The 72,089-nt window shown below is 38.3% G+C and overlaps 2 protein-coding genes across 3 annotated transcripts; one reads left to right on the top strand and one right to left on the bottom strand.

Annotated features, from left to right (window-relative positions):
- Positions 1–29,644: 29,644 nt before the first annotated feature.
- On the top strand, positions 29,645–55,020 carry LOC105051439 (probable E3 ubiquitin-protein ligase ARI7). Of its 2 annotated transcripts, XM_010931892.4 has the most exons (15): positions 29,645–30,009; positions 32,743–32,867; positions 37,117–37,219; positions 37,373–37,463; positions 39,182–39,354; positions 43,228–43,332; positions 43,435–43,523; positions 45,789–45,896; positions 45,985–46,075; positions 46,182–46,271; positions 50,147–50,194; positions 50,507–50,578; positions 50,672–50,771; positions 50,858–50,984; positions 54,429–55,020. In XM_010931892.4, exons 1-15 carry the CDS (start codon positions 29,845–29,847, stop codon positions 54,706–54,708), a joined length of 1,767 nt encoding a protein of 588 aa, XP_010930194.1. In that variant the 5' UTR covers positions 29,645–29,844; the 3' UTR covers positions 54,709–55,020. The 2 variants fall into 2 exon arrangements, with proteins under 2 accessions (XP_010930194.1, XP_019708489.1); XM_019852930.3 differs by lacking the exon at positions 54,429–55,020 and having other exon boundaries at positions 50,672–50,748; positions 50,858–50,990.
- Positions 55,021–58,278: 3,258 nt separating this feature from the next.
- On the bottom strand, positions 58,279–62,299 carry LOC105051440 (nicotinamidase 1). The gene is made up of 5 exons (XM_010931893.4): positions 62,008–62,299; positions 61,098–61,281; positions 60,778–60,911; positions 60,413–60,598; positions 58,279–58,783 (listed from the first exon to the last, which is right to left on the bottom strand). Exons 1-5 carry the CDS (start codon positions 62,167–62,169, stop codon positions 58,706–58,708), a joined length of 744 nt encoding a protein of 247 aa, XP_010930195.1. The 5' UTR covers positions 62,170–62,299; the 3' UTR covers positions 58,279–58,705.
- Positions 62,300–72,089: the final 9,790 nt, after the last annotated feature.

The following is a 72,089-nucleotide window of genomic DNA, read 5'->3' as shown; positions in this document are numbered from 1 at the left end:
TTATGATTTATCATCGATCTAACCTAGCCCACTCGAGCTGCATTGCTAGAATCTATACAACTTAACCCACATATATAGCTCTCAATATGGGTTATGAGAACTCCAAAGATTATCATATAAACTAACATATCCTTTAAAAGACTCCACTGAAAAATGAGCGAGAAAGGGAGCGAAAGAGAAAAGGCCCCTGCTAGGGTTTTCATCAGAATCCCACAAGGGAGGGAATGTGATGTTGATTGGGGTCAAAATAGGCCTTGATCAGCCAGGATCACATGGTGATGGAGCTATTGACATTGGAAAGGACAACAATCGACACCAGAAAGGCAAGCATCCTTCATTTTCGAGGGCTTCTTTAGAGAGGAACAACATAAAAGGTATAGACTCGACCTGCCCTTAGGCGTAGGTGGTGCAAGGAGCTTGGAGTTTTCAGTGAAAAACTTCTAGAGCTATGTAGAGGAACGATTCTCTCAAGTGGTGGTCTTTGAGGATAAAGAAATAGATTGTGTGACCCAAAAATGGAAGGCGGCCATAGTTGGCAAGTTTCTGGGAAGGGTATTTCTAGTCGACTTTGTCCAAAGAGAGATAAGGAATCCATGGAATGTAGAAGGTGATTTTCAGATCCTTTAGCTCTCTGAAGGGCCACTACTGTTTACTCTCATATCCAAAGAGGTCAAGCAAAAAATTCTAGCTAAGAGACCTTGGTCTCTAGCTAGGCAACTTCCTCATGATGGAAGGTTGGAAGCCAAGATTTCGCTTGGGCAAAGATTAGATTCGACACATATCCATATGGCTCAAGCTTTCAGATCTACACTAGAGGTGTGGGATGAAGCACTGATAATGAAGAAAACTACGGTAGCAGGGAAGCCACTCTTTCTTGATGACTGGATAGCGTCAAATTCTTGGATGGGGTTTGCATGACTTTGTGTGCAAATAGATTTAGCAAAGAGCATATGCCCAGGAACAAAGGTGTAACTGAAAGGTAAGACTTTATGGAAAGAATTTATATATGAAGATCTATCAAAAATCTACTACAATTGTGAGAAATTAGTTCTGCGAGTAGTGGATTGTGGCTGTGATGGAGAAGCTCGAGTGTAGGTTGATGAGAAGTTGTATAGACCATGGATTAAGGCAATCAGAGTGCCTTTCCCAACTGAAGCAACTTCTAAACGATCACCCACTCTACCACCATCAACAAGTCAAGAATAAGTGGCTTGAACTCATACCAGGAAGCAATTTAAAAAACCCTAATCAAAGGATACCATACAACTAGATCAGCAACATCCAATTGTGGAGTCTTTCAAATTCGATCCCTTAAGGGATGACCACAACTTGGAGCCTGAACCCCAACCAATGGAGATGATTCTGACATCAAGTGAAAAATGGCACTCTCAATCCTTCTTGGTGTGGAAAGAAAAGCACAAAAGATCACTCACCAAATCTGGTTCCAATACCTCGTCAAGCTCTGAATCCCCAAAGTAAACTAAAGTTATTATTATAATAAAGAAAGGTAAAGAGACAAGCCAACAATCGAAAACTCCAAAGGCTATTAGCACTCTTGACATTGCTGAGGGCAAAAAAACTAGAAAGGCTATGATGATCAATCCTAACTCTCAACTAGCGAGTTAGTTGGATGGATCATCTGCGGTGGAGGTTAATGGGCAAAATCTGAAGGTGAAACAGTCAGGTGACAAAGGTAAAACTACCGATGCTTACTCTCAGTATGTTTTGGATTTCATGATATTTTAGCACATGTGCAAGGTGATATACCAAGTAGTAGTCCTCAGGTGAATCCATCTCATAATAATATCAGCATATCTCTTTTGGAGGGGGATTCATTTGATGACACAGACTATAAAAGAAAAAGAATAATCATTTAGGAACCATATAGGGATCAACGAGCATAATAGTCTGGAATTGTAGATAAGGATGGCAATGGATAGGGTTTGGATCGGGTATTGTACTATCCATCTTCAAATTCGAACTTAATATCCTATATCCAAATCCTACCCGATACCCGATCAGATAAGAAAAGATGTACCCATCCCCATATCCAACGGGTTCAGAGATACCCACAGGTAACTCATTTTCCCATACCCAACCCAAATCCGCTCCATGCCTATCCCATATCCAAAAAAAATAAATAACTAAAATAATTTTATGCATATTATCAATCAAAATAAAATTATCAATTCAATATAGAACATAATTTATAAGTCCAGATTTATAGAAATCAAATATAGAAATAGAATTACAATTCAATGTAGAATATATAAATAATCAAAATAATTTTATACATATTATCAACCAAAATAGAATTATCAAAATAAAATTATAAACATATATATTTGGATATGGGTTCGGATTCAGGTTCGGGTAGAAAACAGCACTACCCATATCCTACCCATATCCGTGCTACAGTTTTTGGATTTTATCCAAATCCGAACCCAAACCCGATCAAATCCTATTTTTCAGGTTTGATCAGATTTGGATAGGGTGCATACCCATCGGGTTGGATTGATTTTGCCATCTTGAATTGTAAAGAGCATTAGAGCCTTCCTTTATGATATATGTTCGTAACCTACTGCATTAATGCAATCCAGACATATAGTATTTTCTTGAGACTAGACTCTCCCTTAAGTACAAAGCTAATTCCCAGAGAGCCATGGGGGTAGCTTGGAACATCTATATGGTCCCGACTATAAGGTTATCTAGAGGAATCATAATATCATGGAGAAAAGGGCTAGGGGATATTATTTTTTTGCACAGATTAGATAGGCAAATTGTTTATGGTATCATCTCAATAGGTGTGGGGGAGTCTTGAATTTTAGCATTATTTATGCTAGCACCAGGAGAATTGGAAGAAGAAGAATTTGGGCCTCGATCAGGCATGTTCTATAGCTACAATTGCCAAAGATGTTAGTGGGAGATTTTAACTGCATCCTTAGGTCCGATGAAAAGAAAGAGAAAAAATCTTTTAATCAAATTAGGGATGTAAGAGAGTTTAAAATTTTTATTTGAATAACCGACATCATCGACTTGGGGTTCAAAGGCCTAAAATATAGTTGGTGTAACACTAAGTTGAGATGTGATGGGGTATGGGAATGCTTTGATTGTGCTTTTGCCACATAAGATTGGATTGATTCATACCCTAAAACTAAGGTAAGATATTTGGCTAGATATGCATCAGACCACTGTCCAATCCTCATCTCTTTATCCAATAGAAGCCAGAGAGGTGGGTGTTGGGAATAGTATCCCAAAGCCAATCGTCAGCCTGTTGACGGTTGTGCTCCTTTTATATTAGTACATGAATTATAAATAAATAAAAATTATTTTAATATTTTTTCATCACAAATGTTTCATCTTCTAATGAACTCCTGTGTTGTGGTGAAGTCCTTAGGACTATTTAGACTCGATAAAGGAGGATTTGTCACTTAGTCCTTAAACCTGTTCGCGACCAAATGATATGTTGTTACCAAGGATGACAACGTTTATCGAGCATAGGTCGTTGTGTGCCATATAGGTTGGTTGTCCTCATAACCAAGGAGTGTGGAGACACTGGTATGGCATACAGGTGAGATGTAATGGTACATCTGCACTGAACGTGACCGACTCCGGAGCTATTTTTGCTGTCAAGATTTGCTTCGATGGGATATGGATATAAATATCCCTCTGACCTGAGACCGCTACGGTGACTTGCAAGCAACTCACTGTACTTAGGCACTAGAACTACCTGAATTTTTAATTCAGTGACGGAAGGCTGCTGGGTGTAGTCAAGTACTTGACTTATCGGTGCGTGTGTCAAGATGGGATTGACCACTCCAGTTTAGGAGCTGTGTACAGTCGTGTTTCAATTTAGCAAAATCTTTGCCAGGATAGTTTTAGTGAGGAGTCACAAGACTAATTGAGTTGAGCACGATTCGGATGATCTCATCAGGGTTGACAGTTTAACCCTAAGTCGTCCTAAACACAGGGGTCAAAAGGGATGAATTATACGGTAACCATATTCACGTAGGTTCTGAATGTTGCGATTGCGACTATTCGACCTATCCGGTCGTCGGGTACCATTGCTAGATGGTCACTTCGATTAATACAGGAATTGGTTCCTGTGCTACCGGCTTAGGTTCGAACCTGCGGGGTCACACACATTAGAGGTTCCTTTCTGATCTGATGGCTGATTATGAGTCTTATGTGTCTGGAACTCTATGATTGAGAATTAGGATTCTCTGATCATGAGTTCTACATATTTTGGGTACCGGGGTCAAAATTTTGAATTTCAAATTTTGAATTTGAAATTTGAACTCTTTGATCAGGATTTCATATCGATGGTCTCTGATGCCTAATTGCCCATCGAATTTGGACTCAATATTTATGAGAGATTTAATTAGTTATTTGATCACTAATTAACTCAATTTGATTGAGTAATTATTTTTAGATCAAGTCCAATTGAATTGGATTCAGTTTGGATCGATCCGATTAGGTTAAGTGTTGATCTAATCGCTAAGATGGCTTAGTCCCTGATTTGATCAGGGGTTAGGTTTACTTAATTTCTGATTTGATTAGAATTTTATTGAGCCTAATTAAGCCTAATTGTATTGGATTTAATCTGATCTAATTGTGCTTAACCTATTTTAATTAGGTTGGCTCAATTTGAATCAAACCACCTTGTTTTAAATTCCCTGCGCCACCCAACTTCCTTGCGCCCATTTGAATTCATGAGAAAAAATTTTCGCATGAATTTTCTCTCACGCAAAGCTCTCTCACGCCCATGTTTCTATTTACCAATTATTTGGATTAACTTGGTTTGTTACCCATCCAAATTCAAAAGAGTTTTGAATTTGAATGGATAACCAAATAACCATGCGCCAGCTTATCCTCTTTTGTGTGCCCCATATTCCACACGAGAAATGGTTTCTCGTGAAAGTCTCCACGCACAAAAAAAAGAAGAAGCCACGTCATCTCTTCTTTCTTGCATAAATGGATGAGTATAAGATTGGTTGGCACTTGAATTCAAATTTGATTTGAATTTAAGTGAGCAACCACCTCTTCTTATCCACTCACACGCTTTCAACATCTCTTGCGATGTTTTATAAAATGAGAAAGGGAGGGGGCATGGGCATAAAAAAGAAAGAAGAGATAAGGGGCGTGGGGAGGTTCTGAAAAAATTTTGAAGTGTTCAAAATTTATCGAGAGGAGAGAAAAAGGAGAGAGAAGTGGGCGCTGGGTTTTTGGTGTGTACCTTAGAGTTTCTACCTAGGGTTCGGAAAGTGAGATTGGTGTGCCACAAGTGTCGTGAGTCCATCAAATTTTAGGAAGAGATCCATCAGCCTCTCAACTAATCGTGCAGATGATCTGGAGCGTTCGAAGAGTCGGCACACATCGATCGAAGGAGTTCGATCAATATCAGCCACCAAAAGGGTGAAATCACGAACTAGCATTCGTGAGGAGCCGATCAGATGGGAGCTTCGTGTAGATGATCCGCAGAGGTCAGACACTAGTGTGGCTGTGACGTGACGATCAGAACCCCCCAACGGTGATCAGATTATGATGATCGACTACCCGCAAAAGGTGATGTGTTCTGAACATAGTACAGTAAAAAGTTTACTGTTTCAAATTTGAATTTCAAATTTAAATGCATGCTGTTGTATCATATTTAGATCCTAGTGTAGGATTAATTAGTGTTAATTAATGAGATTAATTAATAATTCCACTGTAAAATAGTAATTTTAAAAAAGTTTTAAAATTACCATTTTACCCCTGCACTGAATTTTCGCTTCAAATGGTATCAGAGCAAGGTTCTAGAATATGATATACATATGCATGCGTAGATTAAGGTGTATTCTATAAGTTTAAATTTGAAATTCAAAATTTTAAATTTGAAATTCAAAATTTAAAATTTAAAATTCAAAGATTGAAAATTCGAAATTTGTTTGAAATCTCAAATTTGAAATTTAAAATTTAAATTTAAAATTTAAAATTTAAATTTTAAAATTGGTATATTTAGATATACTTGATCTAAGTAGCAAGTAATCTAATTGGGTTGGTTGCCATGGCCATCCGGTCATAGGAGAAAAGTAGGGTTTAAAGGCCCTCTCTTTCCATTCAATGGGGTCTCCTATAGTAGTAGGGGTGGCGATGCAATTATATCCCATGTTGATGAAGCAGCAAAAGGACTTAATTATAAAATTTATCATGAATGTGTTAGATTAGATCTAAAAGAAAATTCATGATTTATTTTGAGTTATTTTCTGTTATGAAATGAGCAATAAGATTGCTGTTTATGAAATGTGCTGATCCGTTTGTGAAATGAGTCAACACATTTGGTGAACAGAAAATAAAATCTTTCAAAATTTGAAAATTATTTTCGAAATGTCAAACCCTGATCCATCAGTCCAAGTACTTAATTAAAAGAATTAAGTATTGTCTAGTAGGTCTAGAATTGTGAATTAAGATCTAAGACAATTGCATAAATTTGTGGGTCAATGGATTAGATAAATTAGGTCCATAATTGGGTTAGACCTAAGGTTAGCTTAAAAAATGGACTAAATAGAGTAATTGGTCAAATCTAATCAAAAGTTGAATTAGATTAGGTCAAGGATACTCTAGACTCAACTTCAATAGTTGTAGTTGAATGGGTCCATGTCTTTAACTAGACCAAGATGGACTTAATTCATGGCTACGCAGTGGAGCCCTATTTACTAAGTTGATCAAAATTAAAACTAATGAACCGGTTGGTATCTAAGGTAAGTTCGACAGTTTTGATCAGTGGTTCTTAAGCGAAAGCTACTCGCATTGATTCGATCATTGATGAGTTAATGATAAATCCCCACCACTGATCTCACTTACCTGGCCAATCTGGGTAAGTTAGATTTTGATTAGATCACTTGGTGATTAGAGCTCATCCATGTCATTAGGTAAATCAGTGTGACTGATTTAGGTGCTCCTAATGCCAGCTTTAATTAAATCCTTTTTAATCTGACTTGGTGAAGTCAGTGGGAGGATTGAAATTGACTGGATGATTTCTTCTTTACTATCCTTTAATAAAATTCTCAAAAATTATTAGGTCCCTAAAATGATTAAGTTATAATGATAACTAAGTCAATGCCTCCCATTAAGTGAGTGATAATGAGTCCATTAGTTCAATGATCATTGGAGGCCCAAAGGCCTGGTGCTCATTGGCTAATGGAATTATCATTTATAATATGATAATTTGGTTGAGTCTTTCTGATAGTGGTTAGGTTGGCCGGCCAAAGTCGGGCCTGATCATTTATTGGTCTGATTCACCAAATTAAGTCATGTTAATGGTTGGACCTAACCAGATTTTTTAGTGGAGGCCAAAGCCTACTGATTAGGTTCTGGGGCAAAAATCAATTACTAAAAGTTGTTTAGAAAAATAACTGGTTAAGAACCTACCCATAGATGCACATGGGTTGACCAACCAAAGTTGGCTCGTGTGTAGTCTGTGTGGATTCTAGTACCTATTAAGGAATTAAAGTAATTCCTCGAATTGAAGGTTGAGGCTACCAGTTCGTAAAAATATTGGAAAAAATTTTAGACTAAAGTCCAAATCTTTAGTATTAATTTATGTACTAATAGAGGTCTGATTTTTTTTTATACAGCTATGGCCACTATCCTGTCGCTCCGGTCATTATTAGATAATGACAAGCTCATGGGACCTAATTTCGATAGCTGGTATCAAAAATTGAAAATCGTCCTTGAGCATGAGCGGATCCTTTATGTAGTAACGGATCCAGCACCTGAGGAGCCAGCTCCGAACGCTAGTAAGACGATCCGAGATACTTACCAGAAGTGGCTTAATGACCGCACCACCGTCCGATGTATTATGCTGGCAGCAATGAATGATGAGTTCAGCCACAGGTTTGAGAATGCCCAGCCACAAGAGATGCTTCAAATGTTGAACGACTCCTTTGGCACGCCTGACGATGTTGAAAGGCACAAAATTAGTTATGCCATTTTCAATGCTCGGATGAGGGATGGGGCCTCTGTCACTGATCATGTACTGTACATGATCGAGATGATTGAGCGCCTAAGCAAATTGGATTTTCCTCTGCACGAGCAGCTCGGTAAGGATGCGATCCTTAATTCCTTGTCCAAGTCTTTCCTCCCATTCCTTACTCATTTTCGAATGACAAAGCCTGCAGTAAACTACCACGGGTTGTTGGGGTTGCTGCAAAACTTTGAGAAGGATCACCAGCTCCATAAGGAGTCGGTGAATATAGTGGGAGGGTCTTCTTCTCATCGTTGACCCTTTGGGAAGGGAAAGAAGAACAACAAGAAGAAGAACAAGAAGGTGCAGCCTCATGCTGGGACGGTTGCACAGGGTCAGACCAAGAAGCGCAAGCCCGATCAGAGCCAGGCAGAGTGCTTCTTTTGCAAGAAGCAGGGGCATTGGAAGAGGAACTGTCCTCAATACATTGCCTCCCTGGACCCGAACAGGCCGAAGAAGAAGTAAAGTAATTATATGATAACTCCTTGCAACTTTTCCATTTGTGATACTACTGCTTGGGTATTGGATACCGGAAGCCCTTATCATATTTGTAATTCGATGCAGGGTCTGCAGGATAGTAGGAGATTTGATGAAGGTGAGAGGTTCCTGAACATTGGAGATGGATGCAAAGTTTTAGTTCTAGCTTTAGAAATCATGAGTCTTGTAATCAATTCTCGTAATGTAATTCTGAGTGAATATCACTATTGTCCAAGCTTTTTATTAAATATTATTTCTGTAGGCCTTTTGGCCATGTACGGTTATGATTTTTTAATAAAAAAAATATTTATAATATCATTTTGAATGGTGTTACAATGTTTGTTGGACAATTAAATAATAAAATTTACTTACTATCACAGCCTGTTAATGTGGTTCAAAACTTCGATAAACGCTTTAGAATAGATAATGTGTCAGAAGTCTACCTTTGGCACTGTAGGCTAGGTCATATCAATAAGAACAGGATAAACAGGTTGGCTCAAGAAGGAATTCTTGAACTTGATGATTGTGAATCACTTCTAACCTGTGAGTCTTGTCTTCTTGGAAAGATGACCAAGTCACCTTTTACTAGAAAAGGTGAGCGAGCCAGTGAACTCTTGGGTCTGGTACATTCTAATGTATGTGGACCTATGAGCTCAAGTGCAAGAGGTGAATATTTCTACTTCATAACCTTCACAAACGACCTATCGAGGTATGGGTATGTCTACTTAATGAAGCATAAGTCAGAGTCGTTTGAAATATTCAAACTATTCTGAAATGAGGTAGAAAAATAAACTGAAAAATATATTAAAATTCTTCGATCTGATCGAGGAGGTGAATACCTTTCTAATGAGTTTCTGACATATCTAGGGGAGAATGAGATTCTCTCTCAGTGGACTCCTCCTTGAACACCACAGCATAATGGTGTGTCTGAAAGGAGGAATCGGATCTTATTAGACATGATTCGATCTATGATGGGGTTTGCTGGTCTGCCGATCTTCCTCTGGGGATATGCGCTCGAATCGGCTTATTACCTTCTAAATAGAGTTTCGAGTAAGTCTGTAGCCAAAACGCCATATGAGATATGGATAGGACGTAAGCTAGTACTCTCACACCTTAGGGTTTGGGGGTGTTCGGCTTATGTTAAATGTTTAATTACAAACAAGCTTGGACCTAGGTCTGACAAGTGTAATTTTATAGGGTACCCAAAAGAGACCAAAGGATATTATTTCTATCTTGCTGATGAGTAAAAGGTGTTTGTCAGCCTTAAGGCAATCTTTTTAGAAAAGAAGTTCCTTAGTGAAGGAACTATTGCCTCTAAGGTCGAACTTGACGAAGTTCGACAGGTAAAAAATTCGACACATGTTACTGAACCTGAACCAGATTTGATTAGATCAGATCTGGAGCCCATTGATTATGCACCCTTAAGGCGGTCTGGTAGAGTACCACATCAACCGGACAGATACTATGGTTTCTTGGTCCGGGATGGCGATCCTGTCGAACTTGATGAAAATGATGAGGATCTGATCACCTACATGGATGCAATGCAGAGACCTGACTCTGAGAAATGGCTAGAGGCCATGAAATCCGAAATGGAGTCCATGAAGGTCAACGATGTGTGGACATTGGTTGACTCACCCGAAGGAGTAAAACTCATAGGGTGTAAGTGGGTCTTTAAGAGGAAGAGGGGCGCAGACGGAAAGGTGGAGACCTATAAAGCCCGTCTGGTTGCCAAGGGATATTATCAACGTTATGGTATAGACTATGACGAGACGTTTTCTCCTGTGGCAATGCTCAAATTCATTTGGATTATGCTTGCGATAGCTACCCATCTAGACTATGAAATCTGGCAGATGGATGTGAAGACAGCTTTCCTAAACGGAGAGCTGGACGAAGAGGTGTATATGATACAACCTGAAGGGTTCACATCCACAGATGAGTCTAAGGTATGCAAGCTACAAAGGTCCATTTATGGACTTAAGCAGGCATCTCGGAGTTGGAACATACGTTTTGATAGGACAATCAAAACGTATGGCTTCGTTAAGAACGGAGAAGAACCCTGCATTTATAAGTGGGCTAATGGTCCAGTAGTAGTATTTCTTGTATTGTATGTGGATGACATTCTCTTAATCGGGAATGATGTCCCTGCATTACAGGGAATAAAGATTTGGCTATCGTCACAGTTCTCCATGAAGGATCTGGGAGAAGCTTCCTACATCCTAGGGATGAGGATCTATAGGAATAGATCCAAAAGGTTGCTTGGCTTATCCCAGTCCACGTACATTGATACTATGCTGAAAAAGTTCAGCATAGAGAATTTCAAGAAAGGCTATCTACCGATAGGCCATGAAATTTCTCTCTCAAAAAGGGATTGTCCGACAACACCTCAAGAGAGAGAGCGTATGGGTAGCATTTCATATGCTTCGACAGTGAGATCTATCATGTACGCCATGACATGTACACGATCAGATGTGGCATACTCACTAGGGGTAGTGAGTAGATACCAATCATATCCAGAGAAGAATCACTGGAAGGTTGTTAAAACCATCCTGAAGTATTTAAGAAATACTAAGGACCAGTGGCTTGTATATGGTGAATCGGATTTGAGACTTATAGGGTTTACAGACTCTAGTTTCCAGTCTGATCGCGATGACAGCAAGAGTGTGTCAGGATTTATTTTTACCCTTAATGGTGGGGCTGTCTGCTGGAAGAGTTCCAAGTAGCACACTGTGGCTGATTCTGTATGTGAGGCAGAGTATATTGCTGCATCAGATGCTGTCAAAGAAGTGGTGTGGCTGAGAAAATTCATCACCGAGCTCGGAGTAGCACCCTCCCTTGTTGGTCCAGTTTTTCTCTACTGTGACAGCTCTGGAGCCATTGCTCAGGCGAAGGAACCGAAGGCACACCAGTGGACGAAGCATATTCTGCACCGCTACCATCTCATCCGGGAGATTGTGGATCGAGGTGACATCGACCTTCAGAAGATCGACAGGAAGGAGAACCTAGCCGACCCATTCACTAAAGCCATTGTGGTGAAGGAGTTCAACGACTACAAGTCGAAGATGGGTATTAGATACTGCACCGATTGGCTTTAGGCCAAGTGGGAGATTGTTGGGAATAGTATCCCAAAGCCAATCGTCAGTCTGTTGACGGTTGTGCTCCTTTTGTATTAGTACATGAATTATAAATAAATAAAAATTATTTTGATATTTTTTCATCACAAATGTTTCATCTTCTAATGAACTCCTGTGTTGTGGTGAAGTCCTTAGGACTATTTAGACTCGACAAAGGAGGATTTATCGCTTAGTCCTTAAACCTGTTCGTGACCAAATGATACGTTGTTACCAAGGATGATAAAGTTTATCGAGCATAGGTCGTGGTGTGCCATATGGGTTGGTTGTCCTCATAACCAAGGAGTGTGGAGACACTGATATGGCATACAGATGAGATGTAATGGTACATCTGTACTGAACGTGACCGACTCCGGAGCTATTTCTGCTGTCAAGATTTGCTCCGATAGGATATGGGTATAAATGTCCCTCCGATCTGAGACCATCACGGTGACTTGCAAGCAACTCACTGCACTTAGGCACTAGACTACCTGAATTTCTAATTCAGTGACGGAAGGCTGCTGGGTGTAGTCAAGTACTTGACTTATCGGTGCGTGTGTCAAGATGGGATTGACCACTCCAGTTTAGGAGCTGTGTACAGTCGTGTTTCAATTTAGCAAAATCTTTGCCAGGATAGTCCTAGTGAGGAGTCACAAGACTAATTGAGTTGAGCACGATTCGGATGATCTCATCAGGGTTGACAGTTTAATCCTAAGTCGTCCTAAACACAGGGATCAAAAGGGATGAATTATACGGTAACCATATTCACGTAGGTTCTGAATGTTGCGATTGCGACTATTCGACCTATCCGATCGTCGGGTACCATTGCTAGATGGTCACTTCGATTAATACAGGAATTGGTTCCTGTGCTATCGGCTTAGGTTCGAACCTGCGGGGTCATACACATTAGAGATTCCTTTCTGATCTGATGACTGATTATGAGTCTTATATGTCTGAGACTCTATAATTGAGAATTAGAATTTTCTGATCATGAGTTCCACACATTTTGGGTACCGGAGTCAAAATTTTGAATTTCAAATTTTGAATTTGAAATTTGAACTCTTTGATCAGGGTTTCATATCGATGGTCTCTGATGCCTAATTGTCCATCGGATTTAGACTCAATATTTATGAGAGGTTTAATTAGTGGTTTGATCGCTAATTAACGCAATTTGATTGAGTAATTATTTTTAGATCAAGTCCAATTGAATTGGATTCAGTTTGGATTGACCCGATTAGGTTAAGTGTTGATCTAATCGCTAAGGTGGCTTAGTCCCTGATTTGATCAGGGATTATGTTTAGTTAATTTCTGATTTGATTAGGATTTTATTGAGCCTAATTAAGCCTAATTGTGTTAGATTTAATCTGATCTAATTGTGCTTAACCTATTTTAATTAGGTTGGCTCAATTTGAATCAAACCACCTTGTTTTAAATTTTCTGCGCCACCCAACTTTCTTGCGTCCATTTGAATTCACGAGAAAAAATTTTCTCATAAATTTTCTCCCACGCCCATGTTTCTGTGCACCAATTATTTGGATTAACTTGGTTTGTTACCCATCCAAATTCAAAGGGGTTTTGAATTTGAATGGATAACCAAATAACCATGCGCCAGCTTATCCTCTTTTGTGCGTCCCATATTCCACACGAGAAATAGTTTCTCATGAAAGTCTCCACGCACAAAAAAAAAAGGCCACGCCATCTCTTCTTTCTCGCACAAATGGATGAGGATAAGATTAGTTGGCACTTGAATTCAAATTTGATTTGAATTCAAGTGAGCAACCACCTCTTCTTATCCACTTACACGCTTTCAACATCTCTTACGATATTTTATAAAATGAGAAAGGGAGGGGGCATGGGTATAAAAAAGAAAGAAGAGATAAGGGGCGTGGGGAGGTTCTGAAAAAATTTTGAAGTGTTCAAAATTTATCGAGAGGAGAGAAAAAGGAGAGAGAAGTGGGCGCAGGATTTTTGGTGTGTACCCTAAGGTTTCTACCTAGGATTCAAGAAGTGAGATTGGTGTGCCACGTGTGTCGTGAGTCCACCAAATTTTAAGAAAAGATCCATCAGCCTCTCAACTAATCGTGCAGACGATCCAGAGCATCCGAGGAGTCGGCACACATCGATCGAAGAAGTTTGATCAACATCAGCCACCAAAAGGGTGAATCACGAACTAGCATTCGTGAGGAGCCGATCAGATGGGAGCTTCGTGTGGACGATCCACAGAGGCCAGACACTAGTGTGACTGCACCGTGACGATCAGAGCCCCCCGATGGTGATTAGATTGCGGTGATCGACTACCCACAAAAGGTGATGTGTTCTGAACACAGTACAGTAAAAAATTTACTATTTCAAATTTGAATTTCAAATTTAAATGCATACTGTTGTATCATATTTAGATCCTAGTGTAGGGTTAATTAGTGTTAATTAATGAGATTAATTAATAATTTCACTGTAAAATATTAATTTTGAAAAAGTTTTAAAATTATCATTTTGCCCCTGCACTGAATTTTTGCTTCAGTGGGACCCCTATTAGATTTGAAAAATTTTGGTTGCGTTGCCCGAGGACTCAAGAGACAAGCTTGGAAGACTGAAGGGCATCATTCTCTTGGGTTTAAGTTGACTATTATGTTAACAAAATCCAAGTTTGCTATTAAAAATTGGGTAAGAAGAAGGGTGGAGAATTTATTCAAAAGGGGTGAAACCTTCAAGGAGAAATTTTGCAATTATAAGTAAAAGAAACTTGGATTGGAGGTTTAAGTGTCGAGGAACATCAACATCTCCTATACTTGCTTCAAGATTACCATAGGAATCTTCACATGTAGAAAACTTTATGACGACAAAAATCTAGAGTACTATGGCTGAAAGAAGGTGATTGCAATACTAAATTCTATCATAGATCAACCATCTTAAGGAGAAGAAGGAACATAATAAATGTATTATATGCTAAAGATGGTAGTAGAGTAGATCAAGCTGAGGTGATTAATTCTTCGCTTGTTGAACACTTCAAGGCAAAGGTGGAGCATGCAGCTGCAATTAAGAGATATCTGAGACCCTTTGGACCTTCCTAAAGTGACCAATGCTTAAAATGAAGAATTAGTTCGAGGGGTCATTGAAGATGAATTAAAATCACCGTTATAAGTTTGAATCTGGAGAAGGCCCTAGGACCTAATGGATATCAAGCTCTCTTCTTTAGGAAATTCTGGAAATGAAGTCATCATGGCCATAAAATATTTCTTTTCCTCCTCCTCAATGCCTCATAGTTGGAATCAAACTTACATCACCCTTATACCAAAAGTTTCAAATCTTGCTAGGCCAAGTGATTTTCGTCCCACAAGCTTGTATAATACTATCAATAAAATAATTATAAAAATTCTAGCCAATAGATTGAAACCACTCCTTCCTATTTTGATCTTCCCGATTTAAGGAGCCTTTATCCAAAACATGGCATTGCACACAATAATCTTCTGGCTTAAGAGCTCATGCATTCCCTTCAGCTTGCTCCTACAACTAAGAGCCTAACGCTTATTAAATTAGACATAGAAAAAGCCTTTGACAAAATCCAATGGCACTTTTTGTTTCAAGTAATCTAGCTTTTTGGATTAAGTGATATCTCCATTTAGTGGATCAAAACTTGTGTTGTCAACCCTCAACTAGTCTTGATTATAAATGGGTTGCGATCTAATTGGTTTTCTATAAAATGTGGGTTGCAATAGGGCTGCCCTCTTTCTCGAAATCTCTTTATATTACTCAAATTCTATCCAAATTTTTTCAAGATGCTACTGCTAGCCGTCTGCTAAAGGCCTATCAACCTAGTTCAATTGGATCCATATTATCTCATATTTTTTTCACAGATGACTTTCTCCTTATGGTGAGATAAACTACAATGAAGAATCCTACTTTTCTCAAGTTGCTTATTGAAACACATTGTACTATATCTGAGTAGGTGGCTAATGTAAAAAAATCTCATCTCATGTTCAACCCATCTACGAGATCGATAGTTAAAGCTCAGATCAAATCAATTTTTTAGATGCCAATCAAAAGAGGGGTGTGGAAGTATCTTGGTGTGCCAATTTCAAGTACAACTCTCAAAAATTCAAATTTTAATTACATAATAGAGAAGATGGGAAGTAAACATGCTAGCTAGAAGTGGAGGGTTTTGTCTCAAGCGGATTAAGCAATCCTTCTAACTAAGGTTCTCTCTTCAATCCCTATTTGCACCATGTCTATTGTGGCTATTCCTATCTCCTTAATCAATCTTATTGAAAAAGATTTTAGAGCCTTTTTGTGGGGTCACTAAGAAGATCATAGAGGTTTTCACCTATTGTCTTGGGAGGCTATTTGTAAGTCTAAGGTGAATGGAGGGGTTTGCATTCCCTTAGAACTAAGCAGTAAGCAATGCTTTGCAAACATGCTACTCAGGTGGTTTTAAAGCTACATTTGCTATGGTCCCAAGTTGTGCAAGCTAAGTACAAGTTTCATGGGCAATGGATTGCCCATAGAAAATCTAGGAAAGCTTCTAAAATTTGGGGCAAAATCTTAGTATGGAATGAAGGTTTAGTGTCATTGTTAGATATATACCCTAGAAGCCAATTAGGTCTATACATATAATTTTTCTAAGGACATAATTTGTAATCTTGACTTATTAATAAAATAAAATTTAGATTATTTATCCATTCATATTATGTAATATGTCTATGAATCATTCAATGAATTAACAAGATAATGACACATATTCTCAAGAGTTAAAAATTTGAGGTACATGTCATTGGTGATTAATTCATAAACTACTTCCGACCGTAGGATCATCATGGAGATAATAATCGATCCAGATAGGTTGGTGCATGGATTGATTCTTTATGGATAGATGAGTCTCAAATTTATAGTATAGAGACACTGAGAGAGAGTATAGGTGCTTGTTAGAAAATAAAGATATTGAGCGCGATCAATACGAGTAGTCACTTGGATATCTACTTTCACATTATGATATACTCAATGCTGTAGTAGTATAAACAGTTCTTCGACCTGTGGTGCCTCGGCTATTCACAATGAGGTTGCTGTAATGTGACTACACCATAACTCGATCTCCTAGTCATACGAAGTTTTGAGGTATATTTGACTACAGTAGATTCATTGTAGGAATAGGGTGTGCACATATATGAGATCTATCGATCCTAGTAATTAAGAAAAAGTCCTATGAGGATCATGAAACTAAGTGTGAAAGTCCATGACTATGGTAAGTGTGAATGATGGAAAGGAGTTTTCATGAAGATTCACTAAGAACTCAAATTGATTGAATCTTACATATGACAAGATCAGATTGATGAGTTATCTATAATCTTAATCTTGTCGAAAATGATAGAAGAATCGGACCACACGATAACTGCATCTAGAAGTTCATCTATTCAGTTCTATTGGATTACCACTACATACTGTTAGGTGTCATGGTGGATCGTAGGACCAATTGAGAATTATTCTGATGACTAATAATTCTCAAATTAACTGAATTGGAAAGGGTTTCAATTCATTGAAAGAAGTTTCAATGATATTGTTGATGGAGATCATAAAAATATATCCTACTACTAGACAGAATTGAACTTATGAGGTCCCACAATAAGGGATTTGATTTAGGAATCATCAATTGGCCTCGTATGGTCCAATTGGGTTCAGAGTTTAAGAAATCCTATTGGGTTGAAGAATACTATGCTAGCACATGGTTAAATCCAAATTCTTTTTAGACTTGAATTCCTATGAGATGGAGATTGGACTAAGTCAATTGTAAGTATTATGGACAGTCAAGAGTTGGTTTTGTCTCATAAATAAAGTTGGAAGAAATTGGACTTGAGCCCAAATGGATTGGATCCATGGGTTGGCGTCCCCTTGACCTACTGTGATAAGGAATTAGAAACTAGGATGTGGCGCACACTCCATCAAGATTTGGCACCAATTATGACAGCTAGGAGGTGCCCAAGGGTTCTAATAAGAGTTGATTTTGGGTTCTTTATGAGATAAAGATCTGATTTGATCAAATTTCTAAACCAAATAGGACTTCTTTTAGCCTATAAAACGGGCTTGAGATGTGATCTCTAAAGATATAAGAAAGCAACCAAAAATCTAGCCTCCCTAGCTCTCCACGCCCCACTCTCCCTCTCTTCCTCATGCCCATGCCCAAAGGGTTGGGCATCTTTGGTTTCCACGCCCAAAGGTTGGGCATCTTCTTCTTTCTACACACCAATATTCGAGATGCTGATTTGAGAGTTCTTTCATCTTCTTCCATCTTTCTTCATCTTACTTGCTGGTTTCTTGATAAAAAAATAAAGAGGTGTCTTTCTAAATCTATCTTCGTAGTAGAGATCGGACGCTTGTATGGCTCAAAAAGAAATCGAAGAGATATCCACAATCATCAATTATGGTGAATAACTACCCGCACAAAGGTGAAGATGAGATCTTCATATTTTTGTTTTAATAAAATTTTATTTGCTGCATATAGGTCTTAAGAATATGATAGGGATGATCTCATTAGATGAGATCTAGAAGATGCATGCTAGATAAATATACTTCCGCACTGCTTGTCTGAAAATTTTTATTATTCTAGCATGCGTGCTGCCCTAATTTTTTCTTCAATTTTTAGTGATCCATTGGGACCAAAACTAGTGTCAATAGTTACTCTGACCCTTGGATCTCTTCGAGCCCCTTAAACATGTAGCCTACTTATCTTGATATAAAAGTTAATATAAAGAATGTGAAAGTGGTAGACCTCATAACCTCTAACAGGATATACATGAGATTTGCATACTCAACTCTGTTTAATGCTGAAATGATGACTCATGTATTCCAAATTCCTATACCAAAAGAATGCTGGTCTGATTAATTATGCTGGGAAGCTGCCAAGAGTTCAGAACCTTCTATTAAAGATTTGTACAACTTGATTGATCACTATTACTCAACCCCGATTGGTGCTCAATTTCACTGGATTTGGAAGTTGCAGCTACCTCTTTGGATCTATTTTTTCTGGTTGAAGCTAGCTTGGTTAAGATTGCCATGCAAATCCCTGCTTCTTGAAAGAGGTATCTTATTTGCCCAGCTTTCATATTGTGATTTGTGTCCTCACACACTGGAAGATGCACAGCATGTAGTCATTTGTTGTCCATCTGCACTTGATTGTTGGCTCATGTTAAGCGGATGGATTTCTATTGATTTTATTCCTTCCTCCCTGTTGGCTTTGGTTTCTTTCTTGGTAAAAGCTGAAATTCAGCAAGGCATCAAAACTGTTTATGTTTATATGGCTTGGCTGATATAGTATGCTAGAAACCAAAGGGTCTTTCTTTTTCATTTTTTTAGGTAAGGCGGTTCATTCAAACAAATTTTGTGTGAAAACAACCAAAAGCATCAGAAAATAAAATATCTTGAAGTTGTACATGGGCGACCTCCAGCCCGATCTTAAGGACTTATCTAGAATACTCAGCTACAAATACTGCCATCCAATCTTCTATAGTGTTCACCTCTCGAAAGACATATCTAATTTTCAGCATAGTATAGTTTTTCAATAAAATCGAGACGTCATGCAGAAAGGTGTGAGTGGCACCACCGTGGATACAGCTCTGAAGTCAGAATATCATCGTGGCAGAATCTCCCTCCACCCAAAGGGTCTTTCTTCAGCAACCATTGCGTCCTATCGATATATTCCAAACGTTACACACATGTTACGTAGATTGGCTCTCTATACAAAAAAAATTCCCCTAGTTCTCAGTCAAGGGACTAGGCTTGTCTTGTTTTACATCTCAATGGGGGGAGTTCTCTTGAAGTTCAGTAGACAGCCCCTCCCCTTGGGGTGCTAAAGGTTAATTTTGATGGAGCTAAGAGGATGGAAGGAACTTTAGTAGCTTGCATCGTCAGGGATAATGGAGGCAATATGCATCTAGCTAAAGGAAAGAAATTGCCCCATTCTTACTCTATTCTTGTGGCTGAGCTATATCCAGCTTGGTTGGGAATGTTTCATGCTGTCAAAATCTGTCGTGCCACCCAATTATGGCTGGAAGGAGACTCTAGCTCTATCATCTCATGGCTAAATCATTCAGGCACCTCCAGCACTATTGAGGACCCTTAGAGAGCTAATTGCTTGGATAAGCATTGTTTAGATTATCAAAATAACTCATATCAAATGCAAAGGGAACAAGATGGCAGATTGGCTCACGGGTAGAGCTATTACTGGCGACTTCACTCTTTTCAGGAGATAAGACGGTGGATTTTGATCTCCAAATGCTTCTTAGGATGGATGCATTGGTATTCTCTGACAAGTATCTTTTTTTTTTAATCATATTCTTATTATGTTGAAGCTTGTTTGATCCTTTTCTTCTACAACCTTTGAACCCTATAAAGCACCGCCCCCCCTCCCAAAAAAAAAAGAAAACTCCACTTGCACCAAAATATTCATTTAATAGATTTTTTACAAAATCATCTTCTAGAAGTCAACCTAAAATGGAAAAAATCTCTCAAGCTTTCCTTTAATCACGGCGAGGCCACCGACAACTTGTTGCTCCAATGATGATGAGTCCACCACACTTACAATGCCTCCATTTAATTCCTCATTCCCAGTTCACTCCCAACAGTAGATCCAAGTTTACATGCGAGGAAAATTAATTAACCAATAAAAGAAAAGATCTCTGCCAAAAAAAACAAAAATTCAATAAAAGAAAATATAGATGGTGCAAGTAGATAGAAGTACTCTAATGAAGGAAAAGATGAAAATATGATTCAACTGTCACTAAAATGTACAAATCCATACTTAATCTTGTTTGGATTGTGTAATGATAAATTGGGTATTTGGATCCAAAAAAAAAAAAACTTTTCACTTTGAGATTTAAATAATTAGAAGTTTAATCCAATCTGACCCACACTAAGTAGGGATTTTATCTTTGCATGCCCAACTTCATTGGAAACAGAACCTAATAGTTTATCTAGTATATAGGATAGTATACAGTATAGTTCTTACGTATTTGATATTTTTTAATTACATTCAGTTCCTTTTTCTTTTGGTGAATGGTTACAAAGGAATAAGTGGAAATTGAGGATTTCAAACAATGGCATTGGCTTCGAAATTAAACCCTAGTCTTGACTTGTGCTTGATTTAACCTATAATTGAGCCACATTTATTTATGATCTAGTTTACAATTGTCACCCTCTTGACCAGAGATTGCGAGCTGGGAGTCGTGGCAACCGCCGCACACTCATAAAGAACTTTCTCCACAAGCAAACAACATATCTTATCATGCTATCGTGAAGAAACAATGGAATAAAATTTTAATAATTAATATTTAATTTTAATTCAAATAATTAAATCAAATATCTTATAAAATATATTTCATAGTCTTGCATTAAATTTCAATCAATCCTAATCAACATCTACCTATAGTTCTCTCTCTCTCATAAGAATCTCCGAGTCAAGCTAATCCTCTAAATTTGTAAAAATAATAAAATATAAAGTAATGAGCTAAACATCCTAATAAGTAATGTACCCTTTCGCTAAACAAATCGAACAATAATAATATATTGAAAAATAAACATGTAAGGTGTATCAATTCAAAATAGACAATATCAATCAAATAAAATCTATGTAAATTTATTTTTTATTCATAAATTAATTTTTTTCAAAATATCACACTAATCTTGATAGCCATAAACTAAATCAAAGTACCATCGTACAATCTTAATTGACAGGATATAAAATTACCAGCACATAATCTCTACTATCAGAGTATCAAATACCAGTATTTAACCATCTATTGGTAGGGTATTGAAGTACTAGCATACAACTTTCACTAGTAAGATATCAAAGTACCAGCATTTAACCGTCCCACCAGTAGGATATTAAAATACCAGCATGTAACTATTTTACTAATAGGATATCAAAGTACCAACATACAACCCCCATCGGTAGAGTATCAAAGTACCAACATTTAACCATCCTACTAGCAGGTTATCAAAGTACTAGTATTTAACCGTCTCACTGGTAGAATATCAAAGTATCAGTATTTAACCATCCTACTGATAAGATACCAAAATATCAGTATTTAACCGTCCCACTGGTGGAGTATCAAAGTACCAGCATTTAACTCTCACTGATGGGATTCAATAAATAGTCAGACTGCGAGTCAAAATTTATCTCAAATCAATACACTTTCATCAAAAACATATTTCATTTTTCAAATTGACTAATTCATAAAGCCATGCAACGTCAAAATCAATCATTATGATTTGTATCAATTTTAATGATTCGATCATAAATTATTTAATATTTAAAAAAAAAGAATATATTTGGTAATTCAAAATACATCACCAAATTCATAAATTATGAATAATCTAAAATAAAAAATATTTTTTTAATTTATCGATAAATCTAAAAAAATCACATTACTTATCCACACGTACTCCAATAAATCCACATAATTTAATAAATTTCTTTTCAAACTCTTCATTTCATAGATCATATCATAATATGCCACTGTTGGATATCTTTTTATCAAGACAACCATATCCCTTGGGCTCCGATAAGCTCTCCACCTTTAATTTTCTAACAGACACGTTGAAAGGACATGATGGTCTCGGAAGAAAAGATAACTTCTCTAGCAAGGATTCGACAGTCGATGGTGGGGGATAGAGGTAGAGTGGGGAGGAGTTGGACTCCTTTCTAGAGTCATTCTTCGACTCTAATCAGAAGTCTAACAGGAGAGAGTCCAAGGGAAGAGAAGACTCCTAATGGGGGGGTCTTCTCTATTTTTCTTATTTTTGTTTTCCCATACTTTAAGATTCATGCAAGATTTTTTTATCCTTGCTTCAAGATTTGTGTGGTTGATTGAGGATATCATATTCCCTCCTAAAAAAAAAATTCATTCTCAAAATTTTTTTTGCTCAAATTTTTAAAAATTCAGGATCATCCTTTAATTTCAAAATCAAATTTTTTATCATAATATCTTCCAAACTAAATTTTTATTTTGATTAGCTTAAAAATAACTCAGACCACTATACTTTTGTTGTATACTCTGATTCAAATTCATCAATGTACTCATATCAAATCTAAGTTTTTAAGTTATATCACAATTAATATAAGTTATCATCCTAATGTCCCTAATATCTATCCACCTGCACTCATGTCTGATTTTGTGTCATAATTTGTTCACTTATATTCTAATACCATATTATGCCCTCGACCTAAGATTACGAGCCAAGGGTCATGATAACCATCATACATTCATAGAAAACTCTACCCACAAGCATGTAAGATATTTATCATACTATCATAAAGAAATAATAGAATAATTTAATATTCGACTTTAATCAAATAGCTAAATCAAATGTTTTATAAAATAATACTTCATAGTCTTGCATTAAATTTTAATGGATCCTAATCTAAAATAAAAATATCAAAGTCTGCCTTTAATTCTCTCTCCCATAATAAATTTTTGAGTTAAAATAAACATGCAAAATACATCAATTCAAAATAGGCAATACTAATCAAATAAGATAATGCAAATTCATTTTTTGTTCATAAATCAATTTCTTTTAAAATATCACACTAATCTCAACAGCCATGAACTAAATCAAAGTATTAGTGTATAATCTCCATTGATAGGGTATTAAATTACTAGCGCATAACCTCCACTGGCGAGATATCAAAAAATCAGTGCATAACTTTCAATTGCAGGATATCATATACCAGCATTTAACCACCCCACTAATAAGATATCAAAGTGCCAGTGTATAATCTCCACTAGTAGGATATCAAAATACTAGCTTTTAACCGTTCCACTGTTCGAATATCAAAATACCAACATTTAACCACTCCACTGGCAAGATGTCAAAGTATCAATATTTAATAATCTCACTAGTAAGGTATTAAAGTACCAGCATTTAATCATCCTACTAGTAGGATATCAAAGTATCAACATTTAAGCATCTCATTAGTGGGGTATCAAAGTACTAACATTTAACTCCTACTGACGAAATTCGGTACATAGTCAAGTTATGAGTCAAAATTTATCTCTAATCAATACACTTTTCTCAAAATATATTTTATATTTCAAATCAATAATTCATAAAGCCATGCGACATTGAAATCAATCGATATGGTTCATATCAATTAAATACTTTCGATCATAAATCACTTAATATTTTAGAAAAAATATATTTGGTAATTCAAAATATATCATCAAATTCATAAATCATGAATAATCTAATATATAAAATATTTTATAATTTATCTATAAATCTAGAAAAAGAGTCGCATTACTTATCTCACACATATTCTAATAAATCCATACAATTCAATAAATTTCTTTTCAAAATTTTCAATTCATAGATCATGTTGTAATCTCCTATTGTGGACATCTTTTTGTTGAGACGACTATATCCCTTGGGCTCCAGCCAGCCCTCCACCATTGATTTTTCGATGTGCATGATGAAAGTTCACATCAGATTTGGAAGAAAAGAGGGCTTCTCCGATGAGGATTTGATAGTCGACAGTAGAGATTTCATAAAAGACTTTATCTCTTTAAATAGAGATGGAGAGGGGAGGAGTCCGGGAAGAGTTGGACTCCTCCCCAAAGTCATTCTTCAACTATGATTGGGGATGAATCCAATAGAAAAGAAGACTCCCGATGGGGGGGGGAGTCTTCTTTGTTTTTCTCTTTTTTTCTTTATTTTTTTGTGCTTTAAGATTTGTGTAAGATTTTTTTTAAAAAAATTGCTTTAAGATTTGTGTGGTTGATTGGGGGTGTGATGAGGCCCCTGTCCCACGAGTGGAATATTCGATGCATGGTGAATACGTCACCACCCGTGCCACCGCAGTTACCAGTATAACAGGAAACGATTCCCAGCCTTCCCTGTGCCACAGCTGCCAATAGTGATCACCACAGCTGCCAATGCCACAGCTATTGCCATTGGGTTGCCACTACGGTGGCTATAAGAACTAATATTTGTCGGACTTCTAGCTCATGCAATTTTACACTTAAGATGTTAAGGTTAAAACTTAAAACATATATACCAGCATAAGCCTAACTAATGTAATAGTATCACCAATAAACTTCTTGCGGAAGGTATACTCTTTGGTACACAAAAATATAGGTTTTTTTATCAAAATAAAGTTTATTCTAAAAGTAATTACCAAAATAATGCTTTTCTCAAAATATTTATGAAAATACTACTCCACACAAAGTCGCCCTATCATAGGATGATTTTGTGTGCTGACTCATCACCTCGCCCTCCACATGGAGCATGGAGTCAGTAGCAAGAGATCCGCCTTATAGTAGGATGACTCATAGAGTCGCCCTACCATAAGGCAACTTAGTTGGGCCTAAACACTGATCCACACCCCTCCCTCCCCTCTCTCCATCAATTAGGAAAAAATCCTCCTCTCTCCCTGAACTGCTCCCCGTGTGCCTTCCCAACTACCCTCTCGGTCCCCGATGAGAGAACCCCCCTCTCTCTCCCTCTTGATCCCTGACAACCCTCCCTCCTCCTCTCGGCCCGCCCTCCCTCCTCCTCTCGACGCATCCCCACTCTCTCCCCGATGTACCGCTGCTCTTGGCTCCTCCTCTCGGCCCACTCCCACTCCCTCCCGGCATACCGCCGCTCCATGCTCCTCTCGGCCCGCCCCCACTCTCTCTCCAGCATACCACCGCTCCTCGCTCCTCCTCTCAGCCCACCTCCTTCTTCTCCGACGTACCGCTACCCCTCTCTCATCCTCTCGATGGTCCCCAACACCCCTCCCCGCCCTTTGTCCTGCCTCCCTCCCGACGGTCCCCGGTGCCCCTCCCAATAGTCCCCGGCACCCCTGCCCTCTCGATGGTCCTGTTGCACCGCCCCACCCCCCCATCAGGTATATTTCTTTATTTTAATTTTTTATATAAATTAAAAATTTATTTCTTCATATGGTCAGTTTAGAACAAAGATAAATTTAATTTATAAATAATATTAATTTTATCTAAGTAATATTAATTTATAAATAAATTATCAAAATAATTTTCTACTCAATCGTTTGTTGTTAAAAATTTTACATTACATAGAATCATAGACCTATCTTTTGATTAATGTATATATTCTAAAGCATCTATATAGTTATATTTTTTTGTACAGATGGGAGAATTATGTATATTGATCAATTAATTGTCCAGTTTGGATAATTTGAGAATTACAATTAATTTTATAGATAATTATGATAATTAAACGATGCGTAATAAGAGCTGAAAAAAATTTTGAACAGTATTTTTCTTTGATTCTCCTTATATATTTTCAACCATGTGGGGAGAACTAACGAAAAATATTGCCGAAATTTTTTTTGGCCCCTATTGTGCATCGTTTGATTACTGTAATTATCTATAGAATTAATGCAATTTTTGAATGGGATAGGACCTAACTTTAACTATTAGATGGCGATAAGATGCATTTATTATGTAAGTCATTTTAAATATTAAGTACTTCCTCCTAATGAGTATTTATTATGTAAATCATTAAATATTAAGTACTTCTTTCTAATAAACATCTGTTTATATATTCATACAGTTACTTCTCACAATAATTTTCAACAAAATGGATCCAAGTCTTATCACTGTTATCTTCCATTGGGATCAGAGGATCAGTCATGATGCTAATGGTATATATTATGATGGTGAAAGGATTCGGATGACCCTGATGGATCGTAACGCAACATATCAAAAATTTGTGTGAGTCTGCTATGCTGTCATCGGATGAAACCCCAATCACTGTGGAGTTTTTCTACTATGTAGATTTCTAATCACACTGTTGGATAGTATTTGGCTGTACCTATTGAAGATAATCAGAATACGAACACCGTCTTGGGCATCCCATCAGAGGAAACTTTTCGTGTGGTTGAAATTTTTATTGAGCCTGTAATGGTAGGAGTTTCGGATAGTGGTGAACGGCATGTGAGTGTGTTTCAGACTGTATCTGCCCCACTTGTACAATCGGAGATGGGGGGATCTCTACCTAATGCAGCTCCAATGGTTGATGAAGCTGGGTATGAGTATAGAGGTACTCCTGTATATATCGTTGGTGGACCAGTAGCATCCGTAACTGATAGTCCTCAGTATATGGTAGGTGTAAAGTCTGCATATCAAATCCATATAACACCACATTTGATGATATGAGGGCTGATCTTAGTTATGTGGCAGCTATCGTGGAGTATGTGAAGCATAAATCTTATGATCTTGTACCACTTAATCAGCTACATGCAACACATGCCGGACTTGGAGGATTGAGAACTGCAATAGTCGATACAATTTTATTTGAAAATGAAGTCGCTGTTAGTTATGATCCTAATCCTGGTGATGATAAAGATAAGGATGATGATGCAGAGTCTGATGATAGTGATAGTGGAGAATCTAGTGCAGAAAAGGATGTCCCACTATATGAGGCACCTCTTGTTTCTGAATTCGGACTAGTTGATGCATATGATGATGATGAGGCTGCATCTCATGGAGCATTGCCAGAACATCTATTCTTTGATGGGAATGAAGAGTTAAGAAAGAGAATGGTATTTGGATCGAAAGAATAAGTCCAATGTGCCGTGAAACAATATGCCATTCATGCCTTCCATCCTTTCAAAGTCATCGAGTCACATAGGGTTAAATGGAGCGTTGTGTGTAAATAGTTTGATATTTGCAGTTGGCATTTCAGTGCATTCCTTCAGACCAAGACGCATCGATGAGAGATTATGGTATATAAAGAGCCACATATATGGTTAAATACAGTTGTGATGCGAGATCATCTACAGCTTGATGCACGCATGATTGTCGATATCATTAGAAGATCAATTAGAGCAGAGATATCTATATCCATATCAGCCTGCTAGGCTTACGATGTGATACATGATAGTACGAGGCATCTTACAAGAAGATGTGGATAGCTAAATAACTTATTATGGACGAGTTGTTTAGAAATTGGACAGGGTCTGATAACACATTAAGTCCTTGGCTAGCTTCAGTTTGTCATACCAAAATATTATACGGAGTGAATTGTGCAAGGAGATAGGACACAACCAGCACAGATACCCCCAATGATACTGATTTATTATTTTTTTAATATGATATGTGGACTATCTTTATGTATCATTTATATTTTTTTAAACTATTTTGGTTATGTAATCATCAAGTATTGGGTTACATTATTTTGAAATTAATATTACAATTTTTTTAATCTGAAAGCGCATGTTACATTTTTTGTTAGTTGCATAAAAAATTAATTATTGATCTTGATACAGATTATATGGTTGAAGTTTGGGATTATCCATTATTTATAAGATATTCTGCCATGTTAATTATAAATAAGGATGAAAAAATTTAAATTTATATCTTAAAAAAATATATTTAATATAATAATACAATATGATACTATATAATAATATCTATTTATATAATATAATATAGTATAATATAATATAATATACTATAATATATTATAATAATATAATAAGGTATAATAATATAATATCATATATTATATCTTGATATTTATAATATTTTACACTATATTATGATATATAATACTATTATATAATATATAATAATGTTATATGATATATAATACATAATATATATAATATAATAATGTATAATAATATAATATATAATATATTGATATTTATAATATATATAATATATCTAATATTTTACACTATATTATATTATATAATATATAATAATATCATATGATATATATTATATATAATATAATAATGTTATATTATATATATAATATAATATTATATAATAGGATAATGTATAATAATATAATATCATATATTATATATTGATATTTATAATATTTTACACTATATTATTATATATAATAATATTACATAATATATATTATATTATATTAAATAAAATATTAATATAATATACTATCCTAATATATTATATTACATTATAATAATATACAATGACAAAATAATATAATTATATATTAATATAATATATTATAATAATATATAATAATATAATATAATATATTATACATTGATATTTATAATATATATAATATATCTAATATTTTACACTATATTATATTATATAATAATATTATATAATATATAATAATGTCATATGATATATATTATATATAATATAATAATGTTATATTATATATATAATATAATATTATATAATACGATAATGTATAATAATATAATATCATATATTATATATTGATATTTATAATATTTTACACTATATTATTATATATAATAATATTACATAATATATATTATATTATATTAAAATAAAATATTAATATAATATACTATCCTAATATATTATATTACATTATAATAATATACAACAACAAAATAATATAATTACATATTAATATAATATATTACTATATAATTTATAAAAATAATATAATATAATATATATTATATTATATTAATATAAAATATTAATATAATATAATATTATAATATAATATTATAATATATAATATATATAATTTGCTTATAGAGTTGTCCTATATTAGGGGGACTTGTCTTATGATAGGGTGACTCATATTGTCCGATCTGTCCCTCAAGTTAGCACAAAAGATGGTGAGTCAGTATACAAAATCGTCCTACCATAAGATGATTTTGATTCGGATAGTATTTTGATAAATATTTTTAAATAAATATTATTTATATAATTATTTTTTAATTAAATATTAAATCGATAAAAAATCTCAAAAACATACTTGCAAATGTCCTCCGCTTTTCCGGCCCGTCCCGTTTACGTATGTATAAAATATTACATACGAAAACGGTTAAGAATTATCTATACGATGATCCGTGTATACTTTACGCTGGAGAGAACTTGGAAGACCAGAGACGGTAACAGCGCACTTGTCAGAAAGGGTCGAGTGAGTGTATCGGTCTCTTCGCCTTTCTCCATCGCATAAAATAACTGGTTACCATTTACCCCCCATTTCCCCTGCTTCTGCTCCCTTCTATTTTTTATGCAAAAAGCCCACAAGATTCCTCCCTTCCAGTAAAAATCCAAGACCCAAACCCCAGCTCCCATTCCGCCCCCACCCGCCCCCCCCCTCCAATCTTCCACCATTCTCTTCCTCAAATCCGATCTCCTCGCTCTCTCCATCGATCGGATCCTCCCTATTCCGGCCCCGATCCTCCCGATTCGAGCCCTAATCGCCCGTTCCGGCGGAATTCTAGGGTTTCTGGGGCGCCTGGGGCGGGGGATCGGGGGCCGGTGGGGAGAGATGGACTCTGAGGACGACATGCATGATGCGAATGATTTGGAGTCCCTGGACGACGACTTCTACAGCGGGGAGACTGCGATGGGCAGCGACGATGGCGATGGCGACTACGATTTTGTCGATAACGAGTCGGACGGCTCCGAGGACATCACCTCCCATCGCCAGCAGGTGAAGGGATAGGAAACAGTCGGCTTTTTCTTCTGATCGCGCGTGCTTGCTTGCTTCGCTTCAATGTCGTTTAGGTTTGGTGGTATTGATGTTAGAGCTGGATTTGAGATAATTATTGATGGATGAGCTAGCAGTAGGTGATATCTTGAATCAAATGGAAGATTGTGCTAATTTGTGTTGGAATTACGGTGTGATTGTTTCTGTCTCAATGACTTGATTCGTGAATTGGCTTAGAATGATAAATTTAAGATTTTGATCGTTTGGCACAGAGCATTGCATTGTTGTGTGAATAAAAGCAGGCAATACTTTTTCCACATATTTCTTTTTCATCAATAACTTGGTTAGTTACCCCTCCCCATGGGTAATGTTTTCATGTAGTGGACCAGCTGGATATAATTTACATTCAGGGTATGTCCTCCAAGCCTTTTGAACGGTATCCTGCTTTTCAAAATTGCATTTGCTTTCATATTTGCTTGTTTCTGAGTGCTAGCTGCTAATGTTCTGATATGGAAGATGAGCATGATAAATATCACATGGATTTTGTTTCCTTCCCGTTATATTTCTAGCTTATTTATATTGATTGTATCCTTTATCTCACCTTGCTAATGCCATGCATAGTACGTTGAAAGTGAATGGGATTTCAGTCACCCTAGCAGCTTTAAATATTTGCTCCAGATTTGTGCATAGGATTTCACAAATTGTTGCTTAGCATCTCACTTTGCAAGTGTATTGATTGATGACCTTTGGTTTGTTTGAAGAAGGATTTGAGCATGTCGGCAAGGTACATGTTTTGGTTCAATGGCTCTAGCATTTGACCCTATCTAGCCTTGCTATGTTACACTGGACTTTCTTAATATCTTATCATAGTTATATCAGTAGCAGATGTTACATATGTGGTATAACAACACAAAGTTAGAGTGGTTACAGTGATATGAATAAAGAAGGGTTAGTTCTAGAGGATGATAGGAATAGAAGTTTTTTATTAGCTTTTAAGGTAAAATATCACAATGCGTTATAGTTGCTGCTGGCATGTAATTTGATTATCGTCTTTGAAAATAATTTGATTCAGACATTCAGCGTGCAAAAGTTAATGAAGTGTTGAATGGCTAGGCCAAAAGCTAGGTAGAGAAGGCCAAGATGGCCCTGAATAGGAATCTTGGCAAGCAGTCTGGTCCTTTTTTTAAGCATATCTAGAGCGAGAAATCCTTTTTTCTTTTCTTTTTCCTTGTTCTTTTATTCAAGTTATTAATTCATTGCTCCAGTTGTTTTTTTTTGTTCATTGGTATAAACCCAAAAAATATACGATTCTCTATGGGATAATTTTTTTATCATGTTCCAAGACATTTTGTTCTACACCAATTGTATTCTTGTAAGATGATGCATGCTGGCTAAAAAGCTGCCTACACCATAGGCACACGTGGAACATAAACAGTTGTAACCATATACATATGAAATGACAGCAATGGAGTATCCATCGTTGGTTTTGATTTGTAAAGACTCAATTCCTTGGTAATCAAAGCCCAAAGATCTATGAACTAGCTTATGCTTGACTAACCGATCAGATAAATGATCTTGCTGCATCTTCTTGATCTCTCTACCATTTTTATGAGTATTTCACTTTCACTACATTTACAATGAAATTTTCAAAGATTAAATCTGTTGTTTCTTATTTTGCACAAACGAAGCTGCTTGATGCCCTAATTTGTGAGAAGTTATTGAAATTTCGAATTTGAAAAATGTCTCGAGAGGCATAATTTCTTAGGGTTGTTGAGTGCCATAGTTACACATTGATTAATAAAAGGGGTGTCACATAGGTTTATTTGCCCGGGTCAGTCTTCCTCCTAACAACTTAAGCTTTTGGGTTATGAGCCCATGACGAGTGGTATCAGAGCTAGGTCTATTGTGCATCACAACCTTTATTAGTCATGTGGGTCCCTCATCGGGAGATACTAGAGTCAAGGAGGATCCAATAGTGCCGAGTAGGACCCGGGCCATGGGTGGGTACCCCCTTTCTCGAGTAGGAGCCAACCACGATGAGGGCGTCATGAGGTTGAGTGAGGGATATTGTCATAATCCCACATTGGCTAATAAATGTTACGCCATATGGGTTTATTAGCCAGGGCCGATCCTCATCCTAATAGCTTAAGCTTTTGGGTTGTGAGTTTGTGACAGGAGGCTGTGAAGAAAGAACTTAGCAATAAAGATTTGTTATGTTTGCATTTGGTTACTAATTGCTCATTCAAAATCATATCTATTGATATTTATATGGATCCATAAATTTGATTCCAAATACTTTGGACAAGGGTGGATGGTTATGGTTATGATACAGGCCCTTGGAAATAGTAATTATGGCATGGGCCTAAGGAAGTCTTGAAGCATCTATGAGTAGGAGATAGACCTGGAATGATTTCTCAGGGCTGCTGAGGCAGTGAAGATAGAACTAGGCGACAAAGATTTGTTATGCTTGCATTTGGTTACCTATTACTTATTCAAAATCATATCTAATCATATTTATTTGAGTGTATTTCTTCATTTTGCATATGTACAAATTAAAATATGTAAGTAATTGTAACTTCTCTTGAAAGGTGTTTACGTAATCAAATAAAAGTTTTTTGAGCGTGAGAAATTTACTGAGAATATGCTGTCATTTATGCTATTGTTCCATTTATGGTTCTTTTACACATGCTATCATTATCTAGTTTCATTAAGCATCTTGCTGATTTATAATTTCAGCAAAATTATGCTGTTTTGAGCGAAGCTGATATACGGCTGCATCAAGACGAAGACATAAACAGGGTGTCTACAGTACTTTCAATATCAAGATCTGCAGCATTCATCCTTTTGCGCTATTTTAACTGGTAAGAGAGTTCAGTTCATAGAAGTGGAATATCACTTTGTATATTTTTATTGAGGTTTCTGATAGAAGTACTTTCAGTCATGCAAGATTCCTTTAGGTGCTTGTGGTGGACACTTTCTTTGTATGCTCATATAGGACAGCAATAAAGCATGGTTAATAATGTGAAAATATTCATTTTCTTTGTTTGGATGTCCAACTTTTAAGGGGGGACATTTCAGTCTAAATTTGGATTCAAGTAGACTATTTTTAGGTTGAAGCACTTTCGCATCTTGCCAAATGTGCGAAAAGAGGAAAATTGTAAAATTGCTGAAAAATAAGAATATATAAGAATCAAGTTGAAAAAAAAAGGAAAAACTGTAGTTGACCTCAGTTTACTTTTATCTCTTTAAATTTATAATGTATTTTTATTAAAAATCTATGGAGTTGTAATTGAGCCAATGCATTATATTCACCTCTTTAAATCTAATTAGTTACATTTTTTTAAGGAAAAAGGAAATAAAAGAGTGCTAATATTGTCTTTTTATGCTGCCTAACTTGACCTAAATGATTTGAGCCTTCGATACGAATGTAGCCTTTTAAATGCAGCACAATAGTGTGTCTTATCATCAATTTCAATGACGATCAAGAGAGCAGGAGAACTCTGAGTTTAAGACCTAATTTCACTGTGAGACTACACATAACTGTCTTCTTTTATCTAGTAAATATGTAAAATAAATTGTGCTTAATGCTGGCACTCACCTTTGGATCTTGCAGGTCTATAGTCTACCTGATGTCTGGTTGTGGTATGTAGGATTTCGGAATGTGGCTTGGAGGCACAATTTCTTCCTCTTGAATAGTTAATTTGCCATGAGCGGTCACGGTCTCTTACACTATTGGGCAGCTCTCTGTTCTCCCTTCTCCCTTCACCCTTCACCCTTTCCTTTTGGTCAAAGATCCAGACTATCTATTTTTTTCTCTCAAAGTATCAGACTAGAGTAACATTAGTATCATCTCCTACTCGGTACTGTGGAGCTTAATTGAGAAGGACTTTTGAACTTGGGGAGTGACAAGTTGAGCTCCAGGATGGGATTCTTGGTTGGGAGGGTGATCGCATACCATAATTGCATCATGGTCGTGGAACTGAACTGGCACATTGGTGGGGGCAAATATGGACATACGATCCTCATGGGACCCAAGACTTACACTATAGTTCACCCAGTGGGAACACATGTTAGCAACACTTGCCAATGCTGAATTTACCCGACACTGAACCCAAAATTCTAAGTGTTCATTAAGAATAGCTTTTTTCTCTTTTCCCTTTTCCTTTCTGAGTTTCTGCCTTATATTCCCCTTAAAACTCATCAACTACCTTTCTGTGGTGCTCACCACTGCCACCCTTCTCCTTACCAGCTTTTCAAGATTTCCCTCCTCATCCTCACTTCCACCTCTTCTGCTGCCTTCTCTGACCTTCTCACTGTCTCCACCACTGATCCCCTTGTCTTCCACCCCAAAGACCATTTCACCAATCTTGCTGTTGCCTTCATTCGGTGGAACTCTAAGATGAGGTGTATGCGATTCAAGGAATGGCATGAAGAAGATTACCGCTGCCTCATTATACAGGAAGTCAGTTGTGGGGATTGTATTTTATTGAGGATGGATCATGCCAACATCTTGGTGGAGTGGATTTGGATTGTGGATAACATATATAATCTCTATTGGTGTTGATGCAGAATGACTTGTCTATGGACCAAGTCCCTTAAAAATATTATGATCTGGTGGTCGTATAATTGACTCGAGGGTGATATTTGTTTGACTTGTTTCTCAGCTAACCAGGTGATGTGGGTTTTGTTCCCTCGGTGAAGAGCACTTCACAGTTTCTAGCAAAAGTATAGTGGTCATTAGGGAATAAAAGGATAGAAAGCTAATAAGCCCAAGTGGAAGTGCAGTACGAATTGGTACACCCTCGTACTGGACCATATTGGGCCCCAATCAATATGGAAACGGGGGAGGAAAAGAGAGAGAAAGAGAGAGGAGGGGGAGAGAGGGAAGGAACGGGAGGCTAGTAGATATGCCTGCGGTGGCCATTAGAGGGCTGCTGAGACCTTCCGGGCTTCATGGTTCTCCACGGGAGAAACTGAGAAGAGAGAGAGATAGAGAGTGGCGGAAGAGAGGGAGAGGAGGGAGGGGAAGGCGGCAGGGAGGCCGTCGGAGGGTCATCAGATGGCTGCCATGGCTGTTGAGTGGCCCAAAACCCCTCTACGGCCATCGTGGGTTCAAAATAGGGGCTTTGCCCCCGTTTTGTCGGATTTTATTAGATTGCCGGCTTCACTGTGTGTTAACATGGGCGAAGCTTTTGTTTCAAACCTGCAGCGGTTGTGAGGGGTTTTGGATAGCCCGACGGCCACGCGACTGCCCTTCAGCGGCTTCCCCTCGCCTTCTCCTCCCTCCTCTCTCCTCCTTTCCCCCCTCTCTCTTCTCAGTTTCTCTTGCGGAGGACCGCGAGATTTGGAATCTTGGCGGCCCTCCGGCAACCTCGATGGGCTATTGCTGGGCTTCCTCTCTCCTTCCTTTCCCTCCTCTCTCTCTCTCCTTCTCCCTCACTTTGTTTTCACCATGTTTCAAATCAGACATCCGAACTGCACCGGTTAGCCGCTAGTATGGTTTGACATGCCCCGAACCGTCTGGTTTGGCAAACCATACTTTGGAGGGTGGTTCTACCCTTGACTCTCTATGGTAACCTCCGCTCTTTACGGTTTGGCTGATTCTATTGACATGCTTGCTTGTGCCATAACCCTTGCACAAAATTCCCTCTAATAGGAATGGAAAAGGCATGCTTAGTTGGTTAAAGTTTCTTCAATCGAAGACCTTCCATTGCATGTGAAGTGATTACTTGTGTTGCTTCGTTGTGTGATCAGTTGCCACATCACCTTTTTATTGGACTTTTAGGAGTTGGAATGTCTGAAGTCTCCGTTTTGATGGTCTTTAGCTTTATTTGTTTTAGATTACCACTATCTTCATTGAACATGCGTGATAAACTCCCTCCCCTCCAGAAAAAAAAAAATCACCTGCCTTTTCGTTAATAATGTGCAATTATTGGATGCAAATCCCTCTTTGCATGTACTGTAGAACATTCGATACTGTCGGGCTCAGCCTGCATTTTTTGCCATGTGTTGGAGCAAGCCCTGCGGCTAAATTCTGGGGTACACATAGTTGAAGTAGGATAGAGATGGAACAGCCTGTCTGGTTGTCTATGCAATGGTATATTCAAGATTATGATCAACATATCATTTATCCTAGTGGGAGGGTGTGAAACTTTAGGAAGCTATTGAGATGCCTTTAGTATTATGTATAAGCTTTTCAAGGATGAGGAGATAATAGTTTGATGTCAAAACTCTAAAGTTATTGGAGATAATAATGATAAGATCATGAGAGACATGCAAATAGTTTAAAATTTTTCAAAGAGTCCACTTATTTCTTCTTTCTTTTTTAACATATTGTGTATTACCAAACAAAGGATAGTTGTTGCAACTTCTCGTTTTATCAGATGTTGTTTCTCAACTAGTATGTCTGGTGATATACTTTTTGTACTCGTGTATTTCCAAGCAGAAGACAGTTGTTGCACCTTCTCTTTTCTACTGGATGCACTATCTCAATTACTGTTGCTAATGATGTACCTTTTGGAATTTCTCATGCTTCTTTAGATCACTATGTTATCTATATGACTACAGTTTGTCTTTCTTTTTAATGAACATAAAAAATCATCCAAAAATTTCTATACAATGAAAACTTCTATACCAGTTTTGGTGAAAGGAAGGCTGACAAAATTGGCTTAAGTAAAAATGCTGTTACAATAGTGAGATGGTGCATCACATTAATAAGTTAAAGTGACCTATTTTCCATGGACTGATGTAGCATTCAGTTCGGGGTGTATTCTTTTAAGTGCTGGATCCTTCCAATATCTAAGGTTTTCTTCTTGCAGAGCTGTATCAAAATGTCAAACCATAGCCAGATCTAAATGTTGAGTGTGGTTAATCAAGGGTACACAAGGGGGTCCATGTATCATAGAAAATAATACAAAGTTGTGAATGCAAAATGCTATACATTTGTTTGTAACTTTTCTGTTTGATAATTGGAGGTTTATATAATCTCATAAAACACATCATCTATTGTTATCATGTCTACCATCTTTCGTCTCGGCATGAGAAATGTATTTATTTTTAATATTCAACTTTAATTCTTTAGTCTGAAATATTTGTTTCTTGAGTATACAGGAGTGTCAGTAAGGTGCATGATGAATGGTTTGCAGATGAAGAAAATGTTCGGAAGGCTGTTGGCTTGTTGGAGAATCCAGTGGAAATGCTGAATGCTCGGGAAGTAAGTCAGATACATTGATTATCTAAGCTTTTACCTATGACACAATTCAATTTATATATCTGAGACAGGATATTTTTGTAGTGTTGGATAAACTCTGTTTATTATTTAATTCATTTTTGTCTGCTTCTTATAGACTATTTGCTTTTGTGGCAGCTGACTTGTGGCATTTGTTTTGAAGACTATCCCCGTAATAACATGAGTGCTGCTGCTTGTGGTCATCATTTTTGTGGTGCATGCTGGAGAGGTTTGTTTATCCAGAATCTGTAGGATATTATTTGGTAGCATAGAGTTTTTGAAATGTATTTGTTGGCTTCAGTTTTCTGCATCACACATACCGTGCCTTTTATCTTATCATAATATATTATATGTGTGTGTGTGTGTGTCTATATATATATATATATATAATATAATATAATATAATATAATATAATATATACATATGTATTTAAAGAAATAATTTATATGGGTACACATGCAACTAGTAAATTTACAAGGGTAGACATGCAATTTCTGATTTTTATATGGGTATCCATGCAAAAAGAATAATTTATAAGGGTAATACACAAATAGTAAATTTGTGAGGGCACACAATATCAGATATTTATAAAGTATACATGCAAAAAACCCTAATGTTAATAACAATGATAACCAAAATTAGTGTTTATTGCTTAATACCTAAATCTAATAGCAATATTTATAAATAATTTATCTTAACATTATCAATACCCATATCAGATCCATCTGAAAACTAGATCAAACCTAACCATCAGCTTGAACCTGCTTACCCTGCTTGTGGCCGCATAAGAGTGGCTGTATATGTGGCTCTAAAATGCTAGCAGGCTCATGTATTAGGTATACAATACTAAGGTGGCCATATATTCTGCTGTATAGTGGTAAGTGGATTGCCTTTGGACAATTTGCAGTATGACTGCATATTGTAACTGCATATAGGCAATGCAATGCAGTCAAGGGATGACATTCATATATGTAGGTGCATATGCAACACTATGCTTAGCACTTCAAAACACTGCAGATTGCTGTGCATGAAACTAGTCTCAAAATCCCTTATTCCAACAATGTAATTTTGAATATTTCAGACTTCTTGGGTAGAATGATTTTCACTCTACTGCAATGATGCCTCTCCACATAAACATGATAGAAACCAAAGTTATAATTTTTGGAATGGTAAAAGTGATCCATGACATAATTTCAGAAATGCTGTTAGTGCTTTTGAATGACATGGTATTGTATTTAGTTTTAGCAGTTCGTGTTTTGATGCACCTGTATTGATGTTACTCTACTGGAACTTTGGCCAGTTTATGATGTTTTTATCATAGAGATAAATGGTGATTATGTTTAAAAATATCTCTACAAATTCATCCCAGTTGTCAAGGTTATACTCTGCAACTAGTTGTCGAGCGTTATGTTGTCCCCCTCATCCCAGTTAGATTTAATGCTCTGCAAGATATTAATCACCAAGTGGCAAAGAGGTTACATAGAGGGCACCATCATTTTTCATATGTAAATAACCTCTGACAAGCTCTTTATAACTAAATCATGGAATGACTCATTTAAAATCAAGAGAATGAGTTTTCATTTTAATTCTTTTTCTTCATTGATATGTATGTCTAGGAAATGTGCATCGGTTCTAATCCTGATTATAGTTGCTCTTTTATGTTTCCTTGTGGAATCATTAAGCAGTTTTTTGTGCACACATTTCTGGGCTTTTTATGATTGTAACAATACCTGAAAAAATCCTCTCTTTTTGTTTTCCCCTCTTTGAAATATAGAATTAACTCTGAATTAAAATCCTGATTGGCAGGACTTGGTTCATGACATAGACTTGCATCCTATATTCCCGAGCAGTTATCTTTCATTTTTTGTTTGGTCCAATGTATTGTTTAAAGGTTCATCTTTAGTTTTTGTACCAAACAAAGGGTCATCTTAAGTTTTCACCTGCAGGTTATATGAGTACATCAATAAGTGATGGCCCAGGATGCTTAATGTTGCGATGCCCTGATCCATCATGTGGTGCTGCTGTTGGTCAAGACATGATTAATGTCTTAGCTACCGATGAAGATAAAAAGAAGTACCTGCGTTACTTTCTTAGATCTTATGTTGAAGATAACAGAAAGGTACATGTGGAGTCTGCAGAGTGCAGAATACGCTTCTCTTCCATTTCTTCTCATCTTACTACCACTATCTGAAACTAAAATAAAAAGGAATTATATTCATGACACTGCCATCTGCTAAAAGCATAGATTGAAAACTAACTTTTATATTATTATGGGAGATAAAAGGTGAGGTTAAAAAATCTGTTTATTTTCTATATAGTCCACTGATTGGACAGGTTGTAGAAAATTGAAGAAGAGAGCTGCCAGTATCATCTGACAGATCAGACTCATTGTTATGTTAGATATATACTTGATACAGATGAATAAAGTTCTGACTGTTGTTTCTTCTTTGCAAACCTCATTATCAAAACTTTCCCATTCTTTTTAAAGAAAAACTGTTTGTGAAAATGTTTATCTTGCTATATGCTATTATGTGTTTTCGGCTTATTACATTGAGGTGAAGATGGTGATACGAAAAATGTGGATGCGTATATTTCTCATTTTCCACCATGAGAGAACCATTCACTCGTTAGATGATGTCATTGGCAGACCCAAGAATCATTTCAATTATTGTGTTTCACAATCTATTTAGACATACAAATCAAGTTCATACATGCTATTGAAATATTGGATTTAGTCAAATCTTTTCTAGTCTGTCTGCTAGTTGCAAAGCATCTCCTATTGTAAAACAATTCTGCAAGTTGCTTATTTATATTTTAATGCTGATTTGCTATGTCTCGAATTGGCTTTCCAGAGTCATGTCTAAGCATCAGTCGAATGGCTACCGTGTCAACATCTCCACCTTATGGAGTCATCCAAATTCACCTTTGCCCAAGCAGGCTTTGGCAAATGTCAGTATACTTGTTTAATAACTTCCCTTTTCAGAAAACACCTTTTCGTCCCATTTATGTTAATATATCTTTCTGTGAGAAGGATCTTCTGACAAGCTATCTTCCTCCTCTCAATTCTTGTACCTTGGATCACCAAGTTATCCTTGTTTTTCCAAAGGCACAAACCATACCCCACAATAGCTTGTCTTCTCTCATCAGTTTCAGTAAAGAGTGGCTCTGAAAAAATTCTCAGACAATCCTGCAAATATAGCTCCTAAAGCCCATCTTTGTTAATTTCTGATCATGCTTCTGCTGCATTTTGGGCATTTGAAAAAGGGAGGCTTGAGATCTTCATTAGCCAACTAGCTCGTTGGGCAAGTTGTGTATGAAGGACACTGATATAGGTGTACTTTTGCAAAATTATAAAGCCTTGGACAGTTGGACCATTTTATGGATTGTATGCTCATCCCAATGGAGAGATGAGATTAGGCTTGTTTTTTTTTACAGTATACTTGTGTCAAAGAAAGAAGAATGGTCATTATGTTTATGTGAAAGTAAAGTTATGGATGAGGAGGTTACTAAAGTTGATTGTAAATAAAGGGTGCCTTGAATATGTATAATCAATTTGAGAAAAAAGTTTGAAAAATTACTGTGCCATCTCATAATGCATTTTTTTCCTTTAGTTTGTTTCAAAGAAAAAGAATAAGTGGAAAACAAATAGGAATTGAAGAAGGGAAATGAAATAGATAGAGTAGATGAAAAAGGTAGCTATGTTATGTCAAATTCTGTGGTTGGTTCCAAGAACAGTTTAAAGAAGAGACCTTTCCCCACATGCAAGGTGTGCGAGAGGGTTGATAGAACGCAAAGGTAGCCGACAAGGAATATAATGTTTGTGATTTAGCCACTACATTGTTGCCTATCTCTGCAACTCATCATCTATGTTCTCTTTTCTTGATTGCTGACCACATGAAGTGAAGAAGTTAAGCTCACTGGTTGAAGGAGTAATCAGTGTTTTTTTTTTCCAAGTCAACTACCAAATGCTAATAAGATACTGAGCTATAAATTAAACAATATGCTTGCTATATATGGGGCAACTGTATGATTCTTAGAGGACAAATATGCACCTGATGGTTGCTTGCGGTGTCCTTTTTTCGGACTAAAAGAATACTAGTACTTGACAATTTTGTGCTCCCAGGGATGACTAGGACTTTTGTGGTATCATCAGAACAAAGTTATAATACATAATTTTTTTCCGGCATAAAAAGGGCTCACCTTTTTCAGCTATACATCCAATTCATGTTGCATAATGATTCCCCAGCTGAGTTATGTCATCTTTAATATGCATAGCTAACCACCTTATTGGGAGTAAGAATGAAAATAAGCAAAAAAAGGAAAAAAAAAAAAAACTATGTCGAAATGATATTGGGCCATACATTTTGTCTTTGCTTCCATGACCTACATTTTACCTTATCTTTCCCAGATATCTTGCTTTTCACATTATGTCTCCACTCAATTTCAGTATTACAAGACACCGTAAATCTCCAACTCCAAGTATTATTTGCTTCATATTATCTATCCTTCTTGTTGGGCTCTATGACACTAAATCATCTCTCTAGATACCAAATCATCGCTCTAGGTTTGACCAAGGGATTAGGTTACAGTGGGACATCGGAATGAGGTACCATCTCATGTGTCTGAATAGGAACGTCTAGCTAGCGTCCCAGCATTCCGATCGGGACGTATTGGGACATTCTCTGTCCTAAGTGTCAGGATAGGGCAGGATGGCAGTGCATCCTATTTCATGGAAAAACCGGGATAGTCTCATCCCACGAGGTTTAAAACCGTAGGTTTGACATGTTGGATTGGCTGTACACATGACTAAATTGTAGCCCAACCTGGCCTGACTAGTCATACTATCAAGTACTTATTATGGTTGCCCATATGTCAAATCTTTCATAGACTGGGAGCTGGTCTAACTTGACTTGGTTGTGTGAGTGAATGGGATATATCTGGTTGGGGTAGATTTGCAAATTTTAGTCGTACTTGGACATGCTCACCCAAAAAAATAGTGCACGTGAGGGATACCAGACCTTCCTCATCATGTTTCCTTTTCTTCAAGGGAGCAATGGAGGGAGCTCTAGGTCCCTTACCATTGGTACACAATCGCATTCTTCCCCCTTCACCCTAAGTCCGATGTGTATGCGGGCATAGACAGAAACATGCGCACACACACACAGAGAGAGATAGAGAGAGAGACCTGATTTCATCCCTAAAACCCCCAGCTCTAAGGCTTTCACCTCACCCTTTGCCCAACCTCTCCTTCACTTTCGGATAGCCATTTACAAATGTGCCAAAATTGTGGTCATTTCTTAGATTAAACTCAGTGCTGCACTAAAAAGTTGAGAACTGGTACTTATACGCACTGCTTTTACATTTAGGAATGTGAAATTCCTTATGATTTCATACATGCCTGAAATCAAATACACCTTGAGCAAAACCTATTGCATGCAGGAATATGGAGAAATGTTTTGTCTTAGAAGTGTAATATATCCTATTTCATTTTGGTATATGATTTCTAATCACTCTCCCCCTTTGTTATCTGATGTTTACTTGGGAACAGCACTGATAAAACACATGGAAACATAAAATCTGATCCCTGTACATCATTCTTGCTCTATGCATTTTCTTTTTTTTTTTTTTTCAAAACTTATTCATAGTGTCACATGTTTAGGTTCTCACTGGGAGTTATTTGCATGACCATTGAGCTGAAATTGTGTTTCCATGTGAATGCAGTTAATTGATAAGTTGTCATTTGTTTTTAGCCATTAGCATTATTTTCTGACTTTCTTCTGACTATTTACGTCAGTTGTCAAATGCTACTTGTGCTTTGTTGGTCTCTTCTGAAATCTTGATAAAATATTTGTAGATTAACTATCATTTTGACGTGTCTATATTTCTTAGCAAGCTTTTGCTTAATTGTGATATCCTGGAGTGGAGATAACCTTTGTTTTTTTTAATCTTTTCCACTACTTACCTTAAATTTTTATTTTTTATTTTTGCATAGACGAAATGGTGTCCTGCTCCTGGTTGTGAGTTTGCAGTGGAATTTGTGATGGGTAGTGGAAGCTATGATGTTTGTTGCAATTGTTCATACAACTTTTGTTGGAATGTGAGTATATACTAACCAACAAAGTTAGCAATATTGTTTCCATAATGTTGTCTATTCTATGCTACCACATAACATTTTGAGTTGCTCAAATACAAAATGCAGTGTACTGAGGAAGCTCATCGGCCTGTGGACTGTGGCACAGTAGCAAAGTGGATATTGAAGAATAGTGCAGAGTCTGAAAATATGAACTGGTAGGGTACATGAAAAATCATCATCATCATCATCATCATCTTCTTCTTCATACTGACCAGAATATCTTGTAATGTGCTTTACTGAAATTTTATGTTACTTCAAAGTTCCAACTTAAAACTTATACCTAATGTTGTATTGAATTATGCAATACTGTTACTAAGCTCTCGTCCATTGTGCAAATTTTCTGTGTCTATTTTACTTCTACTGTTGCTCTTACTGACCAGTGATCTCTGATCAAAATATGCTATGATATCTGGTATTACTGACAGCTGATCAAAATATGCTATGTTGTCTCTGCTGAGGTTTTCTGTTACTTAAAACTCGTACATATATCATTTGATTTTGATTAAATTTGATAATTTGGCTGGTGTCATCACTCTGTTGTGCTTATGTTTTAAATTCTCTAGCAAATTATGTTCTGGTTCCTCAAGTATGATTTCTGTCCTTGCTAGTTTCTGATGATTTCTTTTCACCAGAATTATCATTCTGAAATAAATCAACATACAACAGTTTCGGCAACTCTTAAGGGCTATGATATAATTCATCATTTCAATGCTAAATTGTGCATTTTATGTGACTTTTGACCCTTTCAATTTTTTCTTTTGACATTTAAGAGAGTTTTTTTATCGCATATAACATGTCATACTATGCTCACAAAATGTATTGTGTTTAAGTCTGATTTTTCCCGCTATACTTGAAAGCAAGGATCGCCGACTTGGAACCAGACCTTGTGCGGGTTGGCCAGCGGTACGAGTCGGTATGCCCCCCTATCGGACCGTACCGGGTTTGAATTGACATGGAAATAGGAGGATGAATAGGGGAGGGAGAGAGAGAGAGGGGAGACGGAGGGAAGGAAAGAGAGGCTGGTGGTGGCCACTTGAGGGCCTTGGAGGCCACCGAGGCCTCCTGGTCACCATGGTTCTCCGTGAGAGAAAATGAGAAGAGAGCGATAGAGAGGGGGAGGGGAGAGGAGAGAGGGGAAGGTGGCGGAGAGGCAGTAGGAGGGTCGCTGGACGGCCCAAAACACCTATGCGGCCGCCGCTGTTCGAAATAGGGGCAAAAATCTGATATATAGTGAAGACAAACCCATTGCTGGCTTTACTGTGTATCGGATGTTTTAAAAAATCCAATGAAACAGGGGCGAAGCCCCTGTTTCATACCCGCGGTGGCCGCAAGGGTGTTTTGAGCCATCCGATGGCTACAACGGCCACCCTGTCGCCCTCCGTTGGCCTCTTTGCGACCTTCCCCTCCCTCCTCTCTTCTCTATCTCTCTTTCTTCTCCCATCTCATGGAGAATCATGGAGATTTAGAGGTTCGGCGGTCCTCGGCGGCCTCGGTGGGCCGCTGTCGACTTTTTCTTTTCCTTTCCTCCCCTCTTCTGCTCTTTCTTTTGCACTATTTTCATCGGCATTCTGGACTTTGCTAACATTCTGAATCAAATGTCCAAACCGTATCGATTAGCCACCAGTATAGTTTGGCACGTCCCCAACCATCCGGTTCAGGGTGGTTCAGTGAACCATGCTTGAAAGCTTCTTTTTTGAATTGGGAGATTTTATAAGTGATATCAAATGCTTTTTTTTTTAATTTATATTATCTTTTATCATTTATTGGTCCTGTTATTAGCAATTAAATAGTTGGGTTATCATAGTTGTTTCTGTCGTATTGGTTCTACACAAGGTTCGGAGTACCAATAGATACCACCCTATACTAGGCATACATACTGTACAAGTACCAAACAGATAGTCGGTATAGGGGGGGCACCGAGTGTTGGTATACCAAACTGACCCACATACGGAACGTACCAGCATTGTACCAATGTGATACTGATATGGGGTCTAGTACCAAGCTTGCGAGTCTTGGTTCTACATATCGTCAAGGCTGAGATCTGCCAGATGGGCATTTATGATCATTGGTTCATGTGATCAATCAATATACATTGGTTTCCATGAAACTTATGTTTACACTTACATTAGATTTTAACCTTTCACCTACTCTTTTATATCAATTGACAAGTATGAGGTTGTGAAACTAAATGCATACACATGTCTCAAATTCTCACCTTCGAGGCTTTCACTTTCTTTCTAGGCGAAGGGTCCCTTTTTAGTTCCTTTTCGCTTGATGGCTGGTTTTGCATTATTGATTCTTGAACAATGCTCCTTGTTTGCAGTATTACCAATTATCTGATATTATTTCCAACAAATTTGCTATAATATTTCACATTTTTGTCTTTTTTATTCATATGCGGTGCTGATTCTATTTTCCAGGATATTAGCTAATTCCAAGCCTTGTCCAAAGTGCAAGCGTCCCATTGAGAAAAACCAGGGGTGCATGCATATTACATGTACACCTCCTTGTAAATTTGAGTTTTGCTGGTAAGATCTTCAAATTGGTAGTTTCTATGGTTTAAATTTTTCTTAGTTTCACTCTATTTTTTTAAAACTCTTTTAAATGTGATTGCAGGTTATGTCTTGGTGCATGGTCAGAACATGGGGAGAGAACTGGTGGTTTCTATGCTTGCAATCGTTATGAAGCGGCCAAGCAGGAGGGGGTGGTATGCTTATCAATCACCAGTCTTGTTTTCTCATTGCATGATAAACTGCATTTCCGATTCATAAGGATGCTAAATATCACATTTGTCACTTCATAAATGGCTTCAGTATGATGAATCTGAAAGGAGGAGAGAAATGGCTAAAAACTCTCTTGAGAGATACACACATTATTATGAGCGATGGGCCACGAATCAGTCAGTACGTAACTTTCCAGATATTCTATCTTTTCCTTGGGCTGTAGTTTTGACATTTCTTTTCTTTGTATCTGGCATCTTTTAGTTCCTGATATTACTAACCTGAGATTTTATTGGTCGCAATGTTGCATGCTAATTTATATTTTACACATCAGCTGCTGTTTATGGTTCCAAAATTGAAGTATCATGACTAGTTGCATGTATTTATCTGCAGATTGTATAACACTGACTAAACTAAATAGTGAAATTAATACTTATTCAGCTTGTGTTTTGACGTTGCATTTAGCATTATTTTGCATCTTGAGTAAAGAATGCATACCTCATTTGCTGGCTAAGCCATTCTGCATACTGAATTGCTTTGCTTCTTGGGGTGCATGAATAATAGAAATGCACATCAGGCTTGTTGGGTCAGGTTAGAGGTTATTTTGAGTTCAGCCTGTATTAGGAGACATTTTGGTCAGGGCCAAGCATAGCCCAATATGCAACATCTGAATTCAGGTTGCAATCATACTTTCTATGTCAGTTTGGACAATGCTCGTGAACTAGAGAGGAATCATTTCCTAAATCAAAGTCTGATCCTGCTTTCCTCCACAACTGGAAAAAACTACTAGATTGGTGCATTGAGTAATACTGTATTTGCGATGGAGATACCTAATTTACATACTGCATAGTGCATACTATAAGAACCATGTGCTAACTGGCCTAGGCTGGGCCATTGGGTTCACAAATTGCTGGCCTAGCTCTGGCCTCCTGATTTTCAGTTGGGCCTGAATGTTGTGACTTGTGACCCGAGCTTTGCTCAAGCTAAGAATATCCCATCCCATCTAAATATGCAGGTTGGGGCTGGGCCAATCCAGTCTGAATCCATAATAAATAGTGATGAATTTGATGCAGCCAGTTCTGCTGAGAAGCTAATTTTATCGATAAACTTCCCTTTTGCTTGGATATGTTTATTTCTATTTCAGGCTTGTTGTTCTAATTGCTTGTTCTTGCTTCCAGGCAGTCCATTTAGAGAATAATTATATTATTACATTTGTATTCACATATACATGTATATAGAAATATAAACATACATAGACGCACACACACATACTCATGTATAATACCCATTATATTCTTGCATTTGCATCAATCATAAAGTCAAACAGGACATCTTAAATCTTAAAAAATGCACTTTCCCTTTGTACATAAGTCATGCGTCTTGTTTCACATATTTCGTCCGTGGGATTAGAGTCCAACGATAGGAACCCCTCTCCTAAGGGTTTTCTCTTTGGATAGGTCCAGAGTTCACACCTTGATGGTGGCTCGCTACAACTATATTTTTGAAAAACTTGTTTCACAGGTTTCAACTTTTAACTGATATACTGGAAAGCTTTTTATTGATAGTATATTGTTATTTTCATGAAGGTGTTGGCTTAGTCATATAATGTACTATTTCTCAAGATATTGGTTTTTCCTTAAAGAGCTCACCATTGGAGTTTACTATCCAAGTGCTTTATATGTTACGCACTTTTCAAGGATTTAGAGTGTAGTTAAGATATCACTGAATATTAGTCATTCCATGCTTATGCTTGCTAGTCGAGAAACTGAACTGCATACTCTAAATGCTTTCCATTATCCTTATCATCTTTTCTAATTTTCTCAATTAAGATGCACTTGGGGACTATAATTTTGAGATTTTAGGTTTACTGCGTTCATTCTAATATAGATAAAATTGTTATAAAGCATGATTCTAGATTGTCACAGGAAAGGATCCCTCACTATTATGAGGATCCTCTAATATTGGCATTGGGCTTTGTTATGGTTGAAACTAGACCTGAGCATTCAGTGGGTTGGGACCCGTGTCCAATAAATACAAATAACCAACCTAAACCTGGCCCGATCAAGACCCAGGCTTGAAATTTGCAGCTTCAACTTGGTTCAGTGGAAAAGGAAAGGTTCTGAGCTTGAACCTACCTACTTTTATGTAAAGTGGTTGGGGGGGGAGGGGGGGAGGGATTGTGCTTGGCTTGATGGCATGACTCGATCCAGTTAAGTGCGGGTAAATTCTGCTTAGCTTGACCCACCCCAATGGGCCAAACTTAAGCCCTATGTTATTGCTTCTAGAATTGGGTTTGACTGTTCTACCTAGTGTCATCCATGAGAGAGAGATAGAGCTAGAGAGGAATAAGGGAGGGTGAGAGGAGAGAGGAGGGAGGAACAGGGAGAAAATAGAGAGGAGAGATGAGCTTTGTTTTTTGCGGGGGGAGGAGGGGCGAGAGCAGCTCACAGTTGGGACAGTTGGTAGAGAGAGGAGCGGTACCTAATGTTGGGTTTCTTTGATGGTTGCTTTCTAATGGTGCCAGTGGTCATTGCTTAGAGGAGAGTGGGGCATCATCCAAAAGAGAAGGGAGGGAAACTGCTCAGGATTGGGATTCAGGTTTTAGAATTAGAGATCTAGATTTTAAGAATTTTTAGATTATTAAAATATATGAATTATATATTCATTTATATTAGGCTAGGCTAGATTAAAACTTATTGGGCTCAAGCAACATTTCAATTTTAAGTCGGGCCTAAATTCTTGGCTTAGTCCTAGCTTGTCAGGACAAGAATCTTAGCCCGAGCCCAATAAAAATTGGTCGGGATAGGGTTGGAATCCTAGAACAATGTTGGGCCGAGTTGGGTTTCTTTGTGGCCCCAGCTGGGCCTGGAAATATTTTTTGGGCCTTCATGCTAGGGCCTTGGCCAAAAATCTTTTCTAGGTTTGTCCCAATCCCAAACACGCAAGCACGGCCTGAAACCTAGTTGGGCAGGCTTGATCTATGCCTGACCACATGAAGAGAGAGCACCTCTTGTCGGCAACAAATGAGAGGGAGCAAGGTTAAGAGGTTGAGAGAGAGAGAGAGAGAGAGAGATCATGTGGGGAGAAGGGTCCTAGGGAGGGAGAGAGTGGGGAGAGAGGAGTGAGTGAGAGAGAGAGAGAGAGATTGGGAGAGATAGGGAGTGCAGGGGAAGGAGAGGAGAGATGGGAGAAGGGATGGTTTTACGGATCGGGGATAGAAAGAGTAGAGGGGAATGGAGTTGGGTGTGCTTAGGTCAGGCGGCTAGGCTGTCTTGGGTTTGGCCTTCAGATTCAGCTGAAGCTAGACCCAAAATAGACTGAAAGTTTTTTCGAGTTTGAATTTTAGGGCGAAGTTTTTTGGAGTTTGAATTTCAAGGCGAAGTCCAACCTGATTCTCCTCAAGATAAGCCCAAAGCTTGTTTCAAAGCCAGCATGGCCGAAAGGGTCTCTGCCTATCAAGCCCATATCCATTCCTAGACCACCCAGCCTGGGCTAGATTCCCTCTTCTTCTTCTTCTTTTTATTAAAACATTGAATGTGACACTTTGAAGTTGGTGAATGATGCTGTTGTTGGTATTTCTTTCATCAAAACTTGCAAACTATTAACTTTCAACCTTCACAGTTCTAGAGTTGTTATCTATTGGCTTACCTGATAGGCTGATACCATATATAAGGACCTCCCTTCTTTATCTACCTTATGAAATTTTCTTCTTAAAAATGAAAATGATAACACTACTTGTTCTGGTTACATAGCCATTTTTTTTGGTCCTTTTTTTTTTTTTTTTCAATTTCATGTCTTTTTCACTGCATAAAGAGATGTGTTATTTAGCAGTTTAGAAAGATTTTTTCTTCTTAGATTGATTTTGCTTGCTTATAAGTTATTTTTGTTCATTCGGTTCTGTATTTAATGTTTACTTTTGGTTTAGCTTATTAAGCATACTGCTATATATTCATAAGATGTACAGATGCATGTTTCTACTTCTCGATTGCTTAATTCATATAATCTTCTGTTTATTCAATTGCACTTTTCACTGATTTTAACATTTTGGTTATTGGCAGTCAAGGCAGAAGGCACTTGCAGATCTACATAGTATGCAAACTGAAAAGGTACATAATTTTGTTGCAGTTTTTGTGCTTCAACTTTTATTTCAGCATAGTAGCGATTTTGAAAAATTATTTGCATTTCTTAATCAAGATAACATGTATTTGGGTTTTAAACATATAATGGACTATGTTCAACTGTTTGTCTATCTAAAGAAAAGACATTGCATTTGAAGCCCTTTGAGAATGCCATAGCTACTAGCACGGTCATGCTTGATGTTCAAGTCATCTACAATTTCTTTAATTTAGAAGAATGGTTCTTGCTGATCTTATTGTAAGGATTGCACCTTGTGATAATCACATTTAAAATTTTGGCAGCTTGAGAAGTTGAGCGACCGACAAAGCCAACCTGAGTCCCAGCTCAAGTTCATATTAGAAGCCTGGTTACAGGTAGGCTTTAAATTAGTAATAATTTTTGAAGGTTGGCATTTATCATTTTATTGTAACCATTTTTCCAAGTTGATCTAAGATTTTGTTATGCAGATTGTGGAATGTAGACGAGTATTAAAGTGGACATATGCATATGGATATTACCTGCCTGAGCATGAGCATGCCAAAAGGCAATTCTTTGAATATTTGCAAGGTTCATAATTCTTTCTTTTGATGATCAGAGTTAGTTATTGAGTGTGTCCTATTCATTCAAAAAATTGCCTGCATTTGATTCTTTAGGTGAGGCTGAGTCTGGGTTAGAGCGGCTCCACCAATGTGCAGAAAAGGAGCTCCAAGTCTACCTTGATGCAGAAACTCCCATGAAGGAGTTTAATGACTTCCGTACAAAGCTTGCTGGGCTAACCAGGTAATTGCATCCAACATGTTAGATAATGAATGTGGCTTTACTGTTGGTGTCCATGACTTACCAAGATTTAATTCTTTAGTGCAACGGGAAAAGAAAGGTCTAGTTGATGAGCAACTTTGATTCTTTTAAAGATATTACCTCTACATTATATATTGGTAGTATATGAACTTTTTGTTTACCGTGTAACCACTAATTTAGTGGACTAAACAGCAGCGAGATTAGGAACATTGCATAGTAAAAGTTTTGGGAAATCAAAAGGCCTTAATACATGAAATGAGCATCATTGTAATGATGGTATCGAGACCAAGAGTAGTAGAACGAGCATATTTAGTGTGGTTGCTGGAGCTGAATAGTTGATAAAGTGATGGGAATGTTGGCTAAGATGCAATGAAATGTACAGCAAGCAAAGGGTTATTTTGTGTGGAGTACCAGAAACATTCGAAAGATTAACAAATTGTGGATTAAAAATATGACAGAATTTTAAATCTCTTGATAGGTATGAATATGTAGACTCGAGAACCTGGATCGAAGTTTTAATAAATGATTTTTTAGGAGATGTCCCTCGCGGATATAATTTGCATAGAATCAACAAAGCTGATTTCCGTATTGTGGTAGGGCTCATTGTTTGTGGTTATTCCAATTGACTAGAAGTATTTGTACACTTTTTGACTTAAATGCTGTCTCTTTTCTCTATTATTTTGTCAAATACTATTTCAGATTGTAAGGCAGCATATCCTTGGCCAAGTTCTGTAGATTGCATGTATGGGAAATTCTTTGTGCACTGCGGGCAGTGTAGAACATCCGACATGGAGCGCACTGTTTTATGTGATTGGTCCACGTAGCCACCGCTTTCCAACGCATATTTAATGCCTGCAGTTCTGCTTTTTTGTTTGAAAATTTTGAATGACGAAAATGTTCTTGCTTTTTGAAAAAAATTATGACATCTTATGTCCATATTATGACATCCTGCGTGCAGAAAGTCATAATTTTAACGCAGGATATCATAATATGCTACAGAATGTCATAAATTTTTTCAAAGAGTAGGGACATTTTCGTCATTCAAAATTTTCAAACGAAAAAGTGGAACTGCAGGCATTAAATGCGGTTGGAAAGTGATTAGACAAAAATACCCCTTTTCTATTGTGATATCCTGGGCCATATTATGACATCCTGCATATAGGAAGCCATAATTTGATGCAGGATGTCATAATATATCACAGGATGTCATAATTTTCTAGATCATATTATGATATCCTATGTGTAGGAAGTTATAATATGCTACAGGATGTCATAATTTTTTTCGAAAGAGCAGGAGTATTTTCATCATGCAAAATTTTTAAACAAAAAAGCGGAACTGCAGGCATTAAATGCATGTTGGAAAGCGGTGGCTATATGGACCAATCACATAAAGTGGTACGCTCTACGTCGGATTTTCTACACCTCCCGCGGTGCATAAAAAATTTCTCTTGCATGCATTGTAGGAGTAGCTTAGCACCATTTCTTAGTTGTCTTGGCCTTTTTTGAAAATTGTCTCTCTTCTATGAATATTTTTGTTAACAAATGTTGATTCATTCAGTAGAATTTAAGCTTACAGCCAAGTCTTTTAATGATTTCTGCATAAGTCAATGCATTTCTAAGTTGATAATGCATGTAAAAAAGAAGAGGGTAATCATGTGTCTCATAATCTGCTCTCCCTTTTTCTTTAAGAATTATGGTGGGGGAAGCACTTGGGAAAACACTTCCAAGCATATTATGCTTCCATCTGTTTCCTGCTTATGGGATATTTAAATGTCTGATGTCTTTTTTGGTCCAGTAAAAAAATGTCTGAGGTCTTTCAAGGGTGAAATAGAAACCACTATTATTAATTATGTTACCATTCTTTCTCGAAAATGATGCCACAATTCTTGATCAGTAACAGCGTATATGGAATTTGGCACACTTGTTATCTGCTGTGCTGATTGGAAGTTGTTACAGTAAGTTGCTGTTCACACTGAAACTGATTTTTTAAAACATAGTATTTTTGACCTTTCATGCGGTATTAAATCTTGTTTCTTTCTCATATGTGAACTCTTGTCAGTTGTATTATGAATGCTTTAGCTGCTTGACCCTAATTAACTTACCATCGATTCGTTCCCTTCTCTATGCAGAAAAGTTCCCCATGAAAGTAAACAAGCTTCCTATGTGTTAAGAACACTCGATGATGGTTTTTTTTGACTTGGTGAACGCTTTCTTTTATAAAAAAAGAAAAATTTCGTGTTTCTATGATGACTCAACAAAATTTGAAAAGTAGAATATGTCATATGTCAATGCACCAAAAAAATTGATGTTTGCACAATTTATGTAATATCTGTTTAGCTTATGACTGGAATCCAAAAACATAAGCTATTAGGGAAGGGGTACGTACATATATATAATATCAGGCCTCAACACCTCCCCTTGCATATGGCCTGGACCATGCATGCGATAGCATGAATAGGTCATAAACAACTCAAGAAGAGTTGATGATGACTCGAGTTTGAACTGGGAATGAGTCAACAAGAAAAGACAAATAAAAATAAACAGGTAAAATTGGCGTGAATGGAAATTAGGCCCATGATCTTTGGTTCTAATACCATGTTAACTCACCATTAGACCACGAAGCCTTGAGCTATTAGCAAATGGATCAATAATGTATGTCAGGTCAATAGCAAAGGAATTCCATCTCAACCTTCTAATGCAATTTTATTATTAGAATGTTTCATTTGTTATTGTCTGTTATAAGTAAAGCAATGCAATTACCTATGCTTTGAATTGCTCCTTGGATATTAGTCCTAGTTATGATTTATTTGCTTCACCAACCCCCCTTTGTTTTTGCCCCCTTTTTCATCATTAGCTGGAATAAGTTAAAAAAAAAAAAAAATCAGTGCAGCACAGAATCTCTAATGCTAATATAGATACATCACTTCGTCAAGCATCATAAGTGAAACCGGGATGAGAAGTGAAGCCCATTTTTGCGATACTGAAGCTTTCACAGATGCAGTCCTGTCTTCTCTCTGACTTCAGTTATGGTCCGGATAGGGACAGGGAAGTACTTGAAAATGGGGGAGTGTTTCTGTTAATGCAGGTGAAGCTTGCATGAGAAACGAAGCCCATCTTTGTGATCCTGCAGTTTTAACCAATAAACTCCTTTGACCTTTCTAACTTCAATAATTATCTAGGGAAGGACACAGGAAGTATATAGAAAAATGGAGGAGTGTTTCTATTAGTGCAGGAACTTTTATGAAAGGAAAGCTTTTTGTGCAGACCATTCCTCAAATCTCGTGCCATGTGCTTGTCACTTGAGTCTGATTGGATTGCACCTAGCACTTGCTGGATCTCCTCTTATTCATATATCTGAATGTTTCTCATAATTTCTTTGTCATGAGATCTTATATTACACTTGCCTTGTGTGACATTTCCTGACAGCGTAACTCGAAACTATTTTGAGAACCTTGTTCGAGCCCTGGAGACTGGCTTGAAGGATGTTGGCTCTACAAATAGCCAGGCTACATGCAGCAAGACTTCGAGCTCCAAGAGCCTCGGTGGCAAGAGTAAGAGCGGAAAGATAAAGGCAGCTGGGACCAGCTCTAGATCTGGTGGTCCAAGCCGCAGCTTGGATGAAAGCAATCTCTGGTCGTGTGATCACTGCACCTTTGCCAACCCCAGGTCCACCAACACATGCCAGATGTGTGAGCATCACCGGTAGGCCATGTAGAGCTATCTCTTGCATCCAGATGTTATTTTTATCTGTAAAAATCCTCTTCCTGTAACCTGTTCCACTGGCCTGACTTCTTGGTAGAATCATGTTCCATGATGCTGGCAAGAAATGTATTTTTAATCACCTCCTAGGTTGTGAGTGCTTGAGGAAGTGGAATAAAAAAGGAAGGGAAAACAGCAGCAAAGAAGGAAGCAAAAAGCTGCCTCTTCATGTAGTGCTCTGTTGTTGACTAGTGACAAGTGAAACATCAGTTCATTATCTGTATATATATTTATCTCATTATGTGCTTCCGTTGCTTAATTTAATCAAAGCCCATCATGTGGAGTTTTTGCTATAATGAATCGCCCTTAGACAATAGATTATGCCTTTATCTTTTTTCCACGGTCTGAATCAATATATGAACCAGTATTTTAGCGGAGCTTTAGGTAATTTTGGTTCTTATATAGATATGGCATGGTTCAGGTAATGAGATGGTAATCTTTGTTGGCTGTTGTGCGGGGTCATGCATTTGACAGTCCACCGTCAACTTTCTTTCTGCTTTTCCCGTGGTTGGTGGCTACCTTCATCACCAACCATTCACTGATATACTAGAGACTGATATCTATTCTTCTACTCCATGGATGCTGGTCTGCAGAGCAACTTTAGAGTTAGAATTGGGGCTGCAGAATAGTCGACGTTGCTCCATTAGGGGCTGTTTTGGTCGAAGCTGGTTTGATGCTGGAAAGTCTTGTTGGTGTGATAAAAGCTTCCGACAGAAATTTTCTATTTTATGGAAATGTTCGCAGAGAGGTCTCCTTAGAGAACTCAGGCAGCTTGGCGCTAGATAACCCCATAACAAGGTTTAAGTTGTGCCTAAAGACCAGGCTTGATGAGAACGTATTTGACCTTGCCTTGGCTCATTTTGCCTCCTTGTTTGTGTGGAAATTCCTGTACATCGACCCTGATGGTTTTACCAAAAATAAAAGCTGTATTGTTCTGATAATAAATTTTAACATCCAAACAAGTCTTTAACCTATTCCAAATTCCAAACGTCTTGTATTTTCACAATAATTTGGTAGTGTTATACAAAGTTCAGTCTGTTCCTGTACTCACCGTAGTAGCTACTCTTTTGTGGCTCTTGACACTGCGTGGAATATGACTAATTGAAGAAAATGATTAAATGATCATGATCACAGCATATGATGAATATCCACAAAGCTAAAGCTAGTGATTCCTCAATCACACCCATCAACATAAAATACTTTGAAGCAGCCGTCTCAATCACTCGTCTTTCCTGATTTGCCGTTTAACGATCTTTCAGTAGGCATCCGGCCATTGTTTGGAAACCTCTCCTCCCTTCTTTATCTTTACCTTGCTGACAACTACTTGGAGCAAAGTATTCCAAAAAGCTTAGGCATGAATCCAGACCTAGAAGTGATCAACTTATCCATAAGCTTCTTGTCCGGAAGAAAGCCACCACCTTTTTACAACCTCTCTTCTTTGATCAATTGTCAGCCTTTTAAAGAGGTTGTATCTCAATAAGCTTGGAGGCCCCCTCCCAGTGTCAATAGGAACCCTCTCCACAAGGCTTGAGAAGTGACTGGTACGAGGAAACCAAGGGGGTATTTAGTTCGTAACCGAAATCGAAATAAAAATAAAAATCGAAATAATTTGGAATCGGAATCGGAATGGCCAAATTCTCCGAAGAATTTGGTTCATGACCGGAATTGGAATCGGAATTGGAATGAAAATTTGAATCCATAGAGAAGAGTAGGAATTGAGTTCTATATAAATTGAGCCATTCCCATTCCATCCTAGAATTGGAATCGGAATGGGACTCCTCCCAACCAAATGGTTGGAATGGGAGTCACCTATTCCGATTCTGATTCTAGACCCCCATTCTTCCCAACCAAATACCTCCCAAATATCTAGGACCATCTCTGTTGGGATTGAAAACCTTGTCAATCTTGCCAATCTGTTTATAAATAAAAATCTTTTTACCTCCTACCATTGGAAGGCTTGAATCTAGATCTCCTAGATACGTCTGGAAACAAATTTTCAGGCCCCATCCCATCTTCTATAGGAAATCTCACCCAATTAAATGAGCTTTATATGGAAGAGAATGCGGGGGCATTTGGTTCGTAACCAAAATTAGAATGGAAATCGAAATCGGAATGGCTTGAAATGAGAATTGAAATGGCCAAATTCCCTCAAGCGTTTGGTTCGTGATCGAAATTAAAATCGGAATCAGAATTGGAATGAAAAATTGGATCCATAGAGGAAAGTAGGGATTGAGTTCTATATAGATTGACCTATTCCCATTCCACCTTAGAATTGGAATGGGACTCCTCCCAACCAAACGATTGGAATGGGAGTCACTCATTCCGATTCCGATTTCAGACCCCCACTCTTCCCAACCAAACTCTCCCTGAATTTAACAGCAATGTCCCTGCAAGCTACAAAGATTGTAGAAATTTGAATATATTAAACTGTTCTGATAATGCACTTGCTGGATCCATATCAAAAGAACTTGTTGCTCTCTCCTCACTAGCACCAGTCCTGGATCCGTCACATAACAGTCTCATTGGGTCCATTAACATGGAAGTGCATAGCTTGATCAACCCGTCTGCTTAAGTATCTCCAATAATCTGTTGTCAGGTGAAATTCCTGGCACTCTAGGTGGGTGCTTGTCAGCATTTGAAATACCTACACTTGGAAGGCAACTTCTTTCAAGGAAACATTCCACAATCCTTCGCAAGCTTAAAAGGAATCAAGGAGTTGGATCAAATCTCAGTATTTCTTGATTCCTTTAGGGGATGTTTGGTTCACAATCGGAATTAGAAAGAGAATAGGAATCGGAATGGTTTGGAATCAGAATTGAAATAGCCAAATCCTCCAAAGTGTTTGATTTGTGACCGGAATCGGAATCGTAATTGAAATGAAAATTTGAATTCATAGAGGAGAGTAAGGATTGAGTTCTATATAGATTGAGCTATTCCCATTCCACTCCGAAATCGAAATCGGAATGGGACTCCTTCCAACCAAACGGTTGGATTGGAAGTCACATATTTCGATTCCAATTCCAAACCCCCACTCCCCTCAACCAAACATCCCTTTAGTTCTTTGCAGTATCTAATTCTGTCATTCAATGACCTTGAAGATGAAGTGCCTATGGATGGTTCTTTGGCAATTCAAGTGAAACTTTTGTCCTTGGGAACAAGAGGCTTTGTGGAGGTGATCCAAAGTTGAAACTATCACCATGCTCTGTTCAAGCCTCCAAAACAAATCTATTCAAGATAATAATCATAATTGAAAGTGTTGCAGGCTTGCAGCAATCATATTCTTGTATTTTCTGGTAATTCTTTCGTAACCGAAAAAGGACAGAAAAACTCGCCACAGATGGGGATGCATATGGTTGGTCTACTGTGCACACATACATCTTTACCAGCTCCTCCATCAGCATAATGTAAGCTCAAGTAGAGGAAACCTTACATCTGAACAAAAAACAAATACACCATGGGAAATTCAATGACTGGATTCAAAAATGATCACCGAAATGCCAGCATTTCCAAATGCATGTAACTAAAATTACACCATCAAGAAGTTCCATTGATAACATATGCAAACTATATTTACATTAAGTTCTTATTCATTTAAACAAGCCTTTTGCTGCTTACCTTCACTAATGAGTCTTTGCTGCTTACCTTCACTAATGAGTGATCCCTCTACAGCATTTGTGGATCAGTCATCACGAGGAACTTGAGAAAAAGCACTCAGATATTGCGGTATAATACTCTTAAACATGGACTGTGGCCATATAAAGGGGAGAATACCAATATAACAATCCCACTGTACATAACAGGCCCAATTTACAGTGGATATCAGATGCAATTCCTGCAAGAACCTAATGAGCATGGTAACCTTAGCAGCTTGAGAAGTCTTAAGTCCTGTTCTTCACAACCAGTTATGGATCATAGGTGGTCTGTCCATGTCATGCATCCTCTGATCAACCAAGGGATACCCTGTGCACTACCTTGGCTCCCCTTCCCTTTGCCATGTAGAGTCCTATGTGGTGGAGCAGCGCCTGGAGATAAATTGAAAAGTAAATTTGGCATTCTTCAAATCATGAAATTAAAACTGTTATACAATTCAAAATCGTTATGTGCATTTGAGTTAAGTGTCAACCAACTATATTAATATAACTTGCAGAATATTAGATATACCATTCCTATTCTGATACATTAAAGACAAAAAGTGCATTTACCTGGAAACATGAAGAGGATGGGGGAGGTCATGGAATCCAATGAACCTCTCTTATCCAGATAACTTCTATTTTGAAGGAAAATCCGGCTATTTTTTTAAGCACATCTTTTTTCAGATAGCTAAACAGTCATTAATTTATCTGGCAGAAGGATCGATTATGACATAAAAGAAGACTAGTGTCCCTTATCAGGGAACAGATATATCGAGAAGAAAACTCATTAGATTTAAAACACAAAGCTAGACTTCTCTTCTGGTATTTTACCAAGGATGAGCATAGGTTGTTTTTGCTATTAACTAACACATGAGATACTAATTTGTAGGTCAACAGTCCAAAATACCTGTGCTATATTGAGGATAAGTAAATATTATAATTTGTACTCAATGTAGGTAGCAATCATGGTGGTCAACAATATTATTAGCATGTAGGTAGCACTTGATGTAGGTAGCAACTGATGTAGGTGGCAATTGATGTAGGTGGCACTTGATGTAGGTAGTAATCATGGTGGTCAACAATGCAACACAATATTAGCATGTGCCTTCATACATCTTATTTTGAGAAGGAAATTGCATGCTTGATACATGTCATGACAGCATTAGCATGTGCATCATTGGTCTCAAGAAACCCTAATTTTTTTTTCCAAATTAATCACTGTCTAAAATTTCTGAGAATATGACAGCTGACAAGGGTTAAGTATAGAAATTATGGCATTCCAAATATGCAAGTGGGGTAAAAAAAAAAATTATTGAGATTAGCATATAAAGAAGCATGGGAACGTAATCTTTTCTTCCTTCAATATGCCAATAAAGTCAGTTATGTTCTCTTGGGCTTTATTTTGCCTTCACCAAAAGCACAACTCACAGAAAATGAAATGGTTGAGCCAGATGAGGCAGAATTAGGGAGGGTACATTTATAGCAAATCCAAGACAATAAAGAGCATATAGTTAGATATATATTTATATAATTGACCAGTAAACATTAGAAATCAAAATATGTTAATTGTCATGCATAAGCATAGAGTCATGAATCCATATATGCATGAAGCACAGATAAATATACTTGATCTGAGCTTAGCTTTTACTCTTTCACTTTCCCTCCATAGAAAAGGAAGGGAAAAGAAAAAAGCAAGTTCACATGGGTATGAATAAATTGCTTTTTGTTTCTAATGGAATTATACGGTATCATTTGAAAAGAAATAGAAGAACAATCCAATTTTTGTTCACAGTACCAAGGAAATTTCCCTTTCATGAACAATTCCAGGAAATAAGTATGTGCCAAAAAAATCCATCATTTCTTCCATTAGTTTTAATTGTAATCACTAATTTCTATGGCATTTCTTATAATCAATGAAAATAAACATTGTATTAATCTGCCACCAACTCTTTGGGGGTTTGATTGCATAGCACCCATTACATATGATATACAAGCAAAAGAAAGGTCAGATGTTCAAACCTGTGGATGGGCAAAAGCTCCTTTGATATTTCTAGAGACATTAATAGGGAGGTCATATGTAGCACATCCACGTGAATACACCACGACATCTTCCAATGGTGGCACATTGCCAATATTTCTAGCAGTCAATATGGAGCAGACAAAGTCTAGCACACAAACATCTGTGCATATTCCTACCACCAAAACCTGCACCAAATAGTAGTTATTAGAAATTATTATCTTCATTTACTCTCCGATGCTGTAATATCAAATAACAATGTGAAAATGTCTAAACAGAGGACCTATCAAATTCATTCATCAAGGAATATATTAAGATCTTAGCTCAAAATGAATTAGTTTCATTATCAGAAATACAAATCGCTTACAACTTTAATTCCATTCTTTTTCACCCAATCAGCAAAAGTATTAGAGCCATCCTTCTCCATGGAACCAAGGTAACCATCTATGCAATTTTTGCATCTAATGGTCACATTTGGATCATTCTCCAACCACTGCAAAGCTGCAGATCACAAAAAAGCAGTATGATTCGATCTCATAATTCTCACAGAAGTTTAAAAAAGTAGACCACCAACTAATGAACATAATTATCTCCAAATCTTTGATCTAAAACATAGAAGTAATCAGGGATGGGATGAATCCTAGCTTAACATGTGAAAAATATGATAAAAAGGGGTAGATGTTGTACCTGGAACCAATTTCTCTTCACCTGAACCAATTATACAATGAGGTGGGTATGGATGTTCAGGTTTATCTGGATAGTGGGTGTCCAGCAAAGCATAAACAGGCCAGTTTCTATCACAGAACACCTTGGCAAGCTTTGCAGCCTCCTCAACCATGGTGGATATCTGCTTGTTAGGCTTAACTGGAGCCTACAGCAGCAAAATATATATTTACATCAGAAAAATCAAGAAAGATACATGGTCCATGACATGCAGAAACTGCAGAATAGAGGGAACATGATATCCAACCAGAAAAAAAAAAAAAAGCTTTATTTTGATTATAAAATTTATCTTGAACAAAATTCTGGCTATATATGAATCCAGTTCAGCCGGATAATATTTGATGATCTAAAACAATCACAAAGGGAGGACAAAAAAACTGCAAACAGGTGATCACTGAGAGATAAGAATACCAAAAAACTAAATAGCTAGAGTATTACATCATGCTCATCAAGAGACGTCAAAAGCCATCCAAAAAAAAAAAATCTTCAATAAATTGGGTGGCTTTCACCTCCCTTTGATCAAAATGAAAAAAAAATCGGAAAAACAGAGAGAGAGAGAGAGATAAGAAGATTGACTAACATCTATTTCCTTGAAAGTCCAAACACGAACCTCAGGAAACTTAACGAAGATCCAACACCATAATCACAAAAAGACTCAAACTTTAGGACCAACAATGGAAAGGGACTGCAAAAACATCAAACATCTTGCGGGTCCAAAGAGCAGACTTTCTCCGAATTTGGCCTCAAGCTATCAAAGGAAAACACAAACCAGAGCAAAATAACAACTTTCGATCAACGACTCAAAGCTCAATGGAAAACGATCCAAACCAACAACGGAATGAAAAAACAGTAGAATAAGGGAAGTAAGGCATACGAGATTGCCAGCGCCAACGGTGCAGAAGCCATTGACAATGTCGACGAGGACGAGGCCGATGGCCCTCCCGGAAGCGATCTCCGACGTGAGGACGAGATCTCCGTCGTCCTCCAAGGGCATCTCGGCCTTCAAGGCACCCAACGCGCTCGTCTCCGACCACATGCTCTCTCTCTCTCGGCGACCAGACCGCCGACAAGTTCAATCTAAGGACTTGAATCAGATCCCAAATTAGACATATCTCCCTCCCCACCTCCTTCCTTGCCGTTATTCGTGGTAGGTACGGGGGAGTTGGGATCCTGTCACCGCCTAGTGAGTCACGTGCGGCTTTTTTCATAGTGAGGTCCGGGTCTAAGTATCACCTGACCAGGTCCGATTGAACCGTATCAAACCCAGGGTGGATGACACGCCACGTTACCCCTTGTGTTTCACTAATTTCTTATTGCGTGCCATCCATGGGATGACAATCGAGCCGGATCGGCAGATTGAATTATAAATGGATCAAATCAGAAAATGATCGATCTAAATTTGATCTATTTATTAAATAAATTAAAAATTTAAATTTGAATCTGATCTATTTATTAAATAAATAATCTGATCCGATCTGTTGAATCTATTTATTAAATAGATCAAATTAGGTTAAACGGATTAAACAGATTAAACGGATTAAATAGGTTAAACAAACTGAGTTAAATAGATCAGAAACAGGTTAAACAGATTTTAAACAGATTAAATGGGTCTTAAATGAGTTAAACAAGTTAAACAGATCGGATTAAATGGATCAGAAATAAATTAAATAGGTTAAACAAGTTAAATGAATTATCTGACTCAATCCGACTTGAATATTAAATGAGTTAAACGGATTAAATATGTCAGATATCTAAAATTTATATTCAATCTAATTATTAAACAGATTAAATGAATCGATTCGTTTATGATCCAAATCAGTTTAGTCTAAATCTAAATTTATTTATGATAGATCAAATACGGATTGAATTGATAGATCGAATTATATTTTATCAATCCTACATCCACGTATATATGCTCCAAAATTTATCCGGCTCACTTGGACCTGGTGCATGCAATAAAATTTCCCGAGGTCCTGACACCGTTGAAGAGAAACTCATCTTCCAGAAGAGTGCTCTACATTTATATAGGTGGAGGTGCAACGATTTTTTATGAATGAGAAGTTCTGACATGTATGATAATATGTAGCTCGGATTTATCATGCTTAAAATTTTACTTCGGCAGGTCAACCCATCAATCAGATGATGATATATATCTAATAAAATTAATAGTTAATCGAATTTCTGAATGATCAGCATGATCGATTATAGCTCGGAATGATCTTAGTGTGATCCGTTATAGCTCGGCTTGATTTCAACTTGTATTAAAAGAAATATTGTAATAGATTAGATCAGCAGATAAGAAAAGTACTCGATTATAATATACCCGAAAAGGAATATTCTAACCCTTCCAATCAAAATATATAGAAAGGGCTCAACTGTTCGTTTGCAAATTGCACAATTCTAATCGTGCAGGCTCAGGTCTTTTCTTCTATAAATACCAGAGGCAGAAATTAATTAGATATGATAAGAAATCCGGATATTATTATTTTATATTTTATTTTTTTTTATCTATCATATTTCTTATTAAAATTTTATCAAATTTAAATATCGAAAGATCTCCAACTGAATACGTTCCGATAACTTTCTAATCATTTTTTATGATTGTAGATTAGCTCTGGTAGCGTGGTGCAATATTTTTCCAACTCTGCAAAGCAAGTGACTCGTCGCCAACTCATCTGTTCATCTGGTTGAATTTTGAGTGGCAATAGATAATGCATATAAAGTGACATCGATAGGTTTGCAACTTCATTTTTTCAAGTAATGTGATAATAGTTATAATGATTGATATTTTTCATAATGAAAGATAATAATGATAAATGATAACAAAATAACATTTGATATCAAAATGATGCCTATTACTCGCAACAGTCAAATAATGATCTTTGTATATATCTGATATTAGTATATAGTATAGCGGATCTCTCCAAAATCATTGTAACAATTGTTATAACATTTTTTTTGAGATAATAGTTATATTTTTAATGCATGGCATGGATAACTATGATGCGCGCGCATCTCAGTATAATTTTGATTGTTTGTCTCATTTGACAAACGCATTCTAATTCTTCATTGACGCACTATCTTCGTTGCAAAATATCTCCAGCTTTAGTTGCAGAAAAGATTTATTAATAGGGTACGCGTTCTGACGGAAGTCTTGTCTAAATTCTTATTTGAACTACATGTTCATAATATTCTATGTATTTAATTTATATGAATTTCAGTAATTAAGGTGGTAAATGACTTGGAATGTATTTTTGTAAATTGACTCTCTCCGCAGTGAAGCCCATTAAAGTTAGAGATGTAGCTGAATGATGGTTAGCTCCATTTGCTAGAAGGAACAATAGATCTCTTATTGGTTGCAAGTGTTGTCCATTCCGTCTTGAGTTGAAATTATGTCAAGTGCCAGGAAATAAGTTCTAGTTACGTTCAAGGAGAGTTGCATCTCAAGGTATGTTTTTATGATATAACCACTCATAAAAAATATGGGATAACTTGAAAATATGGTTGGTGCATACATTTTATGATGGTGGATATAAATGAAGTTCATTTTGATGTAAGCTTCCTCAATGACCAGGGTTAACAAGATAGAGATGTATCTAATTAATCCAACATTATATTTTTGTGGTTTAATTGTTGAGTTAGGTATAAGGTTCAATAGCAGTCCGGTATACCGCATGACTCTAGAAGTTGGTATACCACATTCTACAATTTCCTCCTTGTTCGATTAAAATCCATGCCAACACTTGCCTATATTTGCATCATATTTATAAAAGACAACTTTCACATATTAAAGTACTTTTTAAGAATTTGCACTTGGCAATATACCACCACAACGATTTGAAGTTTGTGACCTCTGCACCATTTTATAAATACACGGTGGACTATTCTATAAACGCTATCCTTGTCAAGGGAAGTCCTCGTTAGTGCACTAGTCTTTGGAACGTATGAATCACTCTTGCATGTCTTCTCTACCCGTATGGGTGTAAGAAAATGTCATCAAACCGTATGGTGATAACGACTGCATGACTTTTCTTCCTCATGTCCTACCCCTCATGGGAGAAAAAAAAAAATTCTCGGCAGTGACTCAAGTGCTCAAATTCGCATGCTTACCGGATAAACAAAGAACTTACCTGCTTTTGTTTGACACTACACCACCATTTCTAATTGCACAAGTGATTAAATATTCCAGACCTTATCTTGTCTGATAGAATCCCATTCCTCGGCAGTGCTTCTAGCTTTTTACTGTGCGAGATGTTTGGAAGATGTTTTTTTGGATTATATCCAACGGGAGTGGGCGTATCCCGAATAGGATCCAATTAAAGGGGAATTCGAAGTCAACAGAAACAAGGACCCTGTGAATTGACAATTGCACCCTTCTGATAAAGATCCCTGGATCCTGTTCCTGGAGATGAGCATAAGATATCTCCACCTCTTTAGATCTTATAGGATGCAATTGGATCGGATAGGATCAGACCATGAACGACTTCAATCCGATCAGATCATAAAATATCTCTATCTCATTTTTCTTTCTTGTATCCTCCGTGACTCATGCGCTTAAATTCACATGAGTGATTAAACTTTCCAGATCTTATTGTCTGATAGAATCTCATTCTTCATCGGTGCGTCCAATTTTTTTTTTTTTTTACTGTACGAGATGTTTGGAAGATTTTAAATTATGCTCACCGGCAAGTGGGCATATCCTGAATAGGATCCAATTAAAATGGGTCCGAAGTCAACAGAGAATGGGCCCTATAAATTGAAAAGTACATCCTTCTCACAAAGGCCTGTGGATTCTGTCCCTGGAGAAGATCCTAACATATCTCCACCTCTTTGATCTTTCATATCATATCGGACTGAGTTATGAGTGGCTCCAATCCAACTCAGATCATAAGATATCTTTATCTAATTTTTCTTTCTCGTATCCTGCTCTTAGTGACTCATGAGCTCAAATTCGCATGCGTGATTAAATTTTCTAGATCTTATTTCCTGGTAGAATCTAATTCCTCCTCGGTGCATGTAACTTTTTACTGTACGAGATGTCCGGAAGATTTTAGATTATGCTCATCGGCGAGCGCGCATATCCCGAGTCCAATCCAAGCAGTATTCAAAGTCAATAGAAAATGGGCTCTATGGATGGACAAGCCCACCCTTCCGATGAAGATCCATGGATCCCGTCACCGGAGATGAGCATAACATATCTCCACCTGTTTTCGGCTTTCTAGCGTTCAAATCCTTTTCCCGGAAGGCCATGGAACGCGGAAGCATGGAAGTCGCCGTAGAGCCCATAGAAAATAAGAGGAGGTGTAGAGCACTAAAGCAAGCAGATTGAAGCAAAGTGGGAACAAAAATCATATAAGGCAGACATGAGAGAAAAAAATTATGAAATGTATTGTATAATTTATTTTTTAAAAATATAAATTTAAAAAAATAAATCTAAAAATTATTTTTTTTAATAAAGTCATCAGTCTCATAATTTAAAAAATATAATATTTTTTTCTTATTTTTAGCACATATTTTTTATAGATATATATTATATAGGCATATATTACATATTAGATAAATTAATCATCAAGCAAATCAATATACACTTTTAAATAAATCGATACACAATTTCAAGAACATAAGTTAGTCATTTCATAATCCAATGTACATCTTTAAGTAAATTGATATATAGTTTCTAAAATATTATGTTCAACAGTATATAATATATTGTTTGGTGATACGTACTCTTAATACTTATTACAAGTTTTTTTGATATATACCTAGCAACGATCTAATACATATCTTTAGATAAAAAATATATTCTAAAAATTATATATTGATTATATTCTAAAAATTATGTATTGATTTATCTAGAGATGTATATTGGATTATTAATATGTGTATATTAGAAAAGTTTGCAGTATATAATAGAAAGTCGATAAGTGTGTATTGTTGTACCTTGTAGTATACACTTATAAATATAATATTCTAGAAACTTTGCATTAGATTGTTTGAAGGTACATATTAGATTTCTAGATGATCAATTTATCATGTGTATTATTTAGCCATATACTATATGTTGGGTATAAAATACCCCCCAGCCGAAGTTCGTGACAGGAGTGACCCTCTGGGGATCCAACCGACTTCTGACCTCCAACGACGTCTCTTCAAACCCCCCAGGCGGCCGAGCCTCCGCAACGCTCCCAAGTTTTGCTGACGGATAAGCCCCCACCAGCGTCGACAGAATTCTTCTCGACGGACGGACTCCACCCAAATTTCCATGATGATTGACCATCTTCTAGACTTCGTCCGGACTCCAGCCACGACTTCACCTGCAGACTTCGTCCGGACTCCTACGGGAGCCGGACTCCGCCCATGACTTCAATCACAGGTAGACTCCGTCCGGACTCCTATGGGAGCCGGACTTCGACCCCGACTCCGGCTGCAGGAAGACTTCGCCCGGACTGCTACGGGAGCCGGACCTCGTCCCCGACTCCGGCTGCAGACAGACTTCGTCCGGACTCCTACGGGAGCCGGACTCCGTCCACGACTCCAATTGCAGGTAGACTTCGTCCGGACTCCTACGGGAGCCGGACTTCGCCCCCAACTTCACTTGCAGGAAGACTTTGCCCGGACTCTTACGGGAGCCGGACCTCGTCCATGACTCCGGCTGCAGGCAGACTTCGTTCGAACTCCTACGGGAGCCAGACTCCGCCCACGACTCCAATTGCAGGTAGACTTCATCCGGACTCCTACGGGAGCCGGACCTCTTCTCCGACTCCAGCTGCAGGAAGACTTCGCCCGGACTCCTACGGGAGCCGGACCTCGTCCCCGACTCCGGCTGCGGGAAGGCCTCGTCCGGACTCCTATGGGAGTTGGACCTCGTCCCAGACTCCGACCGCAGGAAGGTCTCGTCCGGACTCCTACGGGAGCCGGACCTCGTCCCCGACTCCGGCTGCAGGCAGACTTCGTCCGGACTCCTACGGGAGTCGGACTCCGCCCATGACTCCAATTGCAGGTAGACTTCGTCTGGACTTCTACGAGAGCCGGACTTCGCCTCCAACTTCACTTGCAGGAAGACTTCGCCCGGACTCCTACGGGAGCCGGACCTCGTCCCCGACTCCGGCTGCAGGAAGACTTCGCCCGGACTCCTACGGGAGCCGGACCTCGTCCCCGACTCCGGCTGCAAGAAGGCCTCGTCCGGACTCCTACAGGAGCCGGACCTCATCCCAGACTCCAGCCGCAGGAAGGCCTCGTCCGGACTCCTACGGGAGCCGGACCTCGTCTCCGACTCCGGCTGCAGGCAGACTTCGTCCGGACTCCTACGGGAGTCGGACTCCGCCCATGACTTCAATTGCAGGTAGACTTCGTTCGGACTCCTACGGGAGCCGGACTTCGCCCCCAACTTCACTTGCAGGAAGACTTCGCTCGGACTCCTACGGGAGCCGGACCTCATCCCTGACTCCGGCTGCAAGCAGACTTCGTCCGGACTCCTACGGGAGCCGGACTCCGCCCACGACTCCAATTGCAGGTAGACTTTGTTCGGACTCCTACGGGAGCCGGACTTCGCCCCCAACTTCACTTGCAGGAAGACTTTGCCCGGACTCCTACGGGAGCCGGACCTCGTCTCCGACTCCGGTTGCAGGCAGACTTCGTTCGGACTCCTAAGGGAGCCGGACTTCACCCCTGACTTTGATTACAGGTAGACTTCGCCCGGGCTCCTATGGGAGCCAGATCTCGTCTCCGACTCCAGCTGCGGGAAGACTCCGTCCGGACTCCCACGGGAGTCGGACCTCATCCTCGACTTCGACTGAAGGAAGACTTCATTCGGACTCCTACGAGAGACGGACTCCGAGCTCCTATCAGACGGGTAACTAGCCACCCCTCTCTACCAGACACTCCAGCCAGACTTCGACCGACAGGCCTGGACCCTCTAGCAGGCCGCAGTAACGGCCACGACAACGAACGAAGTCTTGGCCATCACGGGGAGTGGAGCAGAGTCGTGGCCGTTACTGCGGCCTGCTAGAGGGTCCATGGTGACAGCCCCGGGAAGTTGCGACAACGAACGCTGCTCCACTCTCCGCAACTGCTTCCACGTGGCGAGCCATGGTGACAGCCACGACTCCACCCCATTACTCCTTATGATAAATTCCTCCTGGCTCCGTGCGGCCCACGACGAGGCGGTTACAAATAATCGCTATCAATCCGTTGCTCCCCCTGCCTATAAAAAGGGGACCCCAGATATGTTATTCTCTAAGCTCTCATTTTTACCTAGAAACTCTGCTAAAATTTTCGTTCGAGCACTCCATTCTTGTTGAGGCAGAGAACTGACTTGAGCGTCGGAGGGTCTTGCCGGAGCAACCCCACCTCCGGTTTAGACTTCTTTTGCAGGTCCCGGCGGTGACCGCGACTTCCTCGACTCCAGCTTCTCCGACGCAGGCGGATTTTTGCACCAACAGGATTGGTGCTAGAGGAAGGGCGCGTATCTTCGCAGTACCCTTGTTCTTAAAGGAGCGCTCAACGGGACCGCCTTCGGTCATCTTTTCCGACGTCCTCTCCTCCTTCCTCCACTAGGTCCTCGCCCGATGCCTCATCGCAGAGCATCCACGGAACGATCCACGACCTTCGCGGCCAGGTCTCTGGCTCCAGCCTCACCTCTAGTTTTCCAGCCTTCTCCTCCTCCTCCGGTAATGGCCGTCGGCGTGGGACGGTCAGGCAATCGGCCCCCGGCGGATTTCGCCAACACCATCTCGGGAGAATCCCGGCAGGGAGCAACCAACGTATTGGCCGTACCCCCCAAGCGACAAAAGATTGAGGAGCCCATAACCTTTACTGAAGAAGATGCTCAGGGAGTTCAATTCTCTCATAACGACGCGGTTGTAGTTTCTTTGAATATAGCAAATTACGACGTCCGCCGCATTCTTGTCGACAATGGAAGTTCGGCCGATATTTTGTTCTACGACGCCTTCTCAAGAATGTCCACCCTTGACGACCATTTGGGGCCGATTAGCTCCCCTCTAGTAGGGTTTACCGGCGATGCTATCTCGGTGGAGGGAATGATACTTTGACTGTAGCTGCGGGTCGATATCCAAGACAATCTAGGGCTCTGATAAATTTTCTGGTAGTGAAGGCACCGTCAGCCTACAACACGATCCTCGACCGACCTGGCCTCAACGCTCTCCGGGCCGTCGTGTCAACCTACCATTTGAAGTTGAAATTTCCTACCAACCAGGGGATCGGAAAGGTCAGGGGAGACCAAGCCCTGGCCAGACACTGCTACAACATAGCCTTGCAAAGAAGTAACCAATTCGATCCTTGCCCAGTTGATGGGCTGGACGCCTGCGACGATCTCGCTGAGGAGAGGGGTGGCCCAATCAAAGATCTGGTTCCGATCCCTTAGAATGACGGGGATGCGGAGCATGTGGTGAAGATCGGCTCCAACCTGGGGGAAGAGGTGCGGACGCATCTTATCGATTTTCTACGAAAGAATGCGGATGTTTTCACTTGGGTTCCAGCGGACATGCCGGGGATTAACACGGAAGTCATGGAGCACCGTCTGGCCGTCGATCCAAAGCATCAACCGACGAAAGAAAAAATTCGAGGTCATGCACCAGAGAGGCAGAAAGCGATAGCCGAGAAAGTGGACAAACTCCTGAAAGCCAGATTCATTAGAGAAGTCAATTACCCTGATTGGATTTCCAACATCGTCCTAGTCAAAAAGGCAAACGGTAAGTGGAGGATGTGTATAGACTTCAAAAATCTGAATAAAGCCTGTCCAAAGGACAGCTACCTTCTGTCCAGAATTGATCAACTGGTGGATGCGACCTCGGGCCATGAGCTTCTCACCTTTATGGACGCATTCTCCGGCTATAATCAAATCAGGATGGCACCGAAAGACGAAGAAAAGACTGCTTTCATTACTAACCGTGACCTTTACTGTTACAGGGTCATGCCATTTGGCCTCAAAAATATAGGTGCGACCTATCAGCGACTGGTAAACAAAATTTTCAAGGAGCAGATCGGCCGCAACATGGAGGTCTACGTGGACGACATGCTCGTGAAAAGCAAATCTTCCATGAACCACATCGCAGACCTCGAGGAGATCTTCGGCACCCTCCGAAAATATAAGATGAAGCTGAACCCGACTAAATGTGCTTTTGGAGTGACCTCAGAAAAGTTCCTGGGCTTCATGGTATCGGGGTGCGGAATTGAAGCCAATCCGAAGAAAATTTGCGCCATCCAGGAGATGGCCACCCCGAAGTCGATAAAGGAGGTTCAGCATCTTACAGGGAGGGTAGCAGCCCTGAATCGCTTCGTCGCGAGGTCGGCCGAACGGTGCCTACCCTTCTTCCAAACCCTCAAGCAGCCGAAGGATTTCTGCTGGACCCCTGAGTGCCAACAAGCATTTGAAGAGCTGAAGAGCTACCTCGGCTTGCCTTCGTTGTTGGCGAAGCCCGAACCTGGAGAGGAGCTATTTTTGTACCTGACAGTCTCCCCTCTGGCTCTCGCAGCAGTCCTCGTTAAGGAAGAGGCAAAAATTCAACGGTCGATCTACTACGTCAGTCGCGCATTGAGAGATGCCGAAACCAGGTATACTAAATTAGAGAAACTAACTTACGTCCTGTTGATTGCAGCCTGGAGGCTCCGACCCTACTTCCAAGGGCACACCGTAACGTTACTCACCGACCAGCCGATTAAGGCTGTTCTACACAGGGCAGATGCCTCCGGGAGGATGGCGAAATGGGCGATCGAGCTCACCGAATTCGACATCAACTATCGACCCAGACCGGTAGTAAAAGCTCAGATATTTGCAGATTTTATAGTAGAGTGCACAATCTCGGAGGAGGCCGAATCGGAATAGGGTGAAACTGATGACCTTGAGCCCCGACCAAACTCCCCTGAAGAAGAAGCCGACCTCCCTGGTTGCTTTTGGGCCCTCTACGTGGACGGGTCTTCCAACATGTCGGATGCAGG

This window comes from Elaeis guineensis, chromosome 9 (genome assembly GCF_000442705.2).
Source record: "Elaeis guineensis isolate ETL-2024a chromosome 9, EG11, whole genome shotgun sequence".
Lineage (NCBI taxonomy): Eukaryota > Viridiplantae > Streptophyta > Magnoliopsida > Arecales > Arecaceae > Elaeis > Elaeis guineensis.
Note: the sequence above shows the minus strand (reverse complement) of the source record. Positions and strands in the feature narration are given on the sequence as shown.

Excerpts from the sequence above, each read along its gene's own strand:
- LOC105051439 (XM_010931892.4), top strand. The coding sequence starts at position 29,845 with ATGGACTCTGAGGACGACATGCATGATGCGAATGATTTGGAGTCCCTG. Across the intron at positions 37,220-37,372 it reads AAATGCTGAATGCTCGGGAA|CTGACTTGTGGCATTTGTTT; the intron begins GTAAGTCAGATA and ends CTTTTGTGGCAG. Across the intron at positions 50,772-50,857 it reads ATTCTTTGAATATTTGCAAG|GTGAGGCTGAGTCTGGGTTA; the intron begins GTTCATAATTCT and ends TTGATTCTTTAG.
- LOC105051440 (XM_010931893.4), bottom strand. The coding sequence starts at position 62,169 with ATGTGGTCGGAGACGAGCGCGTTGGGTGCCTTGAAGGCCGAGATGCCC. Across the intron at positions 61,282-62,007 it reads CCGTTGGCGCTGGCAATCTC|GCTCCAGTTAAGCCTAACAA; the intron begins GTATGCCTTACT and ends TTGCTGCTGTAG. Across the intron at positions 60,912-61,097 it reads TGAAGAGAAATTGGTTCCAG|CTTTGCAGTGGTTGGAGAAT; the intron begins GTACAACATCTA and ends TGTGATCTGCAG.